The 72,089-nt window shown below is 39.7% G+C and overlaps 1 protein-coding gene across 1 annotated transcript; it reads right to left on the minus strand.

Moving 5' to 3' along the window:
* Window positions 1-228: 228 nt before the first annotated feature.
* TBX20 (T-box transcription factor 20) lies at window positions 229-51,470 on the minus strand. The gene is made up of 8 exons (XM_058528124.1): window positions 50,870-51,470; window positions 47,233-47,491; window positions 45,990-46,154; window positions 42,319-42,427; window positions 38,572-38,730; window positions 29,980-30,056; window positions 1,908-2,020; window positions 229-628 (listed from the first exon to the last, which is right to left on the minus strand). Exons 1-8 carry the CDS (start codon window positions 50,994-50,996, stop codon window positions 288-290), a joined length of 1,350 nt encoding a protein of 449 aa, XP_058384107.1. The 5' UTR covers window positions 50,997-51,470; the 3' UTR covers window positions 229-287.
* Window positions 51,471-72,089: the final 20,619 nt, after the last annotated feature.

Genomic DNA, 72,089 nt, shown 5'->3' on the forward strand with positions numbered 1-72,089 from the left:
TGGGTAAACTGATATCCTGTTAGTCGCAGGACTCAGGCTGCCTAAGAACTTTACACTGATTCTCTCTCAAACCCAAGAGCTGTCCCCCAACTACAGATGAATCCTGGTCCGTGGTGCATTCCCTCAGTGGCAGGTTTTATTGTGAGTCCAACTCTCCTCTTTAATAGGTCCCATGTCTCCTGGAGAGCCCCTGCTCCAACACCCCACATCCCACCCACCCAACCCTGTCCTATATTTCCATACCCATTTGCACATTCTGGATTTGGATCCTCCTGTTTTTAGAAGAGTCATACAAATGGTGTCATCACAGCAGAGGAATGGCGCAGTCCTTGGATAGCAGCATAGGGCCCCTGCTGAAAGTAGTGATGGTACCGGGGCATGTGGAATGAGGGGAATGTCGGGCCACTCCCCTGCATGGAGCTGGCAATGGCTGATGGGGTCAGAGGCATCCCAAGTCGGCTATATGGTGGCAGAGAACCCTGTATGGGGTGAGGAATGGGTGTTGCTATGGATGCTGTGCTGGTGCCAAGAGCAGTCAGGGACTGTGGGTGCTGAAATCCAGGAAAACTGGATGAAGATGATACCCAGGAGCTGAGAGACAAATTATCAGATGTTGTAAAGGCTGACCCTGAAAGCAAAAACAACTCATTAGACTGGAAACTCTATTTCAATGTGCAAACCAAGCATTACATTATCTGTAAAGATCAATTTATTTTTAAAAATATATAACAGATCTGGAATTTAAAAAGACAAACATGTCAACCATGAGGCAAATCCACCTTTCCAGACAAGAAGATATCATTTAAACCACATGTGAAAGAGAGAATTTACTAAATAGAGAAGACTTAACTCACTAGATGGCCTGCACACTCCCAGAGAGTAGCCAAAACACTAGTACCCTGCCTGAAGGTAATGACCTGATTCCCTTTAAGGGAGCTCCAAATAGCAGATATCTGCCCTAACATCTGCAGCATCCCCAAGGAAGGCTGGACATACAAGCCTCAACAAAGCTATTTGGTTTCCAAAGCCATTGTGAGAACCCACAAGACTGTTTTTCTTTTCTCTCTTTTTTTTTTAGCTTCCATAATTCTTCATTAAATATTTGACAAGTTGCAAAAGTTTTTTTTACATAACAGCATCCAGAAGTTTAAATAAGAGTTGACATTGAACTTTCCAATTGTATAATTACTAGTAGCTCATTTGAATTTAGTTATAAGATGTCCTATGTTTTGACTGATTATGCTATTCCATATTATGGGCATAAAAATATGACAAAGGGCTCTCTCCCCATGGGAACATCCTTGTGCCCAGGGCTGGGCACCCTCTGGTCTCTTTTCTCTGGACTCCCAGGTGCAGAGGGCTCCTCCCTGAGCCTTTGCGACAGATGAACTTTTCTGTACTCCCATGTTCTCACCACTGGGGTCACCACCTCCACGTAATGCCCTTCACTAGGAGAATCTTCTTGGTAAAAGTGTTCCCATTTTAGTCATTGATCCTAATCAGATATCCCTGATAGAAGAGAAACAGATATATTCCCTGATTTTCAGATTATAAAATTGAGGATCAGAAAGACCTCAATGTCTTTGAACTGCCCCCAAAGTCCAACAGCTCTTTGGTAGTAGATCACAGACAAGTAACTCCTGAGCCCTGACTCAGAGGTTTGATGTCCTTTTACTAGAAAACAAACCCCAAGAAACCTTCAGGCAGCATAATCACTTAAGACTCAAAGGCAAAATAATGAACTGTGTGAAAATCAGCCTCAGGGGCTGTCCCTTCCTGAAGAGGCTCCTAAAATACTTTGGGGACAATCGGTACTCTGAGGACTAGAAGTCTCATCACCTGCCTGCCTTCATTCTTCTTTAGGTGCTCTTGCTCCCAAGAGTGGCATTGCCCGGAAGCTGTCTTACCTCGATTTTGTGTTGTCTGAACCTCATCCCCCAGCACATCCTCTTCTCCTCCATAGGTGCGGATGGGTGAGCGGGCATAGGAATGCTTTTGAATCAGGCTCTCCACACTTTCCCTAGGTTAGAGAGCAACACATCCTGAGTAAACTGAAAAGTTAAGTAGTCAGAGATGGAGAGGGGTGTAAAAGATAAAAGATAATTTACTAGTCAGTAAAACCATTTTCTCAGCCAAAAGATGACCACTTCAGGGAAAGATGACATTCAAAATATGTACATCTATTCTATTGTAGACTCCTCAGAAACATGACCTCAGACATACAAATACAAGCAAACGTAAGTGGATAGAATGGGGACAATCCCCTGAAATCCTGAAAAATGAGGAACAAAGAGGTGAACAAGGAGCTATGACATCTGACCATAGGAATATGGAGTTTAATGATGTGAAAAATGAGTGTGTGACTTAACTATGAGAAGATGCAATGAATCTTCGGATTCATCAGCTAATGAATACAAAGCAATGCTCAACTGATACAAACTGTTGATTCAACATCTGATGAAATGTTGGCAAAATGTTCGAAATATCATTAGTCATAAAAAGACTCAATGTTCACTAATAAACCTAGTAAGTGCATAGACTATATGACAATATGGGTAGCTTGGATAATGGACACTTTGAGATTCTTGTTGCTTTAAGACCGAAAATTATAGAAAACTTGTGAAGGAAACATAAATGGCCATTAGGGAATTTAAGCCCCCAAATAAATTGGGCCATTGTCTTTGTAGATGGTCTTTCTCTTGCAACACAACCTAAAAACTAAAGACTGCGGCTAACTTTAAAAACAAAAATTATTCTAGTATTGGCCAATGGGACCTCCTGCTATTAAAAAAAAGAAGCCAGCAAGAGTTTAGCCAAATAACTTTTTTTGCCAAATGTGCAAGTTGGTAACAGGTTAGCTTACACAGTATACATCTCCAGAACAGCTGTGGCCTAAAGACCAATGCCGAATTAACCACTAAAGGGGAAAAAAGGGTTAAAAAAATTTGTGAGGAATGAAGGACAAACCAAACACCAAATTTCATATTGGGAGGACAAGGAAAGCAAATAAAATGTCATGATAACTTTTCAAAATGTAACACTTGTCAACATTTCACATAGATATATGGACTTTACCAGTGAAAAAAAATACTAATTCATAGTGAATTTGGTGTTCTAGAGAGCTTGTACATTCACATAGATGAAAGCATTTTGTCATATTATATAGCATGCAAATGAGGACTTAAGGGTATGCCTAAAAGAAAAGTTAATTCTAGCAGCTATTCAAGTTACATCTTTGTTCCCAAAAGGTTTTATAAGCATTAAGTACCACCTCATGTAGTCAAAATTATTGGGATCAGACAAAATTTAGATCCAATAGATTAACATATAGGCTGTTTTGAAAAATGAGACCAGTCCATATTTATTGATAAGGAATGATCTCCAAGATACAGTAAGTGAAAAAAGTTAAGTACTGAATAGTGTATAAAGATGCTACCATTTGTGAATTTAAAACAAGGACTGTATGTACATATATGCCTGTATATGCATATTTCCAGAATGTGCCAGTTCCCAGAACAAGAAACTGCCTAGAATAGGTTGCCTCTGTAGAGTGGAACCAGAAACCTGAGGGATTGGAACAATGATTCCCAAACTTGTCTATACATTTGAATCACCTGGAGAATCTTTTTTTAAAAAAACACAACTATATTGAGGTATAATTACCATACAGTAAGTGAGTGGCACATAGTTAAAATGTACAATTTGATCAGTTTGGGCTGCTGTAACTGGTGATACCATCACCATAAGTAAGATAACATACCTACCACCTCTACAAATTTCCTCATGCCCCTCATGCTTCCTGGTCCCCATCGCAACAAACTTTCTCAACGAAACCACTAGTGTGATTTCTGTCCCTACTGATTAGTTTGCATTTACTAAAATTTTATAGAAATGAAATTATATCTTATATATTCTTTATTATCTGGCTTCTTTCACTCAGCATAATTCTTTTGAGATTCATCATGTTGAAGCATCTATCTCTAGTTTATTCTTCCTTATTCTGAGTAGCATTCTACTGTACGGATATACTATAGTTTGTCTATTCGCTTACTGATGGACATTTGCCTTGTTTCCAGTTTTTGACTGTTACACGTGACACTGCTACACATATTTATGTATACTTTTTAAAAAATAGACATATGCTTTCACTTCTCTTAGAAAAATTCCTAGGAGTGGAATAACTGGATTGTATAGTAGATGTGTGTTTAATTTTTAAAGAAACTGCCATATGATTTTCCAAAGCAGTTGTACCATTTAGCATTCCCACCAGCAGTGTATGACAGTTCCTGTTCCTCCACATTCTTGCCAACACGTGGTATGGTCAATCTTTTTAATTTTAGCTATTCTAATATACATGTACTGGTATCTCATCATAGTTTTAATTTTCATTTCCCTAATGACTAAGATGTTGAGCATCTTTTTATATGCTTATTTGCTTCTATATATCTACTTTGGTAAACTGTTCAAATATTTTGTTCATTTTTAAAAGTAGTTTGCTTTATTACTGAGTTTTGAGATTTCTTTTTATACTCTGGACACTGGTCCTTATCAGACATGTGATTTACAAATATTTTCTCCTGGTCTGTGGCTTATCTTTTCATTCTCTTAACAGTGTCTTTTAAAAAGCAGAAGTTTTTAATTTTGATGAAGTCCAATTTATCTATTTGTAATTTTATGGATTGTGCTTTTGATGTCATATCTAAAAATCTTTGCCTACCCCAGGACCACAAAAGTTTTCTCCTAAAACTTTTTCTAGAAGTTTTATCGTTTAGGTTTTACATTTAGGTCTATGATTCATCTTGAGTTAATTTTGTATATGTTATGAGGAATGGATTGATGTACATTTTTTGCTATTGGATATCCAGTTATTCCAGCACTATTTATTGAGAAGACTACTCCATTTCGACTGAATTATTATTGCATCTTTGTCAAAAATCAATTGCCCATATATGTGTGGGCCTACTTCTAGATTCTGTATTCTTTCCTATTGATCTATTAGTTGATCTTGACACCAAAATCATATTGTCTTGATTACTGTAGTTGCATAAAAGTTTTGAAATTAGGTAGTGTTAGTACCTCATTTTATTTTTCTTTTTCAAAGTTGTTTTGGCTATTCTAGTTCTTTTGCATTTCCACATGAAATTTAGAATTACTTTGTCAATTTCTACAAAAAAGCCTACTGGTATTTTGATCAGGATAGTATTAAATCAGTAGATCAATTTGTGGAGAACTGACATCTTCTTTCAACCCTTGAACCAGTATATCCCTCCATTTAATTGAGTCCTGTTTAATTTCTCTCAGCAACGTTTTTGTAGTTTTAAGTGTATGGGTCTTATACATCTTTTGCCAGATTTATCCCTAAATATTTCATGTTATAGTAAGTATTGCTTTTTAATTTCAATTTCTGATTGTTCATTGCTAGTACATAGAAATACAATTTATTTTTGTATATTGATCTTGTATCTGGTGACCTTGCTAAACATATTTATTTTTTCTGGTAGCTTTTTGGATTTTCTACATAGATAATCAAGATGTCTATGAACAGAGTTAGTTTTACTTATGTCTTTCCAATCATGATAACTTTTATTTATTTTTCTGGACTTATTGCAATGCTAGAACTATTTGTTAAATGTTGAATTAACAGTGGTAAGAGTGGACATCCATGACTTGTTCTTTATCTTAGAAACAGCATTTAGTCTCTCATCATTAGACATAATATATCTCTAGGATTTTTTTGTAGATGCCCTTTATCAGACTGAAGGGGTTCCCTTCTCATCCTAGTTTTCTGAGAGTTTTTAAAGTTGAATTTTGTTAAATGCTCTTTCTGTATCTATTGAAATGATCATATTTTTATTTTTTAGTTTGTTAACATGGTCAATTATATTAAGTTGCAACTGTTAAACCAACCTTGCATTCCTGAGCTAAACCCTAGTCATGAAATACTATCCTTTTTTTTTGCATTAAATTTCCTAAAATTTTGTTTAAAATTTTCCATCTATATTCATGAGGGATGTTGGTCTATAGTTTTCTTTTGTGTAATGTCTTCTCTAGTTTTAGTATCATGGTAATGCTGATCTCATAGAATTAGTTGGGAAGTATTCCCTCCTTTTTAATTTTCTAAAAGAGTTTGGGTAGAATTGTTATTATTTCTTCCTTAAATGTTTGGTACAATTCACCAGTGAAGCCATCTGGGCCTGGAGTTTTCTTTGTGGAAAGGTTTGTAACTACAAATTAAAAGGTATCAGATTATCTATTTTTTCTTGAATGAGCTTTGGTAGTTTACGTCTTTGAGGAATTTGTTTATTTCATCTAAATTCTTGAAATTATAAGCATAAGTGTTCATAATATTGCTTTATTATCCTTCCTTTTAGTATATGTAGAATCTGTAGTGATATTACTTGTTTCATTCCTGATAATGGTAATTTGTGTTTCTTCTCCCTTTTTCCTGATCAAGTTTAGCTAGAGATTTGTCATTTTTATTAATCTTCTCTGCTTTTGGTCCCACTAATTTTCTCTATTGTTTTCCTGTTTGCTATTCCATTGATTTCTACTCTGATGTTTATTATTTCCTTTCTTCTACTTACTTCGGGTTTAATTTGCTCTTTTCCTAGTTTCTTGAGATGGAAGCTGAGGTCACTGATTTGAGACCTTTCTTCATTTCTAAAGCAGGGATATAGCACTACCAATTTCCCCTAAGTAATGTTTTAGCAGCGTGCTACAAGTTTTTATATGTTTTAATTTCACTTTAATTCAGTCAAAAATATTTTCTAATTTCCTTTTTGGTATCTTCCTTGCTCCATGGGTTATTTAGACATATGTTATTTAGTTTCCAAATATTTGGGAATTTTTCAGATATCTTCCTGTTATTGCTTTTTAATACAATTCCATTGTGGTCAGAGAACATACTCTGTATGACTTGAATGCCTTTAAATTTATTGGGACTTGTTTTGTGGCACAGAGTATGGTCTATCTTAGTAAATGTTCTGTGTGTACTTGAAAGAAAGTATATTCTGCTGATGTTGGATAGAGTGTTTTATAAATGTCAATTGGGTCAAGTTGATGGACAGTGTTGTTCATATCTTCTGCATCTTTACTCATTTCCTGTCTACTTTTTCCCCAGCCTCTGGTAGTTTCCTCACATGCATGTGCTAACCAGGTCTCAGCTGAACACTCAAGAGCTACCCTCTGCAGATCTTCAGAGTTCTCCTCTCCTGTAGTTTGTCCTGTGGATTCTCACTGTTTTGGTCTCATCAAACTCTCAGCTCTGATTGTCAACTCAGGGAGTCAGCTAGGCTCTGCCTGTACCCTCCCTGTGCCATGGCCTAGATACTCTCTCAGACTATAAGCTGGGGCTGTCATAGGGCTCACCTCATTTGTCTCCCATCCCTTGGGGATTATTGTCTTTTGCTTCCTGGTGTCCAATGTGATAAAAAACATTGTTTCATATATTTTGTGTTTCTTAGTTATTTAAGGCAAGAGGGTATACTTGATCCTTGTTGCTTTATCTTTACCTGAAGCAAAGTCCCTCCTGGGAATCTTCTAAAAATTCCCAAACCTAGGCCACACCCACTGACCAAGTAAAATATAATCTCTGGGAGTGAGACACAGGCTTCAGTAATTGTTAAAGCTCCCCAGGTGATTCCAATGGGCAGGCAAGTTTAGGAATGGAGAAGAGGTCTGTGATGGATACTTTCACCATATACTCCTCTGTGCCATTTGAACTTTGGACATATTGTTTATTCAAAATTAATCACAAATTATAAAATTTCATTAGAAATGATAACCTACCAAAGAACAAAAAGAAAATAACTGCTGATCTAACAATGATACTTTGGGAACTTACTATAATGAATTGATAAAAATTGTCATTTTCATGCTGATTTTTATATCAATGTAGTAAATGCATTGGAGGCAGTGTGGTATATTGGAAATATCATGGGCTTTAAAGTCATTCATCAAATGGACTAATGGAGAGATAAGAAGGTAGACCACCTAGAACCATTTTCACATTCTAGTTTTGTTACTTTCTTAACCTCTCTTCATCTGTAAATTGGGGAGCATAATACCTGCCTCACAGGGCCATTCATTCATCAAAAAAAAAAAAAACATTTATTTATTGAGTACCTGTTATGAATAGGCACTATTGTAGGAATTGTGGGGAAAGCAGAAATAAAACATAAAAATCTCTGCCTAATGGAGGAGGAGGTTAGAAGGAAGAGAGAGACAATAAGAAAAATGTGTAGCATATTAGATGATCATGATAGTGCTGTGGAAAAATAAAAATAAAGCAGGGAATAGTGATAACTGTTAACTATGAGGATTAAATGAGATAAGGCATTTGAATTGCCCAAAATAGTGTCTGGCACACAGGAGCTACTCAGTAAATATTAGTGCTTTAGAAAAGTGTATCTAGAGCAGGTGAAAATATTTTATTCTCTTAGATTATATTTTTCTCCAATTTATTCTACCCATCTGAATAATCTTAATTCAGAGTAATGTGATCCAAACAAGAGAATTTTTCTCATAAATTGAATGCTAAAGTCAGCAGAGAACTTGACTAGGTTGTTATTTGCAGTTCTATTATAAATTATATCTATAAAAAAAGATAAAATATTAAGCATTAGTGCATCTGTATCATTCATTTAAAAGTGTAACTTATTTTTAAAAATCCCTTGAATAGACTTGTTGAATCCCTTGAGTTAGACTTGTTGAAATTAAAATATTTTATCATTTACTAAGAGGTACCAGTAAATATATTAAATGCAAAAGTTAATGGGAAGGATAATTTGGCATGACATGGACCCTACTTAATCAATTTGCCAACTGCCATATATTTTAATCTTTATATGCCCACACTCTGGTAATGTTGGACCCCTGTAGCCTTAACAGCTGATGTCACTTACTCAAGGACTTAATTCACTACAGTATTAGAGAGTGACTGTCTTTTTGGGTAGCCTGGGTCATTAAGAAGTAAGTCAAGTGAACTGAGCAAACCTTAATACAATGACAACTATAACATACATTCAAGTTGATATCCTTTTAGTCTGAGCCATGTGGCATACTGCTAATATTTAAAATGAACTTAGAAAAGAATTAGGTGGTTATTTTCACATTAGGAAGGAACTGGCTTCAAATGCCCTAGAAAATATTTTCTCTTTGTATAATTCATAAAGGAATGACTATCAATGGGCCCAAATTATGGATGGTATATTTCTAAGGTGTATTCTTCTTCCCATCCTATGCACATAAGCTGCTCAATCCACGCATTTAAGTTCAAAAGCAGAGTATAGGATTTGCCTCTCTAAAAGTACCCTTATATAAAATCATTTAAACATCTTACACATACACACACAAGAAAAATCATTTTCCAGATAACACAATGAATCACTGCCTTGTGAAATATTTTGCTTTTCTATAAGAAGTACATTATATCCATTTTGTCCTCGGTAGATCACTGGTATCATTACTTATTCCAGTCTCTAGGATGGAGAAAAAAGGGATTTTATCGAAGTGATTTACTTGTCTCAGGCCTGGAAGTGAAATGAAAGCAGTGGCAGTTCTTATATAAAGGATGGCATAATTGAATTATTGCCTTTTAAGTGATTGAAAACAGTGGTGCATATCAGGACCATCTCTTCGAAGATGTTACAAAGAGTAGACAGCCCATGTTGTTTACTTTATGTCTAATCCCTGTTTCCAGCAGAATGGAAAGTGCAAAGAATCTGTTTAGCCTGGAAGCCTATTGCAAGGATTTCTAAAATACTGTACCCTGAAAAATAAAGGATGATTCACCTAACAGGTTAAGTGATTTAGGTATCAAAAGCTATGACAGTGCCTTCTAATGCTCAGTTCTGTTATATCCCAAAGCAAGAGATAGTAGTTTTAGTAGACTTACTCTGGATTTAATAGATAAATAAAACGGGTACCATTATTAAAGGTTGGCCTTTCTAAGACTTAACACTAAGTTATTTTTCTAGGCAAAAAGAGTACATCATTACCTTAAGTATCTTTTAAAGATCTTTTCTGACTACTATGTATCCACCAATTCCAAGAACAATATACACTGTGAAAGGTACAACCATAGCCAGAAGGGTGGGCAAGCTAAAGGGTAGCTACAATGATTATGTTGATCCTGCCAAAATGTTCAGAACTATTTGAAGTCATTTTAATTATTTGTTCCACTCAGGATAAAAGTAAAACCAACATACTCTATCAGTATTGGAACCGATTGCCCTTTCTCTATCTCTGAAACTAGAGTGCAAATTTCTCAATGCTCAAAAAGCAAAACCTTCCCTTTTCCCTCACATTCTCCTTTGTACCACTACTATACCTAATATATTCCTCTTTCACTGCACTTACTAGATTGATGTCAGTTATATGTTTGCATGACTGTCTCTACTACTACACTGTTGGCTTCTGAACCAAGGAGAAAACAATGCTTTCTTTATCTAGGCAGTGGTTCTCAAACTGTAGTGTGTGTTATGGACTAAGTGTCCATGTCTCCCCAAAATTCATATGTTGAAATGTTTACCCCCAATGTGATGGTATTAGCAGGTGGGGCCTTTGGTAGACAATTAGGTCTTGAGAGTGGAGCCCTCAGGAATGGGGTTAGTGCCCTCATTAGAAGAGACAGGAGAGCTTGCTTTGGCTTTTTGCTTTTCAGTCATGTGAGGACACAGTGAGAAGATGGCTGTCTATGAACCAGCACCTTGATCTTGGACTTCCCAGCTTCCAGAACTGTGAGAAATAAATGTCTGTTGTTTAAGCCACTCAGTCTATGGCATTTTTGTTACAGCAGTCCAAACAGACTAAGACAGTGTGCATCAGAATTACCTGGAGGGCTTGTCAAAACACGAATTGTTGGGCCCCACCATAGAGTTTCTGATTCAGTAGGTCTGAGGTATGGCCTGAGAATGTGATTTCCAGTGTGTTTCCAGGTGATGCTGATGCTGCTGACCTGGAGGCCACACTTGGAGACCGCTGCCCTCGTGTAGAGGTTAGGAGCATGTTTGCTGGAACCCATTTAGCTCGAATCCTAGCCCTGACACTTGCCAATTGTGGCAAATCACTTCACTTGTGCTTGTGGGCAAATTACTTCAATTCTCCATGCCTCAGTCTTCTCATCTGTGAAATGAGGATATCAATATGATCTATCTCTTAGGGTTATTATTAATATTTAATGAATTAATACACATATAGAGCTTATATTGGTACCTGGTGTACAATAAGTGCTCAATAAATGTTTATAGATAACAAAATTAAATTATTGTTATTATTGAATATCAAAATCATGTGTTCCTAAAGCTGGTTACATAATCATAATCATTTTAGATGAAATTGAGACTTTCAGTTGCTATAACTTGCCATGCTTCATTTAAACCATCCTATATATATGTGTCAGAGAGAAAATTAAATGGTATTTCAATTTACATTCTAACTTTCTCTCCTAAATATAGACCTGGAAAAAACTGTGTCAGGGAGAAAATGTCAAGTCCATTAAAATCAAATCTAATTCATAGGAAACAAAATATTTAAAGTTATTCTTGCTCATCAATTTGCTCATGTTTACATCATGTCTCACTGGGCCTTTGTAAATAACTCCTTGCACAATATTTTTCTAAAGATTTATGCAGATCATGTTATAAATTACTGGAAGACAATATATCAATATTTGTAGCTTCCACAAACTACTTAATAAATGAAAACTTTAGATAATACAATTTGAGATGTATTATAAATCATTAATTTTAATTTGAGAACTGAAATATCTTATGCAATCCATTTTGGAAAAACAAAATAACTCTAATCTTTTGAAAAGCTTTTAGGCTTTAGTTTATTTTTATTTATTTGACTTAATCCTACTGATTTCTCTTTTTAGTAGTAATATACATTTCTAGTTTTATATTATCATTAGCAACTTAAGTAAGTAAACTATACCACTGGGTAAAAAAAACTAAACCTATTATGTTTAGTTTCCTAAGTCTTATGGCTGTGACAACAAGAAGAAAAGTCCTAAAAGTCTAAATAAACTTGAGTAAATTGTGAGTCAGGGAACAAATATCCTTCATCCAGAGACAGAAAGACAAAGCAAGAAAAAAAGGAGGAGGACAATTTACAACTATAAGTCAATTGTGAATAACTTTGCTACTGTGTCAGACTCGCTGGTTTATTTGACACCGTTTTGTAAAATAAATGCTTCCTCTTAGAAGCTGTGGATCAGTGAGTAACATTTTAAGTGCAGCAACACAGCTTGCTAGTTAAAGGAATTTTCTGGTGACTACTTCTATAATTTGAAAAAAATTTAGTTCTCAGCCAGCTCTGATGGCCTAGCAGTTAAAATTTGGCACGTTCCACTCTGGCAGCCCAGGTTCAGTTACTGAGCATGGACCTACACCACTCATCTGTCAGTAGCCATGCTATGGCAGCGGCTCACATAGGAGAATTAGAAGGACTTACAACTAGAATATACAACTATGTACTGGGCCTTTGGGGAGGGAAAAAAAAAAGAGAGAGAGGAAGATTGGCAACAGATGTTAGCTAGGGGCAAATCTTTCCCAGCAAAAAAAAAAAAAAGACATGTTATCCTCAGTTTATTAAAAAAAAAAAATTAGTTCTGTTAAAAGCTATCTCTTCCTTTTTGTGGTTGTTGTCAACAGACTATTTTAATTTATTAAATTAATAGATCTTATTTAAAAACAGACTTTAATCCAGTTACCAAACAAAATTGCTTTCATTTTATGTATGCAGATGCTTATGCTAAGTCTATCTTCATTGGAGATTAAAAAAAAAAAAAAAGTTTTTTTCCTAAGAAGCTGTGCAATCAGATTCCTTATCTGTATCTAGGCTTTGATTTACTGGTGGGCTGGATTAAATGATCTCTGAGATTCATTATGACTCTAACGGTTTATGAATCCATAAATTTATAAACAAAAGTAAAAATTAAAAATAGCTTTTTGAAAAAGTCCAATACTAGCTGCAAAGAACCCTGGGTTCTAACCCCAAATCTTCTATTAACTAATTATATAACCTGGCCAAATCACTTGCACTCTCTGGGCCCTCGTTGCCTCATTGGTATAATGACAGAGATAAATTGGATGGCTCCCCAAATCATCCCAGCCTCAAAAGAAATGCTTCCTGCAAGGCTAAGTTTAAATTTCTTTTAGAAGTTTAAACACAAAATGTCAGGGCACACTTTAGTATGCATAATATAATTAAAAATATTTTTCTTATGGTTTAATCTGTATTTAAGAATAAACTATATACCAATAATTAAAAAATAAAGTTATTTTCATTTATACAAGATTTGGATATTATATGTTGCTCAATAATCCCAGAGATAAAATTCAATTTTACACTCCTTGATTTCTGTCTCTTCATTCTGAGCAACATCATATTCCTGGGGCCTGTCCGTCCAAGCAGAAGTGATGCACATGTCCTCTGTCCTCCCCGATCTCAGACGCCCTGGCCTACTCTGTGGCTCCTGTTACAGAATGTGGCTCTCAGGGGAACACTGTGGGTCACTGGGAGCAGGGGTAGATCCAAAGGGCAGAGACTACTGTCATTAGCTTTTGCCATTTGCTATCTTTAGTATTTTTACTTTCGAGTATCTTCTCTCTCATATAGTGGCCGCCCTTAACATCCAGGGTTGTTGTTGTTTTTAGCAGACTTCATTGAAATTATATTTCACTTTTACTTTATTACAGACACTGCAAAACCTACTTTGTAAGAGTCTCCATTACACTCAAATATAGTTGTATTTATGAAAGATTAAGAGAATTAGCAAAGTAAGTTATGAGCCATAACCATTTCACTATGCACTAGGCTGATGTTTAATCTATTTATTTTCTCAGCCAGTACAGTTCCCTCCTCAATATATATATTTCCCTCCTTTGCCTAAATCTATACTACCGGTTTTCTTCTAAAGATAGGATATAAGAGTGGTATGAGAACTTATGTTGTTGGCTATTTGGGGAATAACTATTAAAGTTGATTAATCAGTTCACGACATGCATGACTTCTTCAGGAGCCCTGAATATCAGAGTTTTCTTTTTTCCAAAGCTAGCCAGAATGCTTAAAAGAAAGCCCAGATACCAGCAGATATCCTAAGCAGGGGAAGGTGAAGATAGAGAGGAGAGATGAACTAAGTGCACAAAAGTATCCTGCAGAAAGTCTCATTCTGGACCAAACCTTAAGAAAAAAGTGACTAATATGTCTAAAATTCAAAGGTAGAGGAGGATTTTTAAAGAAATGCCTCTCCTATAGGACATCTGGAGAGAGTACTGAGCAGGACATCCACTCAGCTCTCCTGCTGAGTCCACCGAAATGGTGTAAGTGCCAGCTGTCGGGATGGGACCCATGATGTAGAGAAGGGAAATCCACATAATCCTCACATTTCAATCCACCCAGGAATTTCCTCCTCTCTGCCTCTAAAGTTATCAGCACAGCTTTTGGGAAGCTCACTAGAATTTAGTGTAGAGAGAGTCTTGGGTTGTGCTCCAAGGACTACTCATTATAAGGAAGCGTGAGGTACAAGAGGAGCACATGAGTAACGTGGCAGAGAATTGATGCCACCTTCTCTCTGTTGCTTCACACCATCTATGAGTGAAAGAAACAGGGAGGCAACAAGTCCAGATAATCCTCCTCTGGGAACTGGGGATGCCCCTCTGCCCTTTCCTTGGGGACAATAAGAACAAAGGAAAAAGAAGGAAATCTTTTGGTCACTCCAGAAAAAAGACTAAGTCACTTAAATGGGAAAGAACATTAGATTGTCATCAGAGTTTGACAGCCACACTTTATTCCAGGAGGCAATGAAGTAACAATGTGTTTAAGAGACGGCAGGAAAGAAAATGGGAGGCAAGAATCGTATATCAAGTCAAACTGATTTTTGCAAATAAAGGCCACAAACTGTCAAGTTCATGCAAAAGACAAGGACTATTGGTCCCACGACCCTTTCTTGAGGAATCTAGCAGAGAATGAGCTTCAGACAACCAAAACAACTGTACAGACACTGACATAAGATATGTTAGCGGGCATTAAATATATATTTACTTGTAGAACTAAGACTAAACCACGGTGATAAGAAAGACTAGAGTATGTAATGACTATGTACTCTGACAAGGTAGATGAAGCACAGTTCCCAAAAGTGGGGGGAGAGTGGGGACAGAAGATAAGTAAAATAAAGTTGTTGATTATATTTATTAACTGCGATTAAAGGGATATTACTTCACATTGGATGCTTAAAAAGAGGGAAAGTAGGGGGAAGAAAAAGGTTGTTACTAGTTAATGTCAATATTGTTCATACTAGGCAACCTATAGAAAATTAGAAAGGGGGGAGTAGGAGTTTTTAAAAGATATTAATGTAAAGGAAAATATTAGAACAGGAGTATGAACCTTGTTAGTTACCAAAAAAATAGTACACAAAAAAAGGCTGCTGATAAAATAGTCCAGAGTAAAAGATTACTTATAGAAAAGACTTGTATATATATTTAAATATATCAAAACAATATGATACAACTGAACTCAAACATATTAATATATATTACATACATATTATGTACTCATAGTACAGATGTACATACACATAATATATTCATGTACATGGTTATGTGAAAAAAGCAAGGTGAAAAATGTGTAGAGTAATATATAAACGTGTATCTGCTTATATTAAAAAACACAATGGAAAGATAAACAATACTTCTTTTTTAATGGTTATCTACAGGAAAGGGAAGAAATAGGGCAGAAGGGATAGGGATAGAACCTTGACTCCTCTGAATAAGCCATGTTCTGTAGATTTGTCTTGAAACCATGTAAATCATTTATTAAATAATCATGTAAGAAAATTATATATTTTTTAAATTCCAAAAAATAGGAAGTACAATAAAACAAATGAACCTAACTGCATATCATTGGGTTAGGTGCATAACAACACAGAGAATGATTCCAAGTGACTTTAAAACACTCGTAGTAAAATCAGGAAAAAAAACAAAAAACAAACACTCTAGTAGAATCTTTAGTAGAATCTACGCTAAAGATAAAAAGAACCACAAAAAGATTTCTAACTATTTTTAGTTGCCACATGGTTGGAGGTATGTTGATGTGCATTTTCTGAGATTGCTGTGCACCTGTAAACTGTGATGGAAAGCAAATGAGTAATGACGGAATATTTTATCATTCCCAGTGTTACTGAGCACTAGCATCTCAGCATGAGAGAAAAGAGATACAGGTGTAAGGCCAAAGAAGTTGGGTAAAAACCTTAACGTCCTGAATTTAAATGGAAAGTCTTAGTATGAACTCATGCTGGATTTTATCTTTAAAGCACGCACACTTACACACACACACACCCTTCAAACTGACAGCAGAGACTGCCTCTGGAGAGGGGGATTCTGAGAGCGGGTGGCTCATGTTTTACTCATTTAAAGTTTGAGTACTTGATTCTTACCCATTTCAAATATATTATTTTGCCATTTTAAAATGCAAATCTGAGAAATATTTAAAAAAGTATTTTCTCATTCCTTAATAGTAAACTGGATAATGTTTTAGGAGTCTTTCTAATGCCTACTTTCGCAAATGCCTTTTATACTGATCTCTAAAGGCCCTGCAAATTTCTAAGATTCTGAAAGAGAAAAAAAATTATAACCTATATTTCAATTATTCATAAGAGCTGAGGCACAAGATTAGAAGATGAACAGAAATAATAGATAATTGAAATCTACAGAGAATCTTAAAAAGTGTGCATCTCCAAGTTGTTATTTTGTAATCCTCCTCTTATATCTTTCTTCTGGCTTGAACTACAGGTGTTAAAATGACCCTAAGAGCATGTCTCAACTAACACTGTAAAGACAAGAAGAATAAAGTGCTGGCAGAGATCAAATCTCGCCACCTTTGTCAACTAGCATCACCACACGGGCCTCAAAATGAAATTCTGAGTTTCTTCATTTTAATCCAGAAAGAGGAAAAATCATCCTTAGGAGCTAAAACTTCTGAGTAGGAGTTTTCCTTGCTGCCAAGATTTCCACAGCCCCTTAACGCTCTAAGCCAGGGATCAGCAAACTTTTTCTGTAAAGGCCAGACAGTAAATATTTTAAGCTTTGCAGGCCTTATGGTCTCTGTCAGATATCCTCAGCTCTGTCACTGTAGTGTGAAAGCAGCCACATACAGTACGTAAACTGAAAAAAAAGTGACTGTGCTCTAATAAAACTTTATTTATAGACAACAAAATTTATTTCATATTATTTTTGCAAGTCACAAAATACTATTTTTATAATTTTTTCAGTCATTTAAAAATGTAAAGACCATTCTTAGCTTGTGGGCTGTACCAAACAGGTGTCAGACAGTAGTTTGCCAACCCCTGCTCTAAGCTATTTACCTGATCAGAGATGGGCCCCACTGACCCAGCACCACTCCTAATGAAAACCTTACTCCCTCAGAAACTCCACAAGCCAGCTTAAAGCTGTGTTAGAACCAAATACTTCTTTCTTTCTAGCACCATAAGTCATTATGAAAGACCTAGAAATTATTAAAAAACTGTGAACCTCTTTAGCAAATCTGCCAGAATGCTTGCTGCTCCATAGCTTGATGTAGATAAAACTTCTATAAATTCCCAGAATATTAGATTTACAACTTTCTTTCCTGAAGTTTCCTTCCTCATCTAAACTAATAGAGTGTCTTTGAGCTCTGAGCAAAAAGGCCTGATTCCCACTGGGCGTGTGTCCAAATTTCATGTGTTTGAAAGTTTTATTCAATGCCAGGAGATTTAAACATAATTTTTAGAGACTCTTGGTATGAATCCTAAACAATATGGTGAGATAAACCAATGTATTTAATTCTCTGCCCCACTGACATGACTGAGAAAACAAGGGGAACTCAAGAAATTAGAGAGAGTGCCAACTACCTACTTGGATATTTTAGCCACAAACAGGAAAGGAGTGAGTGAAGCATCACCCAGCATGCCATTCGTCAGTGTACAAGGAGGAAAGCTACGTGGGGAGGGAAATAAAGGAAAAGGCCTCTGTCAGAGCTTCACCTAAACCCCACCGTGGAGCAGCAGAGACTAATGATAAAGGCAGATCTTTGAGCAGTTGATAGAGAGCAGATTCTCATGCTGCAGGAGGCTAGGAGGAAGGAATCCCTCAGCAGCACTCTCAGCTAGCACATGGTGTTTTTGGTCCACTGTAGGGTGTGGGCCATGACCATGACTGGCTCTGGAGGAGGGCCATGAGGTTGCTTTGCTGGGCATGGGGGGTGGGGGAGGGAGCAGCTGATTTCTAGCTGCTGAGGCAGGCAGACAGGGTAGCCTAATCAATGCAAAGTTAAAACTCCCTTTCCAAGGCTATCTCCATCCACCTGCGACAACTCCCTAGCCAAACAGAATAATTATAGTTCCACACTGGCAAAATTATAATAAATTATTACCTTTCTTTGATCTGCACCTGAAAGACTTAACCAAGTTCCACACGCTTTTATTCAAAATGAATCTCAGCTCCTAACACTAAACAGACATCCCCTTCTATGGATGAGCTAGAGAAAAATAATTGGACATTACAAAACATTCAGCAATTCAAAAGAAGAAAACTAAAAGCACAAGTGATCTCTTTTGAAATAGACTTGTTCCAAGAAACAGGGAGAAATATTTTAAGTCTCTGATTTGTATTTTCAAATTTTCAGTGAGATTTAAGAAGACCCTGTATTAATAAAGCAAGGACGAGTAGGTATGAAAAGGAAGCAATTTGGAAATGTAAAAGTATACTTGGAAATGACGAAATAATTACCACATTTTAAAAGAACTCAAAGATAGTAAACAGAATACTGGATACTGCAGAAAACAGTATCAACAAATGAGAAGACTCATATAAGAAATTCTCCCAATATCAAAGTAAAAAGTTACAGAGATGAAAATTATTAACCAGTAGATAAGAGAAATATGGAATAGACTCAGAAGATGTAACATATGTGTAACAGGAGTTTTAGAAGGTCTGAATAGAGCAGAGCAATTAGAAGCAAAAAGAAGGATGAGGAGTGGAAAAAGAACAAGAAGGAAATTTTCCTGAGCTGAATAATGACATGAGTTTTCAATTCAAAGGGCTCAGTTATATTCTAAATACTAATGGAAAAAAAATCTACAACTGAACAAATATTGGTACAGTTTCTGAATTTCAAAGAAAACTTTCTAAAAGCATTTTATCCAGACAGAGAGAAAATAAAGGCAAGTTTCCAACAAAGGAAAGACAGCGAGTTTGGCATCAGCTTTTATTCTACAATATTTAAAAGCCAGATGACAAAGGAAGGTTGAAAGAGTTCTGAGGGAAAAGACTGTGACCCTAGTCAGGTTGGTAAATAATGGCAACGGATCTTCTCAGATATGCAAGAACTCATAAAGATGACGACCCACATATCCTTCCTCAACCAATGACTCAGTGTCTATCAACAACTGAGAATAAAGTCAGAATACAATTCCAATAATTGGAGAGAGTATAGAAGAAAAGAACAGTAAACACTGAAATGAGTATGACTAGAATTAAATTTAAATGATGTGGTTGATCTATTGTGATCCTTATGTTAACATTAAGAAAAAAATTGAAAAAGAAGATACATGAATAAAAATATGGATTTAAAATCCCAGATTATTTAAACCAAAATTATAGGTTGAAGGAGGGGTAGTACAAGGAAGAATCATATACTAAATATCTCCTATTGTACAAGAAAGGAAATGTACAGTTTCATTTCTGACAATAACAGAGAAATATCAGTTTTACAATTATGTCTTTTAGAATTTAAAAGCATAATTATTAAAAATAAATATAATGAACATTAGAGAAAGGACTTTTGTTTCAGACACACTAAACTGGGTGTGAGGCTCAGCTGTCACAAACCATGTGAATTTGAATAAAGTATTAATCTCTTTAAGCTTCAGCTATCTCATCTACAAAATAGGGATGATAATGGTTCTTTATTATAGGATTATTTTGAAGAGTAACTGAAATAAAGTGTGTAAAGTATATAGCCCACTGCCTGACACATGATAACTGTGAAATTGTAGCCAAAATAAAAGGAGGAATAAAGAAACTTGAGAAATATAACAAAAGACAAGTAGAGAAAATAAAAGGTAAAACAAATAGCTGAATTAAACAGAAAGCAGAAACAGTTAAAAAAGAAACAATACCAAACACATCAGTTACCACAGTTCTTGGAGATAGATTAAATTTTTCTATTAAAACACAAAGACCTTCAGACAAAATTTTTAACAATACAGATACTCTTTATACGATTTTTAAAAGACATATCATTTTTTTACACAACTAATATTTGAGTGTTTACTATGTACCAGGCAGTATTCTAGGTTCTGGGGATACAGTAGGAAACAAAAGACAAAACCTTGGACCATTCAGATATTGGGGGCAGGACATTCCAGGCAGAAGGTAAGTGAGTATAAAGGCCCGAAGGCCTAGATGGGCCTGGGCATGTTCAAAGAAAAGTGAGCAAGAGAAAAGTAGATGAGTTTAGAGAGATAACTGGGAGGGGTGGGGTCAGATTCTATAGGACCTTTCAGGCCTTGCTGAACTTTGGATTTTACTGTGAATGAGAAGGTGAGTCATTGGAGAGCTCTGGGCAAGAGTGATGTGGTCTGGACATCCTTTCTTTGACAAGATTACTCTGTAATATTAGTGTACTGAAAATGGACTTAAAAGCAGTAAGAGTGGCAGTAGAAAGATCAATTAGAAAATTAATGTAATAATCTAGGAAAGAACAGTGGAGATGGTAAGTAGTTGGACGCCTCTGGATATAGTTTCAAGGATTAGCTGACTGTCTGGATGTGGGAAGTAAGAGAAAAAGAAGAGCCAAGGATGACACCCAGTCTTTTGGCAGGAGCAATGGGAAGGATGCAGTTGTTAGCAACTGAGATCAAAATGACAACAGTCAGGGAAGAAGAGGTGTGGATGTGTAGTTGGGCATCCTGTCTTAGATGTGTGAAAGTTGAGGTCCCCTTAGGGGAAGAGGGAACAGTAAAAGAAATAGCCAGTCAGATCTTTGACTCTAGAGAGGCCGGAACCAGAGATGTAAATTTGATAGTAGTCAGCATATAATGGCATTTAAAGGCATGAAACTGAGTCAAATCACCCAGGGAGGAGATGCAGACAGAGAAGAGAAGAGGTCCAAGGACTAAGGCCTGGAACACATCCCTCTTTATAGATGGAGGACAAGAGGAAGAACTAACAAGGGGGATGCAGAAAGAATGGCCAAGAAGTACAATAAAAACAGAAGAGTGAGAGGTCTTAGAAGCCAAGAGTAAAGAACGAGGGAATGAACAGCTATGTCAAACCCTGGTGATAGGTCAAATAAGATGAGGACTGAGAATTGACCACTGGATTTAGCAATGGGGAAGTCACTGGTGACCTAGACAAGGGAAGACTGGTGGAGTAATGGTGGTGAAAGTCTAAAAGGCAGGGTAGAAGAGACAAAGGAAGAGAGGAACTGGAGAAGAGAACACATACAACTCTCTTTTTTATTTTAATTTTTTTTTTTCTTGTGAGGAAGATCAGCCCTGAGCTAACATCCATGCCAATCCTCCTCTTTTTGCTGCGGAAGACTGGTCCTGTGTTAACATCTGTGCCCATCTTCCTCCACTTTATATGGGACGCTGCCACAGCATGGCCTGACAAGCGCGGCATCGGTGCACACCCGGGATCTGAACCCAGGCCACCAGCAGCGGAGCGCACACACTTAACCGCTATGCCACAGGGCCAGCCCCCACATACAACTCTTTTTAAGGAGCTTTACTATAAGAAGGAGCAGAAAACTGGGAGTCAGTAACACAGAGACAAATGTGAACAAGAGAACATGGTCTTTCCCTTAATGAAAGAAATGTCAGGATATTTGTTTGATGATACAAGAGAGAGGGGGATATATTGCTGTAAGTGACAAAGATTTTTAAAAATTACAAGGCAAATAAAAGAAAGCAAAAATTTAAAAAGTATAGCAATATAAGATCAGATGAAGTAGAATTCAAGACAAAAAGCATTAAATGGGATACAAGTTAATATACATTTGGCTGATAAACTATGGAACAAACTAAGAAAGAAGTTAAAGAAGTATTCTCCAAAAGAATACTGCACCCAGATGAATTTATGGGCAAGACTGTAAAACCTTCAGGTAAAGCATCACTTCTTTGCTATTTAAACTTATCCAGACAATAAAAAGAAGGAACATATTTCAATTCATTTGAACAAACTAGCAGAAACCTGATACCAAAAACCAACAGAGAAGGAAAGAAGAAACAAAGTCAAATCTCTGTTATGAATATTGATACAAAAAGTCTTAAATAAAATATGAGTAAATTAAATCCAGCAATGTATTATAAGAAAAACAGATAAAATTCAGATGGGATTTATTCTAGGAATACAAGGTTGGTATTAGAACATAGACAATATGACTATAATTAATCATATTGTTATTTAAAAGTAGAAAAATAATTAAAATTGTCTGAATAGATGTTAAAAGAGCATTTAATATAAATTCAATTAACATTCAGGATAACAAAAAATTCTTAATTTAGTCATAGAAAGGTATTACCTCAATATGATAAACACTATCCATTTCTGAAACCAATAGCCAATGAAAGCCATATATAATGATAAAACACCAGAGGCATTACAGAGTCAAGAACAGGAGAAAAATGGTAACTATCATCATTACTTTTCAATACTGTCCTGGGTATTTTAGTTAGTATAATAAAACAAGAAGAACACATTTTTAACAGCCTATTAGAAAGAAAAAGATAAAATTATCTTTTGCAAATGATATAGCAATATAACTGGAAAACTCAAGAGACTAAAAGGAAAAATTATTAAAATTAATTTTTATAAAGTTCAGTAAAATGGCAGGATGCCAAAGACATATAGGAATCAATAGCTTTTTACAAACTAAACTAGGTGGATTTCTAATTAAAACTTCTATTTCCAGAAGCAAGCCCTCTCCCCTAAAAATCCTCTAGTACAGTGCTATCCAACAAAAAGGTAATATGAGCCACATATGTCATTTTAAATAGTCTAGTCACTACATTTATAAAAACAAGTGAAATTTTAATATATCTTATTTAACCCAATATACATCCAAAATAGTATTTCAACATCTAATCCATATTTTAAAACTATTATTGAGATATTTTCATTCTTTTTTCATACTAAGCCTTCAAAATTAATGTGTTTTTTTGGACTTACAGCACATCTCAATATGGAATTGCCACATTTCAAGTCCTCACTAGCCACCTGTGGCCACTGGCTATTGAATTGGAGAGTGTAGCTCTAGCAGATCTAGCTATGTGCCTAAGAAAATACGTGCAGGACTTAAAAACTTGAACATATCAAAACTTCTAAAGAACATAAGAATAGGTTTCAGTAAAAGGACTAAGATATGACATATTCCTAGGAGGAAGTCTCAATACTATAGAGTACCAATTTCCTCCCCCAAATTATTGTATAAATTCAACACAAGACCAATCAAAATTCCAATGGCATTTTTTGGGAAGACTTGACAAAATGATTCCAAAGACTGGAAGCATAAATGTCTAAGAATGTCAAGAAAATGTGAAAATGACAAGTAAAAATGTTTGGAGTTTGCCATATCAGATATCTAAATATCATCAAATATTTACATATTTTATCAATTTATAAAAATTACAATACGATATTTGCAGATCAAAAAAGAGACTGTAAAAACTACGATAGGTAAGAATTCAGTATATGATAAAGGGGGAACTATAAATAAGTGCGAAAGGAATATGTTCATAAATATATGGTACTGGAGCCACTTATAAAAATATACAGTGAGGTCTATTTTACATCTTACGCCAAAATAAATACTGCATGAGTTAAATATTTAAATAAAAAACTAGAAAGCAGTAAAGTGATGGAAAATCTTTACATATTTACATATATACATTTTTACATGTATACATAATTTTGGAGTAGGGAACATCTTGTTAAGATAGATATCATAAAGAAAGAGAACAACAGATTTGGTAATAAAATATTCTATTTATCATGGGAAGATATTCCGTGCTCTTGGATTGGAAGAATTAACATAGTTAAGATGTCCATACTTCCTAAAGCAATCTATAGATTCAATGCAATCCCTATCAAAGTTCCAACAACATTTTTCACAGAAATAGAACAAAGAATCCTAAAATTTATATGGAACAACAAAAGACCCCGAATAGCTAAAGGAATCCTGAGAAAAAAGAACAAAGCTGGAGGTATCACACTCCCTGATTTCAAAATATACTACAAAGCTATAGTAACCAAAACAGCATGGTACTGGCACAAAAACAGACACACAGATCAATGGAATAGAATTGAAAGCCCAGAAATAAACCTACACATCTATGGACAGTTAATCTTTGACAAAGGAGCCAAGAACATACAATGGAGAAAAGAAAGTCTCTTCAACAAATGGTGTTGGCAAAACTGGATAGCCACATGCAAAAAAATGAAAGTAGACCCTTACCTTACACCATACATAAAAATTAACTCCAAATGGATTAAAGACTTGAAGGTAAGACCTGAAACTATGAAACTTCTAGAAGAAAACATAGGCAGTATGCTCTTCGACATCAGTCTTAGCAACATATTTTCAAGCACCATGTCTGACCGGGCAAGAGAAACAATAGAAAAATAAACAAATGGGACTACATCAAACTAAAAAGCTTCTGCACAGCAAAGGAAACCATCAACAAAACGAAAAGACAACCTAACAATTGGGAGAAGATATTTGCAAACCATACATCTGATAAGGGCTTAATCTCCAAAATATATAAAGAACTCATGCATCTCAACAACAAAAAAACTACCAACCCAATTAAAAAATGGGCAAAAGACCTAAACAGACATTTCTCCAAAGAAGATATACAGATGGCCAATAGACACATGAAAAGATGTTCAAAATCATTAACTATCAGGGAAATGCAAATCAAAACTACAATGAGATATCACCTCACGCCCGTCAGAATGGCTATAATTAACAAGACAGGAAACAACATGTGTTGGAGAGGATGTGGAGAGAAGGAAACTCTCATACACTGCTGGTGGGAGTGCAAACTGGTGCAGCCACTATGGAAAACAGTATGGAGATTCCTCAAAAAATCAAGGATAGAACTACCATATGATCCAGCTATTCCACTGCTGGGTATTTATCTAAAGAACTTGAAAACACCAATGCGTAAAGATACATGCACCCCTGTGTTCATTGCAGCGTTATTCACAATAGCCAAGACTTGGAAGCAACCTAAATGCCCATCAAGGGACGAATGGATAAAGAAGATGTGGGATATATACACAATGGAATACTACTCAGCCATAAGAAACGATGAAATCCAGCCATTTGTGACAACATGGATGGCCATTGAGGGTATTATGCAAAGTGAAATAAGTCAGAGGGAGAAGGTCAAATACCGTATGATTTCCTTCATTAAGTAGTGGATAATAACAACAATAAACAAACACATAGAGACAGAGATTGGCTTGGTGGTTACCAGAGGGGATGGGGGGAGGGAGGAGGGCGAAAGGGATAATTCGGCACATGGGTGTGGTGATGGGTTGTCATTAGTATTTGGGTGGTGAACATGATGTAATCTATGCAGAAATAGAAGTATAATGATGTACACATGAAATTTATACAATGTTATAAACCAATGTTACTGCAATAAACAAAAAATTAAAAAATATATATATATTCTATTTATCAAAAACATAAATAAAAAGCTAATTTCAAACTGGTAAAATTATTCCAACATATATGAACAATGAAAATACTAATACATAAATAGCTTTTATAGATCAATAAGAGAAAAGATGAACAATCCAAAAAAAAAAAAAAAAGGCTAAGGACATAAACAGGCCAATTTACAAAATAAAATACAAATTTTCACCCATCAAATTTGCAAAGATCAAAAGATGATGATCATGTTTGACAAGGGTGCAAAGAAATGGACACTCTTGACCATGACATGGACAGTCTTTCTTGAGGGAAACTTGGCAGTATGTATGAAAAGCCTGTAAAACATGTATATCTTAACATTTATATGAGGTACCTAAACTAGGCAAATTCATTGAGACAGAAAGTAGAATAAATATTACCAGGGGCTGAGAGGAGGAAGAATGGGGAGTAATTGTTTAATGGGTACAGATTTTCTCTTTGGGATGATGGAAACATTCTGGAAATGAATAATGGTGATGGTTGTACAACAGTGTGAATGTACTTAATGCCACTAAATTGTACACTTAGTAATGATTAAAATGGTAAACTTTATGTCAGGCATATTTTGCCACAGTTTTTAAAACTTCCATTGCATGACTATAAACATTTATTAAACCATTCTCCTATTACTGAACACTTAAGTTTTTCCCAAATTTTTAACAATTAATAATAACACTGTGATTAACAAAATACACGTCCTTTGAGCCAGCATTTTTATTTGTTAGTATTTATCCTATGGTAATAATGAAGAATACGTGTAAAGAATACATTTTCCTTCTGGTGCTATGTGTAATAACAAAAAGTGGGAAACCTAAATGACTAAAATATAGGATTGGTCTAATAAATTATTGTACACAATGGAAAATTAGGCAGTCATTAAAATGTATACTACAGACATGTATCTATTGATATTAAGGGAAAAATGATTACAAACAGTACGTGTGGTAAATAAAGTTTGAAGGACGTAAATGTTGGTACATGCATAGGAAAGTATCTGGAAGAATATATAAGTTTTTGTCAGTGATTATCTCTGAGTGAATGGGATTTTGTCACTTTTCTATGGTCTTTTTCTTGCCTGTCAGTATTTTTCTGTAATGAGCATGAACTCTATTTTTAAAAAGAAAAAAATAACTAACAAAAGAAACAATTTTGAAGAAAACTTTTAAAAACTCTCCTAGCTACTTTTCCATTCTCAGAAGTAACACCGTGCCCTTGCTTACTGTACAAAGTGCTCCTTCCCCCCAAAAAGAAAAAGAAACCGCCAACTGACAGACTGTCTGTAGATTATTTATTATAAGGGACCAGCAGATAATTCTTTCCTTGAACTAAAGAACTATAAATTAGATTATATTAAGAAATCCCTTGGGGCTTCTGGTTTCCTTCTTAGCTGTAGGTATATGTGCAAAGTATCTAATGAAAATACTTTCTACTTTTGCTAATGAGATGGGTTTCCTTTTACAAATGAGGGAAATGCTGCCCCTGAAGAGTAAGGCTACGCATGAAGTATGTGAGACATTCAAGTATCTGAACGGAACCTAGTAAAATGAGAGCAAGAAAACCATAATGCCTTATAGAGTATCCCCAAAGCTTGTGCAATTGTAGAAAGAATAATACTGTGAGTTTAGAGGTATAAGGCAAACAGATCCAATCCTAAAGGCATTTTTGTTTGGGTGTCCCACACAGTAGCTGTAAATCTGGAACAGGAAACTTGAAATCATTAAGGTCACATATTTATAACATCATATTCAATTAGGTTAGAAAAGTGCAATTTCTGTCATCATGTCATAAAAAGATGTGTTTTTCTCTCAGATCTCTTATAAAGAAAAGCTCCCTATATTGTTACAGATAGGGCTGTTTTCAATCAGTTACAAGGAGCAATTCAATTACTAGATGGTTTAGTGCAGTAACTGACTCCAGACTAATTTAATTTCTTTAGGTCTCTAAAGATCAATTGATCTGATTTGTCCCATCCCTAAAGGCTGTTTAGGAAAAATTCAGACTTAAATACCTGGAAATGAAATCCAAAACCTTGGCCAATTTCACACTACTTAGGTCATCTTGCAAACTTTCAGCTAGTCACAAAGATGCTCTCTTGGCCCTCAGACCATTGAAAGCTACTTAGCTTCATGTACATGTGAGTGCTCCCCACATCAGGATGCTTATTCAATAAGTGGAAAATGTGGCTGCATGCATTATCAAATCTGTCGCTGCAGAGGGCAGTCAGTCTGGGCACTTGTATCTCATGAGCACATGTGCAGCTAAAGGGCTATTTTTACTCCAGGAGTAGTTTATTAAGACTATGAAAAGCAGATTTAGATGGGGTAAAAACTACACTCATCTAATAAGTTGAGGAACTTATAATTATTTTACATTTTTAGATTTATAAAGTGCTTCCATAAATGTCATCTTACTTGGTTCTCATAAAAAACCTCTGAAGTGAGCAGGGTTATTTTCTCCATTTTCTAGATAAGAAAACAGACTCAGAAGTTAACATGACTTCTTCAGGATCACTCAGCCAGTAAATGGCAGAGCTGGGGCTCTAACCCATGACTTTGTCTCCCAAAATATCATGCTTACCCCCTGATCTGAGACAGAAGATATGACATACACTATAAAAACACATCACTACTGCCCCCCTGAGCCACTGTCTTCCTTCTTACTTGACATTTGACCAAAACAGAGAAAAACTTCACTGATTATAATCCCACCTGCATAAACCCAGTCTGAATCAGTGCCTCTGGCACTCCAGAAATAGAAGAGGAAAATGATCATGCCTTACCCACACTGCTGATACTGCATTCTCACTGACTTGGGTCTCACGGCCTATTTGCCCACCTATGTCCCCCGCAATGGGAGACACTTGCCTTCTCTCTGCATTTTGCAATGGATCTTCAACTACACACTCAAGTTTCTTTCCCTGATCTCAACATCCCCAACCACTTGTCAAGCTCTTCAACTAATTAATCTTTCTTTTCTACTCAAATTCCACAGTTCCTGCCCAACTTTCAGCCTCTCCTGCTGGCTTCTCTGCCTCCTCACCAAGCCTCTGTATCTGTTCTCCCAAATCAAATGCTCTACCATTTGGGAAGGCTTAGGGAAGGATCAGACAGATATTGCTACAACATGTAATTATCCCTTAGTTTGAGTTGCCAGGACAGGCTGGGGAGAAGTGCTGAGATCAGGAGTTGTGACCATGTGTAGGTAACAAAGAGTGTGACAGAAACATGTAGCAGTTAGTAGGAAATCACACAAAGACTGGAGATAAGATAAACCAGAGGGTTGGTGGCTAGATCACCCCACCTGTCAATAAAGACATCAGGACACATGGAAGAATAAGTACAGAAGATGAATAAGGTCCAAGGATCTACTATACAAATAACATGGTGACTATAGTTGATAACACTGTATTGTATAATTGAAATTTGCTAAGAGAACAGAACTATTTTAAGTTTTTTATCACCAAAAAAAAAAAAAAAAGAATAAGTACAGAAAGTTACAAGTTACATGGTATGTTTAAGGGATACAAATAATCAGTTAGGTTGAAAAATGTTCTCTTTGAAAAACTCATTTTTTGACATTCATATTGGGGAAACTGTGGGTCTCAATATAGTCATTACTCATCACAGATGGTCTCACACTGCATGAACTATTTCAACTAAGTAAAAAGTGGGGTAAGTTACAGGCACATGATTGTCACTTGTCTTCTTAAAGGTCCTGAGATCTGATATGTCTCTTATTAAATATAAGCAGTCTACGCTACAGGTAAAATATGTGTCTTGAATTAAATTACATCTACTTGTTTCAAAATTCCAAACTACCCTTATATTATTCGTGTTAGCAAATATATCCACTTCAGAAGGCAAACGCTATCAAGATTTCATTTCTCTGCAGATTGCACTGGAGACATGAATCTTAATATTGTCAAGAGGACTGAATCTTTGATAATAAAGAAGCCTTATTTTTTTATAGTTGAATAAATGTCTTGACCAAAGAAACCACTTCACTCAGAAAGTGAGCACAGACTAGATCCAGTTGCAGCAGCTGTCAAAGCTTAAGCAGTTGCATATCGTATCATATATCAGGGTTTATAACTGGAAGGGAAGGGGGTCAGAGAATTGGAGACTATATACAGTAAGATTATGGTTCTTTGGCGTCAAAAAGAGTGTGTTCTTACAAACTCGCTCTTCTCTTTATCTTATCTGGACAAAAAAGTAAACAGAAACTTCTCATTACCTCTCAATGTCAGTGAGCCTGGAGGAGTCCCGGAATCCTTTGGCAAAAGGGTTGCTGTCTATTTTCAGCTTGGTTATCTAGAAAGGGAAGAATGGGTAACAAAACAATATCATTTCCGAGGTCAAGGAAATAAAATCAGAAGTAAAGAGTTGGTTCATTTTCCATCATGGCACCCCAAGAATATCTCAATGTCTCTCAGCATTGTGAGAAAGGTTGAAATTGCTAGAGAAGTTCACAGGAGGGATAGTTTGGGTGGGATGGTCGGGGAAGGCCTCAGAGAGAAGGAGGTATTTGAGGTCAGGCTAGTCCTAGAGAACAGGCTAGAGGTCAACGGAGACAGACAATTAGGGATGGAGGCCTTTCATGAACTGTGTGGCTGCAGTGTGAAGTATTGAAGAGAGTAGAGAAAGGCTAGGGCTCAACTGGCGAGTGGGGGAGCTGTCTAGAAGGCCAGCATTGGTGCGCAATGGGAAATAAAAACAAGAACGTTGCCTCAGGCTGACTTGGCAACATCTTTTGTTAATACTATAGGCATATATATACCATAATGGGTAAAATGATAAAATGGCCAATAATAGCTTCATGTTGAATACTATATTGAAATATATGACATAAATACATGATATAAAGCTTTCAGAATATAAATTTACCCTTGTTCCCCTTTCCGTCTGACTAAATTAGAATCAAATTAGTCGGTCTTTTGTTATCCTCCCATACAATGTTATTTATAGACTCTATACTTATAAAAAAAATTTCCTAATAAGAATCATAGTCTGAAGTATTGTCTATGATGTGCTAGTCATAGTTCCCACAGTATTAATATTAATGTAGAAAGATCCATTAGATCATATGTACTGCACCTCCAAAGAATAATACATTAGGTTACGAAGCAAAAAAAATAAAGGAAATGCTGATTAAAAGATACTTGACTTGTAAAATTCCTGAGTGTTAGAGCTGAAAGGAACTTAGGAGGACTAAGACACAGCTAGTCAGTATTTGAATTAGAACCATAGACACCTTTAAAGAGAGTCATAGCTCATTCGTATCAAAACAAGAACCCACATTAGTCTTTAGAGAGAGAGACACACAAAATAATCTTAACTTAGGAAAAAAAGTTATAGGTTGAGGCACGTCCTCCTCTTTTAAAGTAAGGAATAAATACAATCAAAATAGGTTGAAATACTATTTTGCCAAAAAGCAACTTTCCCTCTGATCAGAGTGTATCTACTGTTCATTTTAAGCCATTAACACCAAAAGAATTTTTTTTTCATTACAGAAGAAAGGCATTTTTTTCCCTTTCATGTTTTCTTGATGTGAGCTAACCACTGTACAAGCTGCAAAGATGCTGTTTACCTTGCTTAAAATAGAACTTCCCACACTATCCTGACCAGCGAGACTGCACTCCTCACACTGGCAAGTTATAAGATCGATTGTTTGATAATATTAATTTTTAAGGACCTGACAATGCCTCAGAAATGCTCATTTTTAGCCCATGAACGTTCACTCTAGAGCAGCCAAAAAAAAAAAAACTGCTAGTTTCCTTTTCAGTTAATGGAAAATGGTAAACAGGGAAGGAAATAAACTGGATAAGTAAGAAACCTGTTTTTAATGGACAGCAACAGCAACTTAAGTGTGCGTATAAAGAAATACACAGGAGTCCCTGGTGTTGCCTCTGGAGTGTAGCCATCAAGATTTGTAGAGAACATTCTCTCACACAGCCGCCGCTTTAACGGCCATGGATTTCTGAAGGGTGAAGCCTGTTTCAGTCACGCTATCAAACTAGGATTTAGTTTTGAAGGTCAATTTTCAGGACAAAGGAGAAAATTTTTATTTCTTTGAAATAAATTGTAAACATCTTCTAAAGCCCAAGCAATCAGGATGACCTAAAATTATAAAACACCAACAAGGTTTTTAAATCCTCAAAGACAGGAGCTGTGTCTCTTTCTACTGAATAATTATATGTTAAAATACTTCATATTTCTAAAGTGCTTTATAGTTTCTGAAAATGCTTTCACAATAATTCATCAACAAACATTTAATGAGGATTGATTACTTAGCATGCACTATGCTAAATGTTGGATGGCGCAAAGATAAAGAACACATGGTCCCTGCCCTAACAGAACTTAAAATTCCATGGAGCAGGCAGAGGGAATCACAGCTGACCAGAACCGGAAGTGATTTAAGTGCCACTAAAGAGGGTGGCACCACATTCACCAGAGTGTTAGTAACGTTAAGGGTGAACCAAACCCAGAGGAAAATTTCAAACTGAAACCATGAGGTAGAGCAACAAGTTAAGGTTTCTTTCAAGCTCAATTCCTATAAGCTCATTTATAAAATTAAAAAGTGAATGGATTTGCCAATGTATAAAGTTTTCTGGAAACAATGGCAGACGATATATCTGATGGAAAAACTAATTATGAAAGAAGCCCTTTTACAGCCATCCCTCTAAAACGTGAGCCATATCAAGCTTTGTTTGAGTCTTTACAAACTAAAAGGATAGAAAGTATTATCTATTTGTTATAATGATTAATGAAGAATTTTTGATCCACTTTGTCCCTGAAAGAGATTTTGAAAATTGTATTTGTTGTTCTTCATATTTCCAAAAGATAAAGACTACTGGCTCAGAATGTGATGACTGTAGGGTTGTTGTAGAGAATAAATACTCTCAACGTGTGTGTGTTGTTCAATTGGTGTGTCACCATATCTAATATCACTGCCATACCTTGAATGAGGAAGTGAATTAAATTCAACACAAGTTTTCAGATTTCGGTGGAATTTTCTTGCATTATTAGAATTTTCTACTTTAAATATCTTTTTAGTCCCTCTTTAATAATCCCCAGGAGTATCAATGGTAACGTTTTTCCTTTACATTTTGATATAATTTCAAACTATAAGAAAGTTTTGAGAATAGTACAAGGGGCTCTCATCTACACCTAGATTCACCAATTGGTTACAGCAATGATTTATCTTTAGTGTGCTAATTAGAAAAGGATCTCAAAACAATAATCAGGTATTACTTTCTCTATGGACCATTTTATCAAATAAATTGAAAATAATTGCTTTCAGAAGTTAGAGAAAAGAAGCTGAATGGATCTTTTATCACTAAAATTGTATGGGGACCCTGGATTAACACTACAGTCTTGAACAGGTTTTATGGAGTATTGATTAGCAGCACAGGGACCTTGGGTTAAACTTCTTAATTAGCCCACCGTGCAAACTATGATATCCCTAGACTCCGAATCTATTGGGGTGTCAACAGTAAGCACCCCAGAAATGTTTGTTGAACTTTGCTTCAAGAACACACAATCAGAAATATTTCATCTTTTAACCAGTTATAGACTAAGTGACCCTCCTGAGTTTACACAAAAAGCATTTCATTTTGTTTTCTAATTGTAAGATCAAATAATTTTTAAATAGCAAAAGTTTAACATACTAGGTAATTATGCATTTTTAAAAGGTCAGGTATAGATATTATGCCATAGATGTCTAAATAAAAATCAGTAGTTACATAGAAAGAAATTTATTTCTGAAGCTATAGTTTTACATTCCTTTATGAAACCTGGGATAACTGAAAAGTTACACATTTGAGAGCTGATAAGAGAAAGGACCTGAGTTATAGACAGGGATTTCAGTTGAACATCCTTTCCTTTGTTCCCTGGTATAGAAGACCTGCAGCTTCTAACACTGCTGAACAATATCACCCATGTCAAAGGTAATACAAAAAGAAAGCTCCAAAAATAGTCAACTACTAAACATAACATATAGAGAAACCCATGTGAAACCACAGGGATAGCTTTATAATTCAAAACAAGTTTTAAAAGCAGCAGTGTTTTTCATTTTGTGAGGAAAAAGCATTAACAAGTAATGAAGCAGTATGTGTTTAAGAAATCCTGCAGTTTAGTGTGTATCTACATATACACAAACCGCTGACTAATTCAGGCCAAAAAACACCATTTTTTAATATATTATCTTAATAATATAGAATATAAGGCATTTCCTAACCAAAAAATTCACTCTTTCAACATCTCTGTTATCTATAGACAAATGTATGCATAACTGGAGGGCAGATTTTTGACACTGCCAGCTGCACCAAAGAGAAGGGGACCTTTTCCAGGGGCTATTATTCCATGTGATATCACTGGACTCTGAATCCAGCAGGGGTTCCCAGCCACAAGGTGAAATTGGCCCTCAGAGACCGTTTCTCCAATTATCAGGAAAAGATCTGTCCAAAGGCATTTAAAAATGAAACCTGACCTGTACTTCAACTCTACAGCAATGGTCTGCCTGCTGAAAAACAATGTATGACCTTTAAATCTTAAATTATAAAATAGTTTGTTGAAAGTGTAATGTATTTAGCTTTTCTCTAATAATGTAAAGAAATACATTCATTTCCTCGCTAAAACCAGAGGAAAAAATAGCAAAAATGCTCCATTTTCATTACTTATGGATAAAACTACCAGCCACATTAAATGAGAAGCTTTTTCACAAATTCTATTGGAAGCTTTGATTTGGCTTTTAATAGGTGTAAAAATAATAGTCCTATCCAAAGTTTAAGAGATGCGAAGGTAATCCTAAATGTGAACTTTTAAATCTTCTTCCTCTCTTTTCTCTCTCTAATCTTTGTGCATGGAAAAATTCTAATATTTACACTATACTTAGTACATACTTATTTCCTATATATTTATTTTATTATATGTTTTCTATAGGAAAATTAGTACACAAACATGGTGTAGCAGTGAAAAAGCAGATGTGGGGAAGCCTAGAAAGAATGAGGATAACTTTAGAAAATTGTATAAGACTAATGAAAATACTAACCCCTAAACTGATTTATTCACCCCATGTATGTTTATTGAACATGAATTTTGATTAGTCTTATGAGATGTATATACTATTTGCAAAACTGACTTATTAGTATACCAAATCAAATCTTTGTTACTTGAATTTCAAATATATACATGGCATTGTGCTAGGGATTACAGTTTTAAAGGTGAATATATAGAAATAAACCCAGACACAGCAGGATCTATTGAGAAAATTAGTTCTAAATTTAAACACTTCTATTGTGAATTATTTAGCAATGAAATGATATACTAACCATATTAATCTTTATGATGCAATGAAGAATAGCTAAGCACAGGTAGCTGGATTTTGAGCTCATTTATAATCTCAATTAGAAATAAACATTTGCAAGAGGAGCAACTAGTGGTGGGATGTGTGTTTATTAGTATCTTAACCTATTTTAATTAAGCAACATTTTCAAATTCAGTTTCCAAACCTTGACAGTGTCAGTGGTCACTTCCTTGGCCCTGCAATCTAGCATGATGCCACCAAAAGGAGGAATTAAGACCCACAAGATGGTTCTGTCACCAGATTCATGACCTTGGGGAGCGTATTAACCACTATGAACCTCAGTTTCTTCATCTACAAAATGGGGCTCATGGGCCTTCTTCAAGGGATTAGTGTCAAAATTATATGAGATATTGAGAAAAAATGTAGAGATTTTTCTAAATTAAAAGTAATAAATCCAAACCATGAACTTTAGTTGGATCCTAGTTCAGAGGGGGGAACAAAAAGGTTATAAAAGATATTTGTTGGTAAATCCTGAAAATTTTAATATGAACTAAAATTTAGTTGATATTAAGGAATAATTCTTACAAATTTTTTTAGCTGTGATAAAGATACTATGGTTACGAAAATAATATTCTTATTGTCAGTATAAACTCATAGAAGTTTTCATAGGTAAAGTATCATGATGCATGCAACTTAGTTTCAAATGTTTGAGGGAAAGGAAAAAGTATGTATATTTACAGAGATAGAGAACTGGGGCAGGAGAGGTAAAGCAAATATGGCACAATGTTAATTGTTGAATCTGGGTGGACAGTACATGGGGTTCATTTTACCATTTGTTTAACTTTTGGATATTTGAAAATTTTCTAAATAAGTTGAGTGGGAAAAAAAGAATTAAATGAGATAATGTCATTAAACCATACAGTCCCGATTAGATGCAGCTAGTGCTGGTAGATCTTCTGACGGCCAGTTCAGAATGATTACCATCTCCTTACACTGGCTGCTGTGCAGTGTGAACAGCACCCTGCACACAGCAGGTAAGCAGGAAGCACTTGTTGAAAAGAAAAAACATGAACATGAAGAGTTGGAACCCTCTAGAAAGGATGTCTCAGAGTCCATCAGGGTGACAAGCTGTGAGGAGGTGAAGTTCTGCTTTCTTGCGGACACCGGGTACCTAAAGCTTAGAGTTAAGAACACTGACTTTTGAACCTAACCACCTGGATTCAAATCTGTGATGGGAGCAGCAAGGTCACCTTGGATGAGTTAACGTCGTGCCTCAATTGTCTCAGCTGTAAAATGCAACATAAAAATACTGTTGTTCCTATCTCATAATATCATTGCGAAGATTAAATAATACATTGTACTTTAAATGGTGCCTTGCACATAGTAAGTACCCAAATATTAGCTGTTATTATAACTATGTAGATAATAACCTCCTATTCCAGTATACTGTGACATGAGAGGTCCTGCTAACATTTATTCACGATTGTTCCTTCACCCATTAAACCAAATCTAAAGTGTTATACTTAGAAACTGCCTTTAATTTTGTTCTGTCTGTAATTTTCCCTAAAAAAACCCAATTTACCTATTCTTGCTTTGGTTCCCTCTCAGAGAATTCTGATAAAAGCAATGACGTTTCCACATGACAAGTTTTTACTTCATTCTCAAATATCAACAACATTTCTTGTCTCTAAAATAATAGATTTATACTAATAAATCTACTAAATATACTAATATAAACTTATAAAAGCTATAAATTCAATTAGTCTAAAATAAATTAAATGTTTCAGGAATCTTTTCTGAACCTATGATATCTGCATTACATGTGTCCTCAAATAAATTAAAAATGGGATTGTTGGTGTCAATGTTCCAGATTCTCAGAAAAACAGCATTAGTGTTTTAGGCTTTTGTGGGCTTCAGTCTATACCCAAATTTTTAGCTTGGGCATTCTCTGAAAGTTTCCACTCTTGTGTTATCTTAGAGATAATTCAAAAGTTACAATAGTTTGTTTTTACTTTAAAATGATTAGTATGATAACATTTGTGCATTCATTTACCTGATCAAGAAATACACCACTAACATTTTAAAATCCAAATGGTGACAAATCTTCTCTGGACATTCCAGAGACAGTCCAACAGTAACCACATGCCTTATTTATAGAGTGCCTTACAATTTCCACAGGCATGTTTACACACAGCATCTCATTTGATCCTCTCAGCAATTCTCTAAGATGGTCCGGGCAGTTCTTAGCCCCAGTTTACGCTTAAGGAAAATGGCAGCCACAGTGGTGAAGTGAAATCTACTCAGAGTTGTACAGAAATTGTAGGTGCTTATGCCTTACAGACACACATCCATTCCGGTCATTTGTCCATGCCCCTTCTCTGGGCTCCCATTCCTCATATGTGTAGGGCTACCTCGGCTTTCAGCTTTATCTTCTTGTTTTTCCTGAGAGACTCAACACCACATCTCCTCTGGTTGACCATCCCACTCTGGACTCTGAGCCATCTATCAGGCAGCACCTAACAGTCATTCACTGGAAACTCAAAATATAACAACATCAAGACAAGAAGGGAACAATAGTCCTGGTTACCTCTAACTAATCAAATAAAAACAAGATGCAAAGACCTAGAGTGGCTACAAACAACCAAATGTGTCAAGTAAACTGACAATTGTGAGTACCTTTTACTACAGTATATCAAAAGAAATTCTCCTTCTGGTCCTTCCTGCCTGTAGAAAAGTTACTTATCCTCTCTTAGCTTCAGCTTCCTGACTATAAAATGTTCCTAATAACTCCAGTCTTCAAGGCTATGCTAACCATGAAAGAAGATATATGAGGAAGTATCTAATAGTACCCAGCCCTTAGTAAGACTTTGACAAGTATTTATTGAATTGGACTAAACTTTATGAATGAAGAAATGCATAAATTTTAAATATGTACAACAGAGTACAAAATATATAACTCAATATTATCAACTAGATATCTTGATGTTAATTAAACACATCACTGCTCACATACTACAGTTTATTATCTAAAGACACATTTAAAATCATTCTACTAGAATTACCTTACCCTAAATTACAGCTGAATAAGCCTCACAAAATATCTAAAGTATCAGCAGTTTGGGCAGTTGGCTAGAATCTGTGTGCTAATTTAGCAGAAAAACTGAACTTCCAAATTTTATGAAGCAATGAGTGTATGGTTTTGTACGTCACACGTCTCTACCAAGAGGAGGAAAAGGAAGCAGGTAATTTTCTCGAGAAGAAAATTTGAGAAAGCAGATTGGGGCAGGTTGGACTGGGAGAGTGGGCAGTGAACAACCTGACAGGAGTATTAAGATTCTAGAAAAGATAACCTTCATAACCTTGAGCCATGGTCACTCAACACACTAAGAGGTCCTGGGGGTGACACTCAATATCTTGCTCCAAAGTGAACTTCTATTTTCAGTACTGAGATAGCCAAGAAAATGAAAGAACCTCCTAAATCCTTATCTTATTTAGGAAATAAATTGTGCATGGTGCACTCACCAGTTGATTCTGGTAGGCAGTGACTGCCGTAAAAACTGTCTCTGGAAAGATGAATGTTCTGAATTCTTCAGACTTCAGATTGAGCAATGAGGCCGTGTGGTCTTTCTTCTTAATGATGTGCACCCGTGGCTGGTACTTATGCATTGAGTTCAAAATTATCTACAACAAAGAAATGGGAAGTCCTGAATTGTAAGTAATTATATTTCTAAACAGGCTAAATTACAGTGAGGCAAAGAAAGAACCATAAAATCTACAGTTTCTAATTCAGTTTTAAGATTAGGATCTACCCTTTCCATTCTTAAGGCAAATCATTTTCACAAGATACTGCAGAGTCATCTTTGTGAATTGCATTTTACCAAAACTGAAAATAATACAGATTGTTTCAAGTGTCCTTTCTAAAATGATGGGGGGAAAGTCATCTGGAGGATAAGTTTATTATTTTTTTAAATTAAGTTTTTAAAATATTTTTTGTTTGTTAGTCTGATTAGACCAAAGGATGGATGTCTAAATTTTCTAAAGTAAGAAGTTATATATTCTAGGAGGACAGATTATTATTTATGGGGGAGAAATAAAACAATTTAGAAAGGTGGTGTGCTATTAGACAGACCTTGGTTAGAACAGTGAATCTGCTACTTTCTAGCTCTTTAATCTTGAGCCAAGTGATCTCACCTCACCAACATTGTTTTCTCAAATGCAAAAACAATATTAACCTCATAGGGTTGTGGTGAGGATTAGATGATGTAACCTTTGTAATCACATAGCAAATAGGAAGTGCTCAGTAAATATGAACTGTATTATTATTATTATTGTTATTATTTCTGACAGATTCATTGATTTCTGACTTCCAGTTATAAACTAACCATGAATGATAGTGATGGCCATCTTCCATTCCGTAGCTAAAAAAAGTTGCCCAGTACTTAGAAATCATAAACAAACCCTAGCAGTATTCTTCATGTATCTTTTAAATAAAATACAATAATTTGCCATTATAAAATCTGAGCAACAAAATTTACTTTCAGATATAAAAAGTTTTCCACATCATCCCGCCCGCCACCCAGACAGCAACCTTAATCTGCAAAACTGGGTATGTCTTTCCTGGTATAACAGGGCTCACGTTGTATGCCCTTCACCCTAAGGGCCTAGCAGAGAGCTTGGCTCTCAGGGCAGGCGTTTGATAAATACTGTGGCAGGACGAGGGTCAATGGCATGCAGCATTGTTGCAACTAATGGCTCCCTTGTTTTCTTGGCTAACATGGGTATGGTGGTGAGTGTTCCTGCTGGTTGACTTTAGCAGAGTTAAATATTAGTCACTGTGAGATGACTGATGTAGAATCAATCTCTCTCTGTGCTGAGATATAAGCCAACTCAAAGTTACAGGACATTAACTGGTACTGAATTTTGAATATGCCATCTTTTTATGATCCCAAACCTGAATAGGAATAACTGAAACAAATAAGAGCTTCCAATGAATCAAAATAAACTTAAAAAAAAAGTTATCTCTTTGTAAAATGGGTTTATTCCTAGGAGTTCAAGATATCTATCTATGCTCATTCATAAAAGTGGAATAAATTCGAAGTGACAAAAGCAAACATTTGCCTCCTAATAGTGATATAAGAAAAAACCTGAGCATTCATTACATATTCTACTAAGAAGATAGAATTTTCACATTTTTCAGATACACAATGGAAAAAGCTCTAAGCTTTAAATAAGATCCCCTCTCCCCTACTTACACTACCCCAAGGTAAATTTCCTTTGGGAAAGGGTGCCGGACAGACTCAGACCCCAGACAGAGTCTCAGACCCAGGACTCCTTGACTCTGCTCAAGCCCTCATGGGGCTAAGGAACACTAATAGAAATGTGGACTCCACTTCATCGAAGAAGTAAATTCCTGGAAGTAAGAAATTTTCCTGTTATAAAACTAAAATGCATCTATAAAAGGGGCTTCTTCAGGACTGATTCAAAGAATTTGGCTAAACAACACAGGATCTAAAAATCTTTCCTTGTAGTTTTCAGAACACACTATTTCTGATGACAAAGGATTATATTAAGTAATAAAATTTTAAAGCTAAAATGGATATTAGCAACCATCTAAGACTAAACAATTTGTCAAGACCTAATCTTGGCATAATCAGACTAGAACCCGAGCTCCTGAAATATAGCTTAGTGCTCTTCCCACCCATGAAGCTGATACAAAAAGGAAAACATCAATTCTGGGCAGCTGATCTCAAAATGAACTCTCAAGTCTTTTTGGAAAGACTCAAACAGTTCTAAAAGCTTCAAATATAGAAAATACCAGAACCATAAAATATTTCATTTCTCCTTGCAAAGATTTCAGCCCAAGAAATTTTACTATGAATGACATTAAGAATGATATTTGCCCTACAGAAAATGTCTCTGAAATACTTCATAAATTTTAGCCTGAAAAAAAAAAATCTGTCAATGGAAACATCTTTAAAAAAAAAAGAAAAGGACAATTATGGCAACATTTTTAAAGATAAAGGTCAATTACTTTTTCTAATACATAAAATAACAGAAACCTGTTAACCTACTTCCAATATCCCAACAGTGCCACCAGCAGAGTCATGAGTTAACCTGATTACTCTGACTTAGTCGTGATAAACGAGGTCTCCTGTGGGCAAATGGATGGAGGCAATGCCTGAAGCCATTTATTTGGTTCCAGGTTCAATCCAACCATTTGAAAACATGTCTAGAACTCTGTAATTTATTATCTACTTATAACCACTTTTTGTTGAGAAAAGTTTTGAAACTCTTCTTCTAAATCGCACAGATTCAATAAAACTAAAACCTTAAGTAACAAGAGACTTAATAAAGGGGATAAGAGAGAGAATAATTATATCTGAACATCTAAGCCAAAGAAAGAATCTATGAAAATACCAATGTGCTTTCTGGCAATCGAAGCAAAAAAAGGAACAGTATTCTCCTCATCAAAAAGAAGTACGCAAGTCTGTCTACAGTTTTCTTAGCATAAAATCTAAAACAGAATTTTTATGTAAATCTTTATTTAAGAGTATGGAATAACATCACAGATAGTTCCTTAAAAAGCAATCTTATCAACTGTGTAAAGGTCTGCATCGATGGTTATTTGTTCTATTAACTATTGATATGAGCTCAAAATTCCAATTTCTCTTTTTTCCACATTTTGATGAACTCCTTATTGACACAAAATCATATTGTTTTGTTTTTAATTGCAAGACTTCTCTGTGCTTTAATATTCATAAGACTCTCTACAAAGGGGATTTATAATGAGTAAACAGCACTTTCCCAAATCTATTTGAACATAAAACCCTTTTGTTCTATTGCATCTCGCTGAATGTGTTCTATAGAACACACTTGGGGAAACCTCCATAGGAGGTCTCAGCCCCATTCCCTTTATGCTGTGTTATCTGATATACCACTGACAGAAATTAGATGTGTAACCCAAGAATGGGCTGTAGTAGCCTTTGTTTAGTTGGTGCAGGTAGTAGAGCAGTTGCAGAAGTCTTAGGAAATCCATGGTGCTGTAGGTCCCTCACCCTCTTGCACAGAAATGGCACAGAGCATCCCTGCAAATCACCTCTTGACAGCAGCAGTCAAGGTTCCCCGAAGGACACATGAATGTTCTCATAGAATGACTCAGAGATGGAGGGAGGGAGAGGGAGAGGAGGCAGAGACTTAGGGGGAGGAAGCTTTGTGTGACTTCTCCATTCCATCCCAGGGAATCCACATAGTCCAAGGCACTGCACTTACATGGCCATGTTGATCCAGTTCATTGTTGGTGAGTTTCACCTTTTCAAAAGACACCATCTGTTTGAGTAGCTGCTCGCCAGTAAAAGGAGAGTCTGGGTGTACATACAGCCTATGAAAATTATGAGAGAATTTTATTGAGACATTTTTTAAAAAACTGTTCCCTGTGGGTTATAAAATATTCTGATTCTAAAGGAACACAAAAACCTCATATAAACAGTTAATTTTATTTGCCTGCTTATAATCTCAAGTTTAATAATACAGCAATACCAAAATAACTCTAAAACATCTAAATGTGTTTCTTCGTGCACCAATGACCTAAAAGGGGTAATACTTAATAAATTTTCTATTATCTGCTGAGCCATTTTCTAAGGTGAATTTTTATCCATCTAACTAATCAACTACTGGTCTGCTTCTGTCAAATATAAAATCTTATTGTTATAGGTATTTTCAAATGAAAGACTAGGTTATACTAATTGCATAATGAGTTCCTAGTATAAACATTGCTAAAAAGCAATGAAGACAAAGAATTTAAAAGAGGAAACAAGCCTAGAGAATCCACTCATTTAAACTTGAAGGTGACTCAGTTTAAATTTTGTGTTCTTTATAAATACAAGACAGAGTAATTTTAATACAGGGACCTGGGGAACTTTTAATAGCCCACAGATCACAGTCTGCTGCTCCTCCTGGCACCTTAAATACTACTACTTTCATCATCTAGTTAATTGTTCAGTAAATAAGAGTAAAAACAAGCTGGATAAGCTTCTATTTATTCAGTGTATTTATGTGTAAGCAGCCTAAGCAAGAAAAAAAAAAAAAAAAGCTTTGATGGGAAAAAATGTATTTACCAATTGCTTTGTACAAGGCAATCTTTTACTCACTCACAGTTAAATGCAAGCCATCTGTTCTATCTACGAATATCACGCTAAGTACAACTCTGGGTAAATCCCAATCTTGGTATCCAGTCTACAAAAGCTTTTCTGAAGTCAGGGGAGATTACAGAACTAATGAGAGGGGAAGGAAATATCCTTGATTTAATAGGACAAATTCCTTTATCCATGTAACAGGTTATTTAGATCTAAATTTTGTATAGGATCCTTATAACTATAATTAAACATAAATATTATGATTGAGGCAAAGGCAAGGAAAAAAGTCACAAAGCTCTTTGCTTGTAAAGAATAAGAAGTCTGTGCTGTGGTTTGTCACCCAAAGGACTAAGAATAGAAGTGGGTACACGTGCCGAAACTCACAAAGCCCACCAGAAGCAAAGCACAAAAAAGGCTGACAGCACTAAGGATTCTTACCGGATCCATACAAGAACTTGAAAGGGTTTAGGTGTTGGCGTGTCTGCCTGTTTGTTAGATTTTTTTTTTTTTTTGGACTAGTGCTCAAAATTGCCTTTCAATTGACATTTTCTTTGAGGACGCACCATAGTAGCTTTTCAAGTGTCACCCTTCCAAGGCACTTCACAGGTGCAATTGTTTTACAGATCAGCACCACATCCTACCCACCCCACCAAAAAAGGTTCAAAATTATTTAAAGTCCTAGAAGCTGATGAAATGTTCCTTCTTTAAGTATCAATTCACCATATGTAATCACATTAATAAAGATTAATTTATTTAAATATCAATTACTTTAAAGAAAAGGAAATGTCCTATATGAAAATATAACATTATTTTAGATCATATATAATGTCTTGCTCATTATTATGATGATATGATATTGCCAAGCATTATTTATTCTGATTAGGAACAACTGACTGATGAACTGCAGTCTAAAATAAAATGCTTCGAAGAACTAGAACCACAAGGAATTTCCACCATCAGTACAAAATGGTCACCTCCCAAGGTCCTCGCCTTTCCCTTATGGAGCTATAAAATACAGCACTATTTCTTTTAATAATAATAAAGAAGAGTTGCTTAAATTATCTAGAATATTTCTATCCTATAATGCACTAAAAATTTTTATCTAATATCAATATAAATAAGCTAGGATGAAGGAAAAAGCATACAGGAAGCCCCTCCTCTCTCAAGTCCCCTGGGACTTAAAATTCCAGCAATAGCTTAAACATGCTTCAGTTAAGATAGTGTATTGGTACGTGCTTTCCTTCTCCGACCAGAACAGATTAGTAACATAAACAAGGCATGTCATATTTCCAAAGTCCTGCTGGCCTGCACCAGTTCTCCATACCTTCAGATAGGAAGAAAACGTATGCTAAATAAGAGTGATTAACTTCTTAGAGGAAAGTCTTGGGGGAAAAAAAATGTCTGCTTGTAAAAATGATTAGGAATCTGCTAAAATACTCTCCAATCTCTCTCTCTCTCATTTAAAACAATATTGTAAAATTTGGAAGGAAGCTCGAGAGTAATGTGAATCGGCTATTTAATAGTATACTAGAGAACTCTAATTCTATTCATTTTAATGTCTATCGTAAACTGGTGAATCTTGCTCAATTAAAAACAAATAAGTTAACAATTTTTTAAAATTTTTTAGTCCTGTCTGTATTTAATATACTGATTTGGAGGGTTGGGAAGATGTCCTTCCTAGTCTCTTGTGGGAATGGAAAACTCTGAGAGGCTTCTTTTGATCTCTTCTCTAGTGTATTTAGCATAGTGTAAGCTTGATAATGTGATCAACTACTAAGTAAGCTTAATATGCTGTCTGAACCATATGTGTAAATTGTCTGTGTTGATTCTGTGCCTTGACTAAGACTCCAAACTAGATACTTATGAAGAACCAGTCATAACTTCAAAGTTCCTAAGTCTGTACATTTAAATAAATTCTTAGCTCTGATATGAACTTTCAATCAATTACAAAAAGTAATCATAAAACAACTTAAAAGCTGTGAGGCTTGATTTTAGAACCCTAAATATAAAGTCAGCTAATATTCTTTGTTTGTATTAAAGTGTACAGTTAGATTCCTGTAACTTCAGCTATTACTATTCATATAAGCAAAAACATGCTTTTTTCCCCCAGAATGCTCATTTGGGCAAAGCAGCCACAATAAAGGTTTGCATGGGACTTTTTTAAAACAGGGTTCTCCTGGAAAAACATTATTACCAATGAGTAGCACAAATATAAACATATATGATCCCTAACATATTAACTGAGCAATGTTTCACGTAAAAGAATATTAGCCTGATGTTGAATTACACTCATCCACTAAACTTATAGAGAGGCGGGGAAAAAAGAGTTTGCATTTTTTACTTAAAATCTCTGAGCCCCTTACTGGTCAAAAACAACTGCATTTTACCAAAATGTTTACTATGTGAAGATATAACCACACCGTTAACAAATATTTACTATAAGCAACCACTTTACTAAAATGTACTCTTCTAAAAAGGATTTTTAAGTAGCCATCTAGAAATAATGGGTGCCACACGAAATGGGTCCAGATTTTTAACAAATATTCCAATTGAAATTTAAGGAAATGAATTGTGAGGAAAGATAAAATTAAACAGAGTTCTGTCTATGCACAGACTCTGCCTTTCTCAGAGAATAACCCATGTTTTGTATAGTCAATCCTGGAGTGTCTGGGCTTGGAATGCTCTCTTACCAGAGCTCAGGGCTTTAAAAAACAGACCTGCTTAAAACTCAAACAACCAGGGCTGGAGACGTTCTCCCAGTAGGGTTAACACGCATTTTGCTCAAGCGGACTATCTGGAGACACAAACCTGGCTGGCAGCGGCGGGTCTGCCTTGCCGGCCACCAGCCAGGAGGACCGGTGGTAGGCGTAGCGGTACCTCTTGTTGTCCACGGGGACGATGTCCATCAGGACTATGTACTTGGCCTCAGGATCCACGCCCGAAAACGACACCCGGATTGTAGGAAACATCCTCCTGACACAGGGAGACAAAGAGAATCGGCCCCCGCTCCAACTGCCTAATAGCAGACCCGACTTAGAGAGGGAGGAAGAGTCCGACTCCCTTCCCTACCAACCTCCAAACCCTTTTTGTTTCCTGTAAAGCCAGACATGTGAATATGGAGACCCAGCTTCTCCCAAACCTAGATAATTTTGTCACCTTTATAGGAGTCCGCATTGCTAGGTGAAAAGTTTTTTTTATTTTTTAATACCTGAAGGTCTGTGATTAGGGAAAATCCTATGCTATATTATCAAGCCCGTTAGGCTCCCGGATCCGAAGTCTCCCAAGCAGACCGACTCACGCAACCCCCTTGCGTGGCAGCGAGAAAATTCGCTCCTGCCATAGACAGCGAGAGCGGGGTTCTCAGGGTCGGGATTGGAGAGACCTTGGGAGTATTCCCCAGAGTCCTGAGAGCTGAGCGACCAGGCACGGAGGGCCACCGACCTCCGGAGCCTTTGCCCCAGGCCCCGGGAGCCGCCCGCACCCGTGGCTGCCTGCCCGCCCTGAGCCTGCCCGGCTGCGGCGCCAAGGGGCCCGCCGCGCCCGCGCTCCGTCCTAGCGGGAGTGTGGTCGTTTCAAATGTCATCCTTCCGCCCAGGTTTTAATTTTAGTTTTTAACGGGAGCTGGCAGCTTCTGCAAATCGTGGCCGATAAAAGGGAAGCTACTTGCCTCCCTCGCAACACCCAGCAGCCCGCCCTGCACCGGGGGCGCGAGTTCCTGCTTCTCTCCAGACGCCGACTCTGCACCCGCGACCCCCCCACCCCCCACCCCAGCTCTCCCTGGCTGCAGGGGGCGGAGATCCCTAGTCCCTGTGCCCTTCTCATCAACGCCGGGGTGGGGATTCCCACGGCCAGATCCAGAGAAAGCAAAAGCTTGGACATCTGTCTCAGCAGCTCTTTCCAAAAGCAAGTCCGTGGGAAGAAGCCCTCCTCGAGCGAAGCTTTCTCTCAGTGCTCAGGACCAGTGGTGTTTCATCCAGTTCCTGGAAACGCCCTAAGCCACCCAGGGCGCCATTCCCATCTCCTCAGTCCTCACCCGCCAAGCCCCCACTACCTGCCAGACTTGGTGATGATCATCTCTGTGCCCAACTCGTGGAATTTGTCCCAGAGCTCCTTGGTCTCCAGGCTGCAGGCAATTTTGGCCATTTCCTCGCTGGGGATGATGGGGGTAGTGGGGATCAGCGGTTCAGTGCACAGAGAAGAGGAGGCTGGGCTGCTACTGCCGCCACTGCTGCCACCAAACTCCCCGTGAGCATCCAGGCTGGTCAGCTCGCCCAGGGGCTGGGCGCAGGATGACTTCTCCACAAATTGTTCTGCCAGCAAAGAGAACAGAGAATGACAGCTAATGCTGTCAAGCAAAAATACAGGAAGGAGAACAGCACAACTAAAATAGCTACCTGGATTTGACTGTGGAAGAGTTAAGCTCAGAAATTCCTGGAAGGTAGTGATAACCCATCACTATACAGGCATGAGATTGCCATGGAGTAACATGCTCAGTGCTTGCTTAGTGAACCAAATGAGTGAGTTTAGAACCACGGTTTGTTACCACCATTACTGAAACCCACTTTGGAGAATAAAAATGTGAGGAGTGGGTAAAGCAAAAAGTGGTTATTAGGAAGGATAAAAAGCAAATATTGCTATTGCTATCCTTCCCAAGTTCTAGACTTCACAGCTTGTGGGATCTAGGGCCAGTCCTGCCTCTGACAACCAGGAGAGACTTTTCTCCAAGGAAACCAAGGGAGTGAAGAGATCAGCACCTTCCTCACTTTGAGAGGAACTTTCCTTTCCCTCCTGGAGCCCTTTTGCCATAAGAGAAAATGAAAGGGGGGCAGGGGAAAAAGTGGGGATGCAGTTAAAAAAAAATCACTTCACTTCTCTGCCTGGCTCTCAGTTTCCTAGGCTTTAAGACGTTTGATTATGGCAGTTTTACAATCTCCCCCCTCCCCCCAGCCTGAGATCACATGAAATACTCTAGCACATAGCTTGTTAAATCACAGGAGTGCACTCTCTGGGCCATTTTTGGAACATGCTTGAAACAATTGCTTGAGGGGCGATGTGTGTATTTTTTTTCTCTCTCTCTCAAAAAGGTCCTGAAAGTGAGGAAAACAACTTCAAACCCAGACTAGCAGAGTATAAAAGTAGGAAGAATGCTTTGCCGTCCACCATCAGGCTGGAATACCACTGCCTATGAACCAAACATTCTCCTCCACAGCTGATAAGGGCCTGGGACTACACCAGTCACTTTGATGGAATACAGGGGGACTTTTGTAATTGTCCCAATTATCTTGCATCCCTTAAAAAAGAAACTACTTGAATCTGCAATGTGAAACTGATCTCCAAACAACTCTGTTCTAAGTGCCCTCAAGGAACTGAAACAACTTCTACATGTAGGTATGTACATATTATGATGTATATATCATATAAAATGTTTTATTTCCCATATTTCTCTTTGCCTTGAGGCAGGCAAGCAGGAAGTGGAGAATTTTTACCTTTTCTTCTCTTACAATAATAATCCAACTCATGGAAATGTTTTAAATTAAGAATAATCAAATTAATTATCTTATCATTATATTTTCAAATTCAAAGAAAGAGAACCATGCCATGGCAAAATCTTATTTTCTACTCATATTTTCAGAAACACATTCACATAATATCTTTATAAGGAATTAACAAGTAGCCTTAGAAATGTTCTTATTTTCTGACAATTGAAAAAGGCAAACTGCCTAAGCCCCAGACTAACCAGTGTGTCAGGGTTGGGAAGTGGAAGAGGAAGAAGATGATATAGAAATGCTCTAACACAATGTTATACGTCAATTATATCTCAATAAAAAAAATTTTTTTTAAAGAAATGTTCTGGTGGAATGAGGCAGTTCTTCTAAACAGACTTAATGTGTTTATATGAGCAATGATGAGGCACTTTCAACCCCCACCCTACAACTGCTTCAACATCTCACTAGTGTTTCAAGGTACCACATTCTCTCCTAACAGAACCTTTAGGTGTTTCTCTTGCCAGAGTCCTTGGCTTATAGGTACTAACTGTGCTCTACTGAACTGGCCCATGAAAGAGACAAGAATGCCTTCTCGTTCTTTCAGAGCCTATCCCTGAGCCTCGGAGAGGGACACTCATTTTACAGACTGTGTGTGTATGTGTGTGGGCCTAGGGGGTATACTTTAGAATTTAGATAAAAGGTGGTTTTTCTCAGGAAAATAAGTAGAGAAGGAAGCAACGTTGAAATGACAGTGGAGCTGAAGCTGGCATGTTTTCCAGTCTGCTGTCTGTACTTCTGTCAGGAATTCTAACTTGAAATCCTCTTTTCCTGCTAGCTACCAAGCTGTGATAGAGGTGTCTACAGAGAATTTGGAGGCCACCTAAATACAAGTGGATAATTTTGAGAAGTCCCACAAAGATAACTTTGAAATTGGTGGCTAATTTTTTTCTAAACAGTGGGGTTTGTTTGGTTGTTTCCATTTCTTTGGCAGGTTTAGATTTAGATGCAAGAGTAGGTGGGCAGAACCAGGGGAAGGGAGTGAAAACCTTGGAGAAGAGACTTTTTGACATTATGTTTTCCGGAGATCTTCTGGTTTTCTTTTCCTTGGTTCTAAGTTGCCACAGGGATTTTAGTTCTCTCTTCTCTCTCTGCCCAGAGACTAACACTTCATTTTTCATATTATTCTTGTTTCAGATGTGAGATGTTAAAGCGTTGGGAAGGACAGAAAGAAAGAAGGAAAAAATGGGGGAGAGTTAAAGAAATATTACCCTACATTTGCTTTGATGTTTTTCACTGTTTTAGGGCTACCAGATGATCAGGATATGGAACAATTATTTCCCAGGGACCCAAGAGGTGAGGACCAGAACACGTCTTTCTCCCTCAATTGTAAAGGGACGTTGAAACACTTTTCTCCAGCAGTTTCTTTCCCACACAATTCACTTGTGCTAAGGGGAACATAATCTCTTTTCTCCCTTTATGCTGAGTCTAGTATCTTCTATAAATGGTAAAGGTTGTTAAATAAACAGTATAGCTAAAAGTTGAGGAATTTGGGAAGTGGTTACTGGCTAATGTTTTTGCCAACCTCCACTGAAAATGATGGCAGTTATAAAATGATGTCTTACAGATAAGTCTAGAGCTTCTGTGAAGAAAATGGTTCATGCGAGAAGAACTGGCTTATTCTGCAGCACTTGACAGTGGTTTTAAGGAGCTAACTCTGTTTAGTCTATTCAAGCCAGAGGAAAAACAAAATTAAACTAGTTTTTTGTGAAGTCGCTTAGAGACTCCTTAGTTTCAAATGTACAAACAGGTGTTGCACCGTAAATCCTGTTGAGTCAAAAGGGGTTTATTATTTAACCCTGAATGTTTTTATCCCAACAAAGTTACACACACACACACACACCATATGTCCGACTAGACATGGGGATTCCAGACAAATAGGTAGGGAGAGCGACTAGCGCATGTACGAGAGGCGAAATCGGCTGTATTTAACAGACTGTGAAGCCTCCAAAGAAAACTTGGGCCAAAAAGGAAAGAAACCTCCCACTCCCAATATATGGCCTATGGCCTGAGGGTCAGAAGCTGCCCCACGCCGGGAAAGGCGACTACCCTCGCGAGCCTCCTGCAGCCAGGAAACAGAGGGACAGACGGATGCGCAGCACCCCCGCCCCTGCCCACCGCGGACAGTCAAGCAGCGCGACTTACCCAGGGGTTTGATGGTGTTCTCCGTGGCCTCCTTCTCCTTGGAGCCGCCGCTGGACATGAGCGCAGCGATGGAGAAGGCGTTGGCCCGGGAGGAGAGCTGGGGCTTGGGCGACGCCGTGAACTCCATGGCCCCCAGTGCGCAGTCCTGTCCAGAGACGGGGCCTGCCGAACTACCGTCCAGCTTCCCCAAGGGAGACAAAGACCGAAACACAGCGCAAAGTTTCCAAGTGCAATCACAGCAGAGCCGGGGACTCCAGATGAGTCAGCCCCAACCTCCCGAGAGCTCCACAGTGGCCTCTCCTCTCCCCCACCGCAAAGCCCTCGAGCCGCAGAGACTTCGAACTAGCCGGAGAGGACGGGAGAGGACCAACTGCGGGCTCAACCGGGTGCGCAAGCACCGCGGCGCTCCGCACGACCACAGGTTGCGCCGCCGGAAGCTGGAGACGAGCATCAGCTGCGCAAAGCCCAGGGGTCCTGCAGCACCCCCTCCGCGTCCTTCCTCCCTCCCCCCGCTGGGGACAGCCGAAGCAACCCAAGCTGCAGAGAGGTGGCGACTGGCCAAGCGCCGCTGAGAGGAGCCGGACACCCGGGAGCCCAGCAAGGGCGTGCAGAGCGCAGCGCGGCGCGGAGGACACTGCGCCCGGGCGCTCACAGCCCTGCGCCTTAATTTGCTGGCGGCGGCGATCCCAGCGGCTCGTAGCCAGTCAGCACCGTCCCACGTCACCGCTTCCTGATTCCGCCGCCGGGGGCGGGGCCGCGGGCCGTGCGGGGAGGGCGCGCCCCGGGCGCGGCGCCCGCACGGCTTCGAACTGCAGCCGGCGGCGAACCTGGCACCCGTCCGGCGAAAGGGGTTCCACCTTCAGGCTGGCGCAGCCGCCGCGGACGCCCCCCGCCTGGTTTCGCAGTCCCGGGGCAGGAGGGAGGTGCGCATTGTCGGGAGGGGGCATTTTTGTTCCGGCCTAAAACTCTGGATCCCGGAGTGGCCCAGTACAGGAACCTAGACCAGAGGAGGCCTCGGGGAGTTCTTGCTGCTTCTGTTCTTTTTCTAACCGGTGCTCAAAGTTCCAAAGGAAAGCTGGAAAGCGCTAAGTAGAGCCGAAACAGGCGCCGCAGAGCCGGCGACAACGTGCCAGATCCCATTTGCGGAGCAGCCCCCAGGGCTGGATCCCCGCGCTCATTGGGCTCCAAAATCGGTCTGCTTGACAATGGGGCTGGAGAGACGCAGCCCTGCAAAAGATACGCTAAGGGAAGGCTGCGAGCATTTGGCAAACGATGCTGCTCTCAGAGCCGCGACTACTGCTGCACACCGGTGCGTCTCTCATCCGGGGTTCCTATTCCCGAGAGGGACTCTGGAAAATGGGGCCTCGACTCAAGGGAAGGCTAGGAGTAGGCGCGGGCGCAGTGTGGGGGGCGCGGCACCCTGCGGGGACCACGCGACGCGCAGTGGGAGAGTGTGAGCCTTACAGCGCTAAGGCTTGGCTGACACCGAACCTTCTGCTTCGCAAACTCGGCTGCGACCAGGACTTCCCACGGCCTTGTGGGGGTCGTCCTGTTGGCCTTGTTCAGCTTGAATAACTCAAATTCTCCGAATTCGCAGGGTAATCCGCTTCACTTGGAGCCGTGTAAACTCAGGCTGATACACACACTCAAGCTGTACATGTAAATATTTGCGCTCCTTTCCAGCCAGTCGGTCTGGCGATTAGGACCCTCTTGGTGGATCTTAAAAGAAAAAAAAAAACAGCCCCCATTTCCCACCAGTCTTTTTCTCCCTTCACTCCACCCCTTCCCCCAGCTCCTAAAATAAACTTCTGGGAAAAAACTAAAAGTCAAAACTTGAGAACGTTTCTGTAAGTAAAATGCTGACATCTGGGGAGGTCACGATTTAAGCCTGTCTTGTCATCGTGTATCAATACTTTCTAACAAAGTGCGACATGAAGGTGACTAAGAAACGTATGCTGATATCAGCCTCGATGTACAAAGTGTGTACGTGTAAATGTTTGGGAAAATTCGTAAAACCATAGGCTTTTGTGCTGGAAGGGGTTTACACGGTCGTCTAGCCCATCTCCGTTTGCTTTTGAGAGTAAAACCGGATCTGGCGTGGCGGAGCGGCGCATCTCCCCTCCAGTCCGCCCAGGAGGGCAGAGGCAGACGAGAGCGCAGGACCTGCACTCCAAGCCACAGCCTTGATCACACTCTGGCCCTGCAGCTGTGCCTGGGCTGTTCCTGGGGGGAGATCGATAGTAGAGCTAACACCAGCTGAGAGGCTTTCAGATTAAACCGCGGTGAGAATAGAGGCTAAACCAGTGGATGCGCCTAAAGATCAGTTCTTGAGTCTTTAGTCTGCTGCTGTTTTTGGACAACTCAGACCCTTCGGTTATTAAAGCCCCCCACACATACCCCACCTCAATGCCAACAGTGACATCTCCCTCTTTTGAATGTAAGGCACACACTGGCTCCTTTCCTGTCTCAAATGCTTAGGGTTTTGGCCAAGAAGGAAGATTTCTGTCAAGAGGTCTTTTTGTTTGTTTTTGGAGGGGCAGGATGATGTCATGGTTAGTCTAGAACTTAATATATGCTTCAACTGGGTGTCGAAGATCTTGTTTGCTGGTTTTAGTTTTCAAAACAATTGTGGAATTATACCTCGATTAAAAAAACTTCCCATTTCATTTCTACTAGAGGAAACGTTGTGTCTTTTTCTTGATTATCTTAATGATTCAGACTGGAATTTGAATAATTTCACGACAAGGACATTTTTAGAAAAATTGGCGGAGCCAGGGGAAAGCTGACTTGCCCCCAATCAGTTTCCACTTCCTTTTCCAATTGCCCACGCGGCCTTAGACCAGTTCTGGGTCTCTTGTGGGCGGAGAACTCAGACTGTTCATCCTATTAAAGATTAAAAAAAAATAAAAAGCAAAGAAAGCTAAGCGAGCACCGGCGGAGGCAGGCGGCAAAACCAGAGGAACTGAAAAGGCCACTGGAAACAAATCCGGGCTCGAAAGGTGAGCCGTTTGGGAATCCCTAAGAAGCTATGCATCTTGTTGGTGTTGAAACCGCGGCAGTAAAATGTATACTACAACATAATTATCGGGGGCACACTGTCCCTTCTCTTAGATTTATTGCCTTTGCAAATCAATATGGTGCTATAAAAACGGGGAACCGGTGCTTGGCAGAAAGGTACTGTCAAGGGTGATTCGAGGCCGAGAGTGCTGAGCTCTGAGGTGCCTTCAAAACCCCAGTGTTAGCGCGGGTTACCAGGTAAAGCCACCGAGGGGGTTGGAACAAAGCAATCACATTAACACTTCCCTCCAGGCCCTTCTCAGGCTGACGACAGGCGGGCGGGCGCTGTTTTCGGATACCGGAAAGTTCACTGCACTCGGAGAACGCTTTGAATCTTGACTTTAGCCCGCTTCACCCCTGAGAAGCCTCCGTTTCATCATCTACATTAAAATAAGGCCAATAATTTATTCCTCCTGGAAGATGGCTCTGTGGGTTAATGAGGTGACGTGCGTAAAACGCCTAAACCATAAGTAACCTTAACAGTTACGCCAATATAAGTAAAACATAAGTACGAATTTTATTATATTTGATTTTTGAACTGCAATTTCGCGATCCCAGAGACTTGTCTGTGTAGACAGTTTGGGAATGTATGTAGAGAATTGGGGTCACCTGCTGGTAATGGACCATTATTTACATTGTGTTAAACGGGAGCCTAGGAATTTAAAATTTTGGTTATATATCTGTTTGGTTATACGGAGTTTTATTATATGGAGGAGCGGACGATATCTCCTTAAACACGCCACCCATTCAAATTCTCATTTGTAGCCTCATGAACTCAAAAGTTAGTCGACCCCGAGAACTGTCCAGGAAGTAATCGGTTTCCCGCTTTTGGCCAATGGTCCCCGGCTTAACGAACGGTAACGCAGAATCCTTCGCTGGCAACGGCAGGGACCCGCCCCGACTGGTCACCCCGACAGGCTGCCGGCACCGGGGGCGAGGGCTGCGCCGGGACAGCGGGACCAGGTGCCAAACGGAGGGCGCCACCCCGCACCAGAGGTGATCGCAGGAGAGAAGGTGAGAAAGGAGACGCGCTTCTCGGCACACGGGCAGCTCCTCCAAAACGACGTGGCCCGAGATCACATCCCCATCCTCTCTTCCGCTTTTTCTTCTAAATGTTTTAAAAGCAACAGTAATGGGCCTTGGGGCTTTGGATTCCCAAATTCGGTTTACCGAACAGGAAAGACACCCGAACCAGCGCGGGGAGGGCGGCGCAGCCGCTCGGCGGTTGCAGCTGCAGGTCCGCGGGGCGCGCCGAGACCAGCGCGCGTTCCCGCGCCGGGTAGGGAGCGCGCGGCGCGGCCTCGGATATCACCGCGCGGCGAGTGGCCGGATCCCAGCCTCTCCTCGGAGGCGTCCCGGCCGAGGCTCAGACGCACAACCTCGCAGGATTAAGTTTTCTTCAACCCAGGTGGTCCCCGAGAAGCGCCCCCTCCAGCCCAGGCCGCAAGAACAGGCTCGGAAAGTCCTGACCTCGGGCCCACCCCGGAAGCCCCTGGGCCAGCCCTCTCCCGTTCCAGGCGCCCTCGCCCAATTCAGGCTCTAAGGGCAAGATCGGCTCCTCGAGGGGCGCGGCCGGAGCTTGTCATCTGACGGTCCCGGGTGGGGTGTGCGTGCGTGCGTTCCGCCCGGGACCTCACACTCGCGCCCAGCTGTGGGGCCACGAAAAGGGCTGTCATGTGGGCCTAGGCAGGTTGCGCCCCTCTCCAGGGCCCGTGTCCTCAGGTGGTGAACGAAAAGGTCGTTGGGGTCCGGAGCCGCGGTACCACGAAGATACCCCGCCGGACCTCAGGCTCGCGTAGGCCTGAAACATGGGTGCGTGCAGCCCGCGCAGCCCGGCTACGGGTGCCCGCGCGGGCCTCCGCGGGCTCCCACCGCGCCGCTCCCCTGGGCCGGGGGCAGAGGTCAGGCGCGGGGCCTCAGAACCTCCTCAGAGGATGCTCCCTCTGGGCGGCGACCCTCCCGCTCCTCCCCGCGACCACTCGCTTCCCGGTTCGTCCCCCATGAGCTCGCTACCCAAGGGACCGGCCCTCGGCGCTCCAGGCCTCCTGACGAGAGAAGAACCCGTGCGCCGGAGTTGGGTGCGAAACTGGCAGCGTGGTCCCAAGAACAGCAAAGAAAGATCTCTTCTGATTCTGTGGGCGAGGAATCCAGACCCACTCTCCCTCTCACCTCCACCATCCCTCCTCCTCCTCCAAGCCGGCTCCTACCTTCCTTCTCCAACCCTCCTATTGGGATGTCGCCGCCTTCCCCCGGCCAACTGCCTGGCGGCTGACGGATCCTGTCTTAAAGCCTAGATATTTTATACATCATGATTTTTTGCATGAATTTTGATTTTTTAAATTACTGCATTAAAATATTTCTTGATTACTGAGTTTTTGGGCACTCCCCTAAATTTTGGGCTCTCACCCTAGTCCCGGCCCTCTCAGGAAGGTTAAGAATTTCATCGAAATTACACTGATAATAAGCAGTAGAGCGGGGATTCCAACGCAAATCTCTAGCTTCGAAAGCGTCGCTCCTGCCGTTACCGCGCGCACAGGACTGATTAAGCGGAAACTCCCGCCAGGAGGAGGAAAGCTGACGGACGACGGTCCCCTGCTTCGGAATGAAGGTTCTGTTGGCCAGGTGCCCGGGCCTGCGGGTGCGGACGCGTGGGGCCTGCAAGTATAGCGCACACTGCAGCCAGACAGGCGGCCTGAGCGCGCTTCCTGAGCTCCGGTTTCTTAGGTGTTTTTTTTTTAAACACCTAAATAAGACAACTTCCATAGAAGAGCAACCGCAGCTGTCTTGCCAGCGCCCTTCCCCTCGCAAAGGAGTGCCAGTTTTGGATATGTCACCTAATTAAACTTATAGCGATTGCTGTATTTCGGAAGATGATCCAGCCTTCCACCAACCACATGCGCCCTGTTCCCTTTGGTGATTGCTGGAGCACGTCCCGCCTTCGCTCTTCAGGAGACAGACCCAGCTGTTTGGTGATAACCTATCCACGTCCTTATCAGGAGAGTTTGGGGGATCAAGCTGGGGAAGACACAGGCAGGAAGTAGTCCTCCAAAGTCTCTGCCGCCAGCTTCCCTTGCAAGTCACCCCAGAAGCCATGGATTGAAGCTCATCATCTTCCCAGCTGAGGGCAAAATACACCCAGTAAGGGCTTGGGTGCCTGTTCCCAAATGTCAGTGTGCTCCAGACGACGTGAAGCAAGGATTATGTAAGGGAGCAAAGATGTTATGCATCTAATAAAAGATAAAGAATGCAGAGAATTTGTTCATTCATCCAGTATTACCTGGTACTTACTGTGGGCTGAGCACTGGGCTGGTCTCCAGGAATAGACTAGTGATCAGAACCCTAAAATTCCTGCCTCATGCAACTCACAGTCTGGTGGGAGACACCAATAATAAGCATGTAAAAGCCACAAGAAATAGAAATCGTGATAAAGACTTGAGGAAACAAGGAGCAGAGAGAGCGAATGAAACCTATTCATGGGCATTCATTCATTCATTCCGGGCCATGCACTGGCTTATTGGGCTGGGGATGGAGAGGGACAACCTGCATAAGATCCTTGCCCTTTAAAGATTTAAAGCCTAGCTGGGGATGTATAAAAGAGCATCGATATGAAAAATATACATTACATTCTCCTCAACATTGGGCTAAAAGAACTCTCAGGATGTAGGGGCATAATGGCTCAATGTTAAATACAAATAAGGCAGAATAAACAACTTTACTAAAAATCCTTGCTGAGGAAGGTGTTGGGGCCTGGCGTCATTGGTTTGGAGCAAGCTGGGCTGCCTCTGTTTCCACATCTGTAAAATATGGTTACTGATGATAATACCTACATCAGGAGTTTGTTGTGAGGTTTAAATGGAGTACTGTCCATGTGACGACAAAGGACTTGACAGGCATTTGCTATTGGCCAACTCTGGAACTTGGAAAAAGCCTCCTTTTAGATTTAGGGATGATACAAATTAGATCTGATCAAGAAGTGTGTCCAAGAGCCCCAATTTCCACCGTGCATTCAAGGAATGTAAGAAGAGCTTTCTCTCTGGGGTCTGTGAGAGGCTCTGGATCTCACTCAGGGTTCTGTGGTCGAAGAGAAACTCATATGCCGCCACCGGGAAGGGGCTGGGTCCCTGCCAGATGCTCCGACACGCTGCCTCTCCGCTGTGAACGCCCTCGCTAGAAAGGATGGAGGCCCACAGTCGGCCTCTCCGCTGTATTTTCTTCCATTAACTCACGTAGTTTGAATCCGTTTTGCATACATTTCAAGTCCTGGATGCTAGTTTTTGAACGCATTACAAGGAGCCTCTATTGTGTCTTTAATATGTGCCAGGCGCTGCACTAGGCTTTCCAAGAAATATATAATGTTGATAATAGTATCAGTCGGGTAGCGTTATCATGTGCATTTTAAAGTTGCAGAAAATGAGGGACGGAAGGCTAAGTAACTCGCTCAATGGCACACGGATAGGATAGTTTCATGGTGGAGCAGGATGCAACCCTGGGCTGTGTGACCCAAGTCTTTTCGCTCCACAATCTTAACCTTCACCCCATATGGAATTGTATCACTAACTTGGTTGGCTTCCTGTTCTGAAAGCAGAAGCAGTCCGGAGGCGAGGGCTAGATTTTCTTGGTCTGTTTGTAAAATGGAAGCCCCAGAGCTGAGAAACACGTGCATGTCCTTGTTCTCTGCCCACCGGGACCCGGAACTTTGTTCCTCCAAACGTGGGAAGATGTGATTTGCACGCCCATCGTGCACCGTTTCGGCGCGCAAAGCAGAAGGCAAGGCCGAGTAAAAGTCTTTCTGTGTCGCATGTGGACCGCGGCCCAGGCGGCCTTTGTAATTTTTTTTCTTTTCTAGGGGTAACTACCGAGTAATATGCAGGTTCTGCGGAGGCAGCGGAGGCGGCGAAGTGGCTGAGAATGGAGGCGGGGCCGGCCCCCGGGATTCCGCCCCGCTTGGCGCGAGTCTGTGCGTGCTCAGCGCCCGCGTACCCCAGATTTTGGAAGCAGACTGCCGAGCTTTGGAAGTTCAAAGCCAGCTTTGTCCTTGACTGGCCGTGTGACCCTGGGCTGTCTGGACTGCTCTGAGCCTTAGTTTCCTTAGCCGTGAAGAGGGAAACTTGCACAGTGCCTGGCGCCTGCTGAGCGCACTGGGAGCGGCGACCCGGGTTAGGGTGATGCGATGGCAGGAAGCGGATACTTTCCGCAGCGGGGCAGCGGGAACGCACGGAGCCCAGGGGCTTGCAAGGCGCACTCTCACCTCATGGGTCTGGGATGCGCTGGTTTTTCTCCCCGCAACCCACCCCACCCTTAGCGGCCATCGTCGGTTCCAGACCTCCACCTTGGAGAGGCCACGGTCAGCCCAGAGTAGAGGGGACAGTGGCGCCATACGCCCAGCTCCACTTAGTTCCACCCCTTGATGACTCTGGAGGTGAACTCTGACTCCTAAAGACTCCTTCCATGACGACGCTCTCGGGATCCCTGCGAACGACTGAACGGTGGAGAGGCAGACCCAGACCCGCTTCTCGGCTCACAGCGCTCGAGCCACCCTCGGACACAAGCGGCTCCCACTCGGGATCCGAGGCCAGAGACTCTGCCTGGGCTCCGACCGCCGCCGTCCCTGGGGCTGGGACGCAAACGTCCAAGTCGGAGCCCCGCCACTGCCGGTCCCTGCTTAGTCGGCGCGGCGACGGTGGCGCTGGCGGCGGCGGGGGCCTTCCCTTGGCTGCCCCGCCATTTAATCAGGGCTATTATCAGACTCGGCTTGCAGGATGGCGCCGGCCGAGCTTTACCCCCATTAGCACAGGGTAGGGTGGGGGCTGGGTTCCCAGACCGCCGCCTGTCCAGGCCTCAGCTGCAGCGCTTCTGAGGCGCTTTGAGAATGGCTGAGGCTCGGGGTCTGGCGGCGGCTTGCGCCGTCTCAACTCAGCTCTTCTTAGGTTGACAGTTTGTTAGACTTTTACTTCCTAGCTTCCCAACTCAACCCTTACTAGCTCTGTGGCCTTGAGGCAAATCACTGAACTTCTCTGAGCCTCAGTTTCTCATCTGTAAAATGGGTCTGGATAGATACTTAACTCAAGGTTGTCGTGATGGTTAACTAAGACGATGCATCTTAAGTGTTATGGGGACCACCTGGCACGCACAAATGGTGTTACTACTACTATTACACTAGAATTGTATCTGCCTTTTTCTTAAAGGCCTTTTTTTTTTCTTTAATTAAAAAGGAGGGGAAGAGAAGGACCAAGTTTGAATGTTTCAAAGAAGTCCAGAGATTACTTACAGACTTGCTGGTTTTATTCACGACTGACTGGGTTCAAGTTTCACCTCCGCCACTTGCTACCTGCATGACTTTGGTCACTTCACTTCTCTCTGTGCCTCATCGCCTTAGCTGTAAAATGGATGGGATATTGGCACCTGTGTTATTGAACTACTATGCACCTTAAGTGAGGTGATGCCTGTAGAATGCTGAGCCCAGAGGAGGCTCTCCTTAAACACAGGCTATTTGTTATTAGCAAAATGTTTTTACAAACCACAGACTTTAGATTTTTTAAAAATTGCCCTACAAGCAGGCAACTGTCTCCTGATCCTAAGGGATATGTAGGTCAGGGGGGATGTGTAGGTCAGGGTGGAGGAGCTTGTGTTTGGAGCTGAATGTCAGGCCTACAAATGCCCAGGAAAGGGAGTGTGAATCACCCAGCGGTGTCTTCTGGCCTGCAGAGTTTCCTCTTTGCATTCCCATCACAATGCCCTAATGACACGGTCCGTTTAAAGATAAAAGCCCAACAGCAAAATCAGTCACTATTATTTTCAGATAGCTGCTAAAAAATTAGCAGTCAAGGCACCCCCAGCAGTAGTTTCTAATCAGTAAAGTGTAATTAGCAAAGAAAGACTAATTATTAAAGCGACCTTGTAAGTAGTGAATGTTTGTGAATGGTCCTTAAGTGGGACGTGCTGGGCACACAGCCCAATCCTTAAGGACTGTGCTCAGCTTCAGTCAGCACTGGCCCGGCTCTCCAGCTTCCCCAGAGCCTAGTCCTGCTTTTGGATTGACTTTCTTCCTCTAGCCTGTAAAGCAAATGGCTCATAATAATGGGTGACTTATTTCAAGTGCTTGTATGTGCCTGGCAATATCCTAAGCACTTTACCTGTATTATCTCATTTGATCCTCCGCATTTTACAGATGAGGAAACTAAGGCACAGAAAGGTTATACAACTTACTATAAATCACACAGCTAATAAGTAGTGGAGCACAGGTTTGAATTCTTGTCTGCCTTTCTCCAAGGCTCCTATGGCCCTATCTCCCAGCACTTTTAGCCCCTACTTTTCTGCAACTCCAAAAACACTTCAAAACTGACGGCAACTCAGTCAGTTTGGAGGAAAACAAAAAACCTCAGAAAGTTCTCTGCTTCTAAGAAGGCACCTAAGGGTAGAAGCTACAATACCGGTCAGGAGTCTGAGGGCCATTACTAGTCAGGATGACTTCTTGTCAGTTACTTCTCCTTTGTGCCACAATTTACTCTTTTGTAAAATGATTGCATGCTTCTTATATTGTGTAACTGTTAGTTATATTGTATAACTAACGTTTAGTGAGACCTAATGTACGTCAAAGCTTGTGGTAAGTGCTTTTATATACATTATTTCATTGTAAAATAAATTTTATTTTATAATAAATACTCAATAAATAAATATTCACAGGGCTTTTGTGATGATCCAATGAGCCAAATTATTTGGAAGTATTAAAAAAAAGTCTTTATTAGAAAGGACTGTTGTCTATTTTAAACATTCTGAAAAAAATACATTTCTTTGCACAGTGGTTTTTCAATGTGTGGTTCAAAGTCTACCCGAATCCGAAGCGCCTAAGGATTTTGTGTATTTCTTGGCTCCACCCAGAGTGACTGGACTCAGGGCCCCTAGTTCCTAAGTGGGGCGGAGTTGGGGGATAGGGGAAGGAATATGCTTTTGAACCAAGCACCACAAGAGGCTCCTGAACTTCCAGTCTCCCTCACGGCACTGCAGTCTTCCTATTGGCCACCTTTAGCTTGGGATTTGACCAGAACAAAAGAGAAACAAGAACTTCCTATCTCTTCTGAGCAGCCATCTGTGATTAATCAAAAGGTCCCACACTGAAACCTGTAACTTTCATAATTTCCCACTTCACCCTTAACCAGAAAGGATGGCTTCTGGTTCTGATATGTCTGTTGTTTCTTTCAAAGGTAAATACTGGAAGAACATGACTAACTCTGTGCAACTTGAGAAAAGAAAAGCTACCAGCGAGTCCCCCCCACCCCCACCCCCACCCCCACCACACACAAACACATTTCATAGAGGGCACTGCTGGAGGTGAGGTCCTTAGCTTGGATTACTGTAGCAGGGGCCAAGACCTTTGAGAATGTTTGAAAAGACCAGCAGGGTCACTAAAATCCACCTTCCTCCCCATCTTATGGATGAGGACATTGAAAATTGAAGCCTGTGTCAGGAAGTGAGATGCCCAAAGTCACTCTGCTGGTCATGTCTTTGAACCCAGGTTGCCTGACTTTGAGTTAATGCTGACTCCTTTGACAGGAGCTCTCTTAGGAGTAGGAAAGCCTTCTCATTATCTATCATTAGTTTCCTAATTTATGCAGCTAAAATCTCTGAGTCATGGCCCACACATATTGGGCTTTCTGGTGATGACCACGAAGACCACACAACTGCTCTAAGAACTGAACTTGAATTCTGCAGCATGGCCTCATTTGGCCATGAGCAGAGAAGAAAACTTGGAGTCTTGCCCTTGGCATCAAGGATTTTACATTCAGAGGAGTTTCTTGTCATTTGGGTTATACAACAGTCATCTTTGGATTTTCAGGTTGACAGACCTGCAGGATTGATTTGCTCTTCTTTGGAGAGGTGCAGAAAGGAGGATTTACATACGACTGGATAAAATGCAAGTATTTGAAACAAAATTTTAAGGAAGGGGGGTTGAGATAATATGTGCATCAATTAAGATGTTACGAATAATGGGAAATTCTTTTCAATCCAGTTTAAACAATTAAAGGACTTTGTTGGCCTATCCACTTAAATAGTTTAGGTATAGCTTCAGGTGAAGTATGATCCAAGGCTCAAAGGAAATCACCATTTCTCATCTATGGCTTCTTGGTGTTGGTGCTATTTTTAGGCAGGCTTTCCCCTGGGCTCGTAAGGTGGCTGTCAGCAGGTCTCATGGCTACGTTCTTCCTTGTTTGCACCTATTAAGAAATAGTCTCTCTCCTGCAGTAGTACCTGCAGAGAAATGGGTCCAGGAAGCGTCTTTACATCTCATTGGGCCTGGTTTAGGATCGTATGCCTTCAAGCAAAAACCATGATCAAAGTATTGGGGTACACTGATTGGCTTAACCAAATCAGGGCTCCATCCCTGGAGTTTAGGAGTAATGGAAGTCCTCCCAAACCTTGTAACTGAGACCAGGAAAGAGGTGACTTCATTAAGGAAAAATGAGATTACTACTGGCCATACTCGAGCTTGGAAAACCTTGCTTAAGAAGAGGTGTTTTCTTTTCAAGGAAGCCTAGATTGTGTTTCTCAAATGAAGCTTTACAGAACACAGGTTGCTTCTGATATTGCCTGTTTTTGTACATCTCGAGAGTTAAGAATGGTTTTTATATTTTCAAATGGTTGGAAAAAAATCAAAAAGGAATATTATTTTGTGACATGTGAAAATTATATGAAATTCAAATTTCAGTGTCCACAAATAAAGTTTTATTGCAGGGGTTGGCTACTTTTTCTGTAAAGGGCCAGATAGTAAATAGTTAGGCTTGCAGGCCATGTGGTCTCTGTCACAATTATTCAGCTCCGCTCTGCCATGGTAACATAATAGCAGCCATAGATAACATGTAAACAAATGATTGCGACCGTGTTCTGATAAAATTTTATTTATGGACACCGAAATTTGAATTTCATGTAATTTTCACGTCACAAAATATTATTCTTCTTTTGATATTTTTCAGCCATTTAAAAAAGTAAAGACCATTCTTGGCTTACTGGTTTGTATAAAAACAGGTGACTGGCCAGATTTGGCCCATGGGCCATACTCTGCAGACTCCTCTTTTATTGGCTGCTTTTGCAGTACAGGGGCAGGACTGAGTAGCTGTGACAGAGACCACATGGCCTACAAAGCCTAAAATATTTACTAGTTGGTCCTTTACTGAAAAAGTTTGCTGACCCTTACTCTAGAATAGTACTTTTCAAGCTTTAATTTGCATACCAAGCACCTGGGGATCTTGTTAAAATGCGGATTCTGATTCTGTAAGTCTGGGGCAGTCCAGAGATTCTGCAATGTCAACATGTTCCAAAGTGGACCACATTTGGAGGAGTTTTCAGTCATTCTTCAGACATCCTATATCAGAAACCTCAGAGAAACTCCTTTCTCGCCCCACCTCCACTTGTTGAATTAGAATCATTTTTGCAGGGGGATGGGAATCTGCATATTAAATAAACAGATTCTCACTCTGTGATTCTTTCTGGAAACCATTGATGTAGATGCTTTAACAAAAATTCAATGACAAATTCATTGAGGACTGGGTATCAGCCAAACAATTGACCTCAGAGCTGGTGGGATTTTAATGGTTTTTTTTCAATGAAGGATTAATACCATATTTCTAAAATGTCATTAATCATCTAATTATTATAGTGTAAGGATTATTTATTTGTTAGTTAATTTCCAGGGAGCAAACGCCACTTGTAGCATCTTGATTTCACATGAAGGTAGTAATTTAGGCATATTGATTACTAGCAAACTGGCACCCCGCTCCATTTTTCCCATTAAGAGCAAGGACTGGGTTTTTATCTATTCTTCATGTAGTAGTAAGGCAAACATTCTATAAAAACCCATTAAACCCTTTCTTTGTTGACTGCCTCTTGCCCTCCTCCCTCAGTTCTTTCTTTTCCTTGATATACATCTATCTTGAGTTTTTTATTCTTTATTTCCAACTTAGTAAACTTCTGAAGAATTAACCTTCCAAGAACATGTAGCTTTTATATTAGAGCTAAGAAAGAAAAGAAGAATGGGGAACCTGCACCAGATGTGGGATTTGGGGCTTACAGAATGTCAATCAAAACTCTGGTACTGGACAGCAAGGAGCAGACAACCTGAGAGCCCTGAAGGATGGAGACTGAGCAGCTGTGGAAATAGAATACTCTTGCCCCTGGCTCAGTGGGGAATCTGTGTTGTGATGTGTAGTGTGTCAGACACACTGTTCAAACAGCCTTCACGACACTGGGGGTTACAGGAGTGAAAAAGCACTACTTGTTTTTTTCTCTTTTATACTTGCTAATGACTCAAAGCCGGCTTTATAATTCAATCTGTGCACTTGGTCATATAAGCCAGGCCTGTCAGTACTCTCTGCTTCTTATGGGAGAGGGCTAGGGCACTAGGGAATGAAGAGATGGGTAGAAGCAAACATCCCACTTAAAGGCTGCAGAAAAGTCTAGGGCATCTTTAGGAACAACTAATCTATTATTAACTTAAGTTCTACTTGCTTCACATTGGACCCTTATGGGTATTTTTATTTTCATTTAAGTTAGCAGCCTTTCTTAGGAAAAAATAAAATAAAGTAGATGAAAATTGATGATGATAATTTTTGGAAGCGCTATCTTGAATGCTCTTAAATAATTAAACTCTTATTTAACCAAACCATGGAGATAGAGAAAGGCATTATTCTCCTACAAAAAACAAAACAAAACAAAACCCCCAAAAACTAACTTGTCAGGATTGGGGGCAGTGGGTACAGAGAGCCTTCCATTCTTGATTTGATGCTTTCCATAATGCAGAATGATTAGTCTTCGAGCTTAAAAGGCTGCAGAGTAAAAAGAAACCTGAAAATGAAAATCCCCTTAGACTTCTTAGAATAAATTATGTGGATTTGCTAAGTACACAGACGGGCCCTCTTAAAAGGGAGATAACCACTTTAACTATTGCTTTGGAAAGAGAATCCGTGAGGGCAATTACAAGTCTTATTTTACATTAGTGATTTTACACCAATAAAAATAACCACCTCGTGTCTTTCACAAGGTGTTGTTTTAAAACAAAAACCAAATGAATTTGGAATCTGTTTACATTTCAAAGATAACACAGCAACATATAGTAAAGAGCCTGCCAGACTAGGAGTGAGAAAACCGAATTTTCCTGACTCCTGAGTCACCTCAGCAGCCCATGAGTCTCAGAATTTTTTATCTATGAAAGAAAAATGTCTGCCCTACATTCTTCATAGTACTTTTTTTCTGTTAGTTGTGGTAAAGTTCACAGTACATTTGTGAGGCACAAATGAAATAAAGGATATAAAATTCCCCTTTGAAAATTATAAATTCGAACAAAAGGTATTTTGCAAGGTTAAAATAGTTTGAGACTGTAACATTTACATGACTATTTTAACATCAAATCATTTCCATTTTTCTCTTTCCCCTCCTAGCCTTAGCTTTCTTGAGGTAAAAATTATATATAAAATATCAGAAAAGGAAGGAAACTGGTCTTTCGTGATGACTGATCATAGGTTCTGTGGGAGCCAGCCTCCAAGATGGCCCCCAATGAACCCATGTCTTGGAATCACATCCTTGTGTAGTCTCCTCCTATATTGTACCAGGGTTGCCCTGTGCGACCAATAGAATACAACAGAGCTGATGATCTTTCACTTCTAAAATTAGGTTATAAAATACTGAAGCTTTCATGTCTCTGTCTCTGTCTCTGATCTCTCTCTGTCTCTGGGGGAAGCAAGCTGCCATGTTACAAGCAGCCCTATACAGAAACCCATGTGGGAGTCTCCTGCCAGCAATCAAGCTTAGAAGCGGATCCTCTAACTCAAGTCAAGCTTCTAGATGATTTCAATCTTGCCCAACAACTTGACTGCAACTCCGTGAGAGATCCTGAGTTAGAATCACCCAGGCAAGCTGCTCCCAAATTTTCTACCCTCAGACACAGTATGAAATAATAAATGTTTGTTATTTTAAGATGCCAAGTTTTAAGGTAGCCAGCCCTGGTGGTCTAGTGGTTAAGATTCGGCACTCTTCACCGTATGGCTTGGGTTTGTTTCCTGGTCAGGGAACCACACCACCTGTCTGTCAATTGTTATACTGTGGCAGCTGCATGTTGCTGTGATGCTAGAAGCTATGCCATGGGTATTTCAAATACCAGCAGAGTTACCCATGGTCGACAGATTTCAGTGGAGCTTCCAGACTAAGACAGACTAGGAAGAAGGACCTGGCCATACACTTCCGAAAAAATTGGCCATGAAAACCCTACATATAGCAGTAGAACATTGTCTGATATGATGCCAGAAATAAGAATATAGTGCAAAAGAGACCTGGCAGGGTTCTGCTCTGTTGTACACAGGGTCACCAGGAGTCAGAATTGATTTGAAAGCACTAACAATAAAAGTTTTGGGGTAATTTGTTATGCAACAATAGATAACTTAGATTTTAACAGGGAGAGAAAATGACAGAGAGGCAGATGATGAATTCTTTTTAACTGGAGAGAGCTTGACCAAGAAAGCCTGTTGGGCACACATTTCCTTGCTCATCAGTTTAGCTTTGATAAAGATCTGAGAAGGAAAGTGTCAATATATGCTAATTTAATCTAATGAAGTATGTCTTGATGTTGATGTTGCCCTTGACCAATTACAGCACACAGTTGAGGCAACTGTGCAGCATGAGGAGAAGACGAATTTACTGGGAAGCAACATGGTTTAGCCAGGCTCCAGTCAGGAAAACAGCCCATGCCAGAGAGCTGAGTCGAGGGAACTTAAGATGGGGATCCAGTCACAGAGATTGAGAGAGTAAAGAGCCAAACAGGAAACAAGGAGGCAACTCAGATTAGTAATAACAAGAAGCTGCCATCGCCCCTATGACTGGAGAAACCAGGAGCTGGGTCATGTGCCAGGGACTTCAATGACAATGAAGGCTACATGGCCAAAGCTGAAACCATAGAAGCAGCCACTGCTGGAGACACTGCCCTAAGTAGAGAGAGATGGGGAGAAAAGCTGTGGCTCTGCCCCCTTGGCTTGCCTTACTGGTCCACCAGTCCCACAATTGGCTGACCTAACCAGAAGCTGTTTAGAAACAGAACCTTGGAAATATAGTTTGCCAGAGTGGTCCCTTTGTGAAACAGAGCATAGGAAGGCTGGAGGGTGGATCTGAGAGCAAACAGTCAAACGGCTGACACAGTCCACCTCTTTTGCTACTCAACATGTTTTCATGTTCCTGCCCATATTTATTTCCCAAACAATATCACCTTCATGCTTCTACAGTTCATACAAATGAAGACTCAGCCTCCTATGAAGGGGAAACTCAAAGTCCCATCAGTCATTTCAAAGTCCATTTCTACCCATTCCAAGGTCCAGAATCACCAGGTGATAACAATTCTTCCCTTTAGCATCAGATATGGCTCCTTATGGTCTGGTAATCTATAAGTAAGGAGCCACCAAATTCCCTACACAGATAATAGAGAACAGTGGTGGTGGTGGGGGGGGGGGTTGAAAAGAAATCATTGTGTGTGTGTGTCCATTATATCTTATATAATATTATTATATGTTGTGTATACATAGAATAACAAAATATGTATTATTACTACAGTCCTCATTTCTGTAACTGCTTATCAGGCCATGTTAATATTTATTACTTTCTTTTTCTACCACCTATTTAATATTCCCTGTGCCCTCAGCTTGCATCTCAGTTAGTCAGGGATTTTTATTTGGTGGAAATATTCAAAGTTTCATTCTTGAAGTTTCTGAGGTCTTAGTGCTATTGCCTTTATTGAATTGCTGTAGTCTTCCGTTAAAACTTATATAGAAGAAATAAGAGGTGTCCTAGTGAATTTCAATTCTGGAGGGTTCTCCATGCCCCCATTATGTAGCAGTGACCCAACTTCTCTTTGGTAATTAGGATCTGACCCCTCAACCAGCATTGCACCCCCTTCTCTTCCTGTTGGTTCAATGCCATAAGGAGCACAGATTCAGTAGAATCACTGTGTCTCCTAGGGGAAGCATTCCTCCCTTGGGAACCAAGGACTTTAAGTAATCATAGCCCCAGGTTTTGGGATTAGGAAGCTAACATTCTTCAAGGGGGTCATTAAGTGTAGAGGGGCCATTCCTGCTTCCATTCCTTTCTATCTGGACCTCTGTATTATGGCTATTGGAGAAACAGCACCCTATATTCGTTGTGGTTCAGAGTATGTATTACATCCTGTAGGATAGTATCAGAGTATGTATTACATGCTGTAGGTAGAATAATGCCGCTCCCCGCCAAAGATGCCCACATCCTAATCCCTGGAATCTATGAAAGTGTTAGCTTTCATAGCAAAGGAGAATTAACATTATAGATGGAATTAAAGTTGCTAATAAGCTAATCTTAAGATAGGGAGATTATCCTGAATTATCCAGGTGCGCCCAATGTAATTGAAAAGGTCCTTAAAAGTAGAAGAGAGAGACAGAAGAGGATCAGAGAGGCAGAGGTAGTGATAGAAGCAAGGTCAGAGTAATGAGATGTAAGAAAGACTCAACTCTCCTTTAATAGCGTTGAAGAAGGAGGAAGGGAACCATGAGCCAAGGAATGCAGACAGTTTCCAAAAGCCAGAAAAGGCAGGAGAATTGATCCTACCCAGAGCCCACAGAAAGGAACACAGCCCTACTAAAGACTTAACACAGGTGAGACCTGTGTCAGACTTCTGACGTACAGAAGTATAAGATGATAAATTTGCATGGTTTAAGCCACTAAGTTTGTAGTTATTTTTTTTAAGATTTTATTTATTTATTTTATTTCCCCCCAAAGCCCCAGTACATAGTTGTATGTCATAACTGCACATCCTTCTAGTTGCCGTACGTGGGACGCGGCCTCAGCATGGCGGGAGAAGCGGTGTGACGGTGCGCGCGGGGGATCCGAACCCTGGCTGCCAGCGGCAGAGCGCACGCACTTAACTGCTAAGCCACAGGGCCAGCCCTGTAGTTATTTTTTACAGCAGCAACAAAAAAATTATACAGTACCTTAGTCTTACAGGGTGTTTATCTCCCAGCTAGTGCTGTAGCTGAATCTGCAGTAAGCCATTCTACCATTCTATTGGGCCAGATGCTTCTGAGTGATGGGCTATAATGTGAAATCAGTAATCTGCTAGAATGATTCCATTGCTGTATTTTTTTCCCTATAAAATGAGTTCCTTGGTTAGAAATATAGTGGTGAATTAAGCGTTTTGTAATTTCACAGATGGTGGTGTTGGCAGAAGCATTGTGGGCAAAGAAGGCAAATATATGGAGCATCCGGATCAGACTGGATGAGGGTAAGTCCCATGAATAGTCTATGCTTATACCACCATGGCCATTTTGTACATGTCCCCATGGTGATTTTGCATATGCCCACTGAGAAAGCAAGCACTGGGATGGCTGAGGGAAGAGGACAACTTGCATCCACTGAACAGGCCATCTTGTCTACCTGAATTTTAAGAGTCTTCTCTGCAGTGGATGCCCTTTGAAGAGCATTTGTCATTTTAGGTAATTCAACCACCTATTCCATATACCTTCTTATAGTCAACCTCATTCTTTCCAAGCCTTTGATCAACTGGGAAACTTAGCCACTGCCTATGAATAAGAGTAGATCCATACCTCAGGTCATCTTCTCCTTCTAGGCAAAGAGGACAACCAGATATAATGCTTAAAGATTTTTTCACTAAGAGTTCCCTTCTCCATTGTCTACCTTAGAGTGGAACTTTAGTGTGGCAGCTGGAATTTCAAGTTGGAAACAGCTTGTCATGCAGATTTATATGTAAACCAGGCCCAAGTGTTTTCTTCCTTCAACAACTGATCACAGGGAACTTCTCATGAATTCCATAGGATTGGACTGAGGGAGAAGTGGTGATGCTTTGCAGAAAGTGCCCAGATAGTCTAAGTCAACTACCTGTTCAATCATTTTACTTGAGCCTTCCAGACCTGCTCAAGCCCAAACTTATATATACCATTCCTACTTGATGATGGATTCTTTTCGTGTTTACCCTGATTTACGTCTTGATGGCTCAGATAACATCTGAGTTCAATATGAGTGGCTCTGTAACACAGTTATTTGGTGTCCTGTACTTAAGTATTCAGTCTTTTCCAGGGCCCAGTAGTGAGCCAGAGGCTGTTCTCAAAAGGAAAACAATTATCAGCACAATAGAACATGGCTATGTCCCAAAATTTAGGGGTCTATACAGGATCTTTCTATTGTGGCTTGCATAGGGCCCATAGAGCATCCCAATTTGCAACAGATACTTCAAGCACTATTAGATCTCTGAGGTCAGAAGATCTGAATTGCAGAGCAGCTTGTATCACAGCTTGGGGAAACTGAAGAGCCTCTAAAAACTAGCAGTCTTACAGGTTATTCCATAAAAGACTTGAAGCAGCAAATTCCAATGAGGAGCCTATTGCCTTTGAAATGTAAAGAGGCCCACCAGGCATTGTGTCACCAAATGAGGTGAATCAACTTGTCTTTCGTTTTCACCAAAATGTTCCACTTGTCTTTCACCAGCATGTTCCTGAACATCTAAAAATTTTACCAAGCAGCAGGCTCATGAATTTTTTTGGGATTTATCTTCTACCTGCTAGAATGCTTGTGTCTTACTAAGACTCTAAGGTACTTGCTCTTACTGCTCACCAGGTCCAGTCAACATGATGTTATCAATGTGGTGCACCAGCGTGATGTTCTCTGGAATGTCAAAATGATCAGGGACCTGGTGAACAATGCTATGACAAAGAGCAAGAGAGTTGACATAGCCCTGAGGCAAGATAGTCCTATCAGCTACTGCTTCTGATTGAATTTGCTAATTGATACAGAAGAAAAAGCATTTATCAAATCATTAGTTGCGTAATAAGTGCCAGGGGCTCTGTTATATTTTTCCAGTAAATAGATACACATCTGAAATACCAACTGCAATTGATATATCAATTAATTAATTTAATAATAATTCCTATCATTCTCCAAATAGAGTCATTCTCTATCTGGCTTTTGCTCAGGCCAAAAAAAGATGCGTTAAAATGGAGATGTATAGGAATCACCACCCCTGCATCTTTCAAGTCTTTGATGCTAGCATTAATCTCTACAATTCCTCCAGATATGTGGTATTACTTTTGGTTTACTGTTTTGGTAGAAAGGGATAGTTCCAGGGTCTTCAACTTGGCTCTTCCTACCATAA

The sequence above is a fragment of the Diceros bicornis genome, chromosome 3 (assembly GCF_020826845.1).
Source record: "Diceros bicornis minor isolate mBicDic1 chromosome 3, mDicBic1.mat.cur, whole genome shotgun sequence".
Lineage (NCBI taxonomy): Eukaryota > Metazoa > Chordata > Mammalia > Perissodactyla > Rhinocerotidae > Diceros > Diceros bicornis.

Coding starts and splice junctions, on each gene's coding strand:
- TBX20 (XM_058528124.1), bottom strand. CDS start 50,996: ATGGAGTTCACGGCGTCGCCCAAGCCCCAGCTCTCCTCCCGGGCCAAC. Junction 42,428..45,989: donor GACCCGCCGCTGCCAGCCAG/GTTTGTGTCTCC, acceptor TAATTTTCATAG/GCTGTATGTACACCCAGACT. Junction 2,021..29,979: donor AGGCTCACTGACATTGAGAG/GTAATGAGAAGT, acceptor TCTCTAACCTAG/GGAAAGTGTGGAGAGCCTGA.